This window comes from Lytechinus pictus, chromosome 1, assembly GCF_037042905.1.
Source record: "Lytechinus pictus isolate F3 Inbred chromosome 1, Lp3.0, whole genome shotgun sequence".
NCBI lineage: Eukaryota > Metazoa > Echinodermata > Echinoidea > Temnopleuroida > Toxopneustidae > Lytechinus > Lytechinus pictus.
In genome coordinates, this window is record NC_087245.1 from 9,621,700 (window position 1) to 9,693,788 (window position 72,089).

At 35.7% G+C, this 72,089-nt stretch overlaps 2 protein-coding genes across 5 annotated transcripts in view; both read left to right on the forward strand.

The window, feature by feature from the left end:
* The first annotated feature begins 19,025 nt into the window (after positions 1 to 19,025).
* On the forward strand, positions 19,026 to 40,414 carry LOC135153183 (mitogen-activated protein kinase kinase kinase 13-like). 4 transcript variants are annotated; one of them, XM_064095433.1, is made up of 12 exons: positions 19,026 to 19,061; positions 25,858 to 26,129; positions 26,719 to 26,975; positions 28,205 to 28,388; positions 29,794 to 29,985; positions 30,348 to 30,558; positions 30,996 to 31,211; positions 31,856 to 31,965; positions 32,549 to 32,797; positions 33,075 to 33,927; positions 34,911 to 35,264; positions 35,738 to 40,414. In XM_064095433.1, exons 2-12 carry the CDS (start codon positions 25,978 to 25,980, stop codon positions 35,789 to 35,791), a joined length of 2,832 nt encoding a protein of 943 aa, XP_063951503.1. In that variant the 5' UTR covers positions 19,026 to 19,061; positions 25,858 to 25,977; the 3' UTR covers positions 35,792 to 40,414. The 4 variants fall into 4 exon arrangements, 3 of the variants coding, with proteins under 3 accessions (XP_063951503.1, XP_063951496.1, XP_063951509.1); XM_064095426.1 differs by lacking the exon at positions 19,026 to 19,061 and adding an exon at positions 19,692 to 19,822; XR_010292698.1 differs by lacking the exon at positions 19,026 to 19,061 and adding an exon at positions 19,708 to 19,822 and having other exon boundaries at positions 33,075 to 34,130; positions 34,707 to 35,264; positions 35,738 to 35,885.
* An 11,151-nt stretch (positions 40,415 to 51,565) lies between these two features.
* Positions 51,566 to 72,089, forward strand: part of LOC129257035 (pleckstrin homology domain-containing family A member 8-like) — a 23,305-nt gene continuing 2,781 nt past the window's right edge. The window contains exons 1-12 of the mRNA XM_054895266.2: positions 51,566 to 54,014; positions 54,583 to 54,738; positions 55,975 to 56,099; positions 58,116 to 58,277; positions 59,252 to 59,292; positions 61,580 to 61,873; positions 62,338 to 62,423; positions 63,528 to 63,586; positions 64,454 to 64,584; positions 67,498 to 67,568; positions 69,490 to 69,551; positions 71,178 to 72,089. The exon at positions 71,178 to 72,089 is cut by the window's right edge and continues 2,781 nt beyond it. Coding sequence (XP_054751241.2) covers positions 53,963 to 54,014; positions 54,583 to 54,738; positions 55,975 to 56,099; positions 58,116 to 58,277; positions 59,252 to 59,292; positions 61,580 to 61,873; positions 62,338 to 62,423; positions 63,528 to 63,586; positions 64,454 to 64,584; positions 67,498 to 67,568; positions 69,490 to 69,551; positions 71,178 to 71,375 — 1,437 coding nt within the window. The 5' untranslated portion in view covers positions 51,566 to 53,962 and the 3' untranslated portion in view covers positions 71,376 to 72,089. The remainder of the gene's footprint in view (positions 54,015 to 54,582; positions 54,739 to 55,974; positions 56,100 to 58,115; positions 58,278 to 59,251; positions 59,293 to 61,579; positions 61,874 to 62,337; positions 62,424 to 63,527; positions 63,587 to 64,453; positions 64,585 to 67,497; positions 67,569 to 69,489; positions 69,552 to 71,177) is intronic.

Genomic DNA, 72,089 nt, shown 5'->3' on the forward strand with positions numbered 1-72,089 from the left:
AACATGTATTATTAATGAACGCATTCAGGAGACCGTGAGCGGTACGGCTTTCAGCTTGATATTTTTTTTTTTAAAGAAACCCCCTTTTTTTGGGGGGGGGGACTTTTCAAATTTATTACTAAGGCGCCAGCACCCGCAGTAAAAAAAACCTTCCATCTTAACATAAGTAATTTTTTAAGCCACACTATACAGCCATAACAATAATATTAATTACAAAACGATCAAATGAGCTTTCACAGAGTCAGTATATAGAGCTATACCAATTTCCTCGGCAAACACACATTGATGTGATTTTGATGTCAATTTTGCCAGCGATCAAAGCAAAACCTTTGCAATAGATGGCAGAGGTAATGATAACGTATAAAGAAAATGGCAAAGGAAACTACATACAGACCTGCCAATTTGTGCCTCTATACCATTTTTACATTAGCCACATAGGCCTGCTGGCATCAAGCGGAAGTGATAGCACGTACCTCCCAAAATTTCCTTGGGGGTGCTGCGTGTATTATTCTCCATAGACAGCACCCCCAGGTATTTTGGAACGTGTGAAAATTGAAAGATGTAACCAAAATAACCTTCATTTTGGGGTTAAAACCTTTTTTTTTCCTTCAAATTTTCAGGACAGCACGGGACAGCACCTAGCTCCAGTAAGAAAAAAATCGTTTCCAGGGGCCTGCTTTGTCGTTTTATCCACCTCTGCGAGTTTTTACACCATACCGGCCCCAGTCCCAGTCCAAGGATTTATTTGTCCCTCTGCATAATTATCAAATTATAAAGCGCATGAAAAAAGCGCATGAACTCGTAAATTTAGCATAGACGTCATTAAATATGATAAACACAATGCTACGTCACACGAAAATCTTCCATTGCATGCAATAAACATTTACCCGGCTTTTCACAAACAGCTTATGAACAAAATATACAATTTAAGGTTTTGTGGTCAAAATGTCCAAGAGAAATGTATTCTTTTTATTACAATAAAATGTAGAAAATATAAAGTTCAAAAGATATCGTGTACTTAACATATCCAAATGCGATTTTATTTTAATTTCAGGAAAATTACAGAGGGAGGTTTTTAATGTTGGAATATATCCATAGTACTTTCGGAGAAATCATAGTTCTAGGCATCTCCTCCAACATCAATTTCGTACGTGCAAATTCGTCTCAGTCACAGTATCACATGACTTGTGCCTATTGTATAAGACTCGTGAGAATCTCATGAAAGGCCTAATTTTGCGAAAAAGACCAGTGGCGACCGCACAGAAGTAACAGAACGCTAACATTAGGGCCAGTCACACCTTTCACGGGTGACCACCGCCTTGACCCCGCCTTGACGCATTGTTTTCACTAACAGAGCACTAACAGTAGGCTTACTGGTATCGATAAACCCACAGAAGCTTAGCCGAATTCCTAATAATCCATAAAAGGCTTAGTAGAATTAACTAACAGTGGCGCTAATGCGGGCGCTAATGTTAATACTAATCACTAACAGTGCCAACAGGACATCTACCCCCCGGACATCTACCCCCGGACATCTACCCCCCGGACATCTACCCCCCGGACAATTACCCCCCGGACATCTACCCCCTAGGACAAGTACCCCCCGGACATTTACCCCCCGGACATTTACCCCCCGGACATCTACCCCCCGGACATTTACCCCCCCCCCAGACAGGCTACCCCCGGGCATCTACTCACGGATATTTTGGATATGGGGGGGTAAATGTCCGGGGGGTAGATGTCCGGGGGGTAGATGTCCGGGGGTAGATGTCCGGAGGGTAGATGTCCGGGGGGTACTTGTCCTAGGGGGTAGATGTCCGGAGGGTAGATGTCCGGGGGGTAGATGTCCGGGGGGTAGATGTCCGGGGGGTAATTGTCCGGGGGGTAATTGTCCGGGGGGTGGATGTCCGGGGGGTGGATGTCCAGGGGGTGGATGTCCGGGGGGTGGATGTCCGGGGGGGGGTGGATGTCCGGGTGGTGGATGTCCGGGGGGTAAATGTCCGGGGGGTAGATGTCCTAGGGGGTACTTGTCCTAGGGGGTAGATGTCCTAAGGGGGTGGATGTCCGGGGGGTGGATGTCCGGGTGGTGGATGTCCGGGGGTGGATGTCCAGGGGGTAGCTAGATGTCCGGATACGCACCTGGCCATGCCACGTTTCAAACATGGGGAGGGGGTTGTGGTTAGACTAGTACCCCCTCTCCTTTTTTAGCCCAAGGGTTGGGTTTAAACCACCCTCAAACACGGGTCTCCATATATAATTATACATGGGGGGCGTTTCATGAAAGGACTTGTCGGACGATTTATCCGACAAGTCCAATTTTATCCGACAGTCGCCATAGGAACAGTGCCTCTCAGCCAATCAAAATCATGGAAAGATGTCAGATCTGACAACTTGTCGGATGAAAATATTGATGAAACGTTCCCCAAAGACACACGACAATATAAATTATGTCAAAGTTTATTTGTAGATCTATGCGAGTCTTTTGTTGGGCGAATGTCACAAGATACATAATACACGTACCGGTACGCCGGTACGGTACGCGGTACGCGGACGGACGCCACAGATGAATGGGATTGAACCGGCCGCGCCGCGGGCATAGAGTAGTAGGAAGTACAACTACAAGTGTATCGACGAAATGGAGAGGGAAAGAGAATCACCATAACGTTTATTTTGTTTGGTTTTGATAGTGTGTTTAGGTAGTCGACTCATTCCTCACAAAATTAAGGTAAGATTTCCAAGGAGAGATATATTATTAGTTATTACAGTCAGTGAGTATGATAATTTGTGCTGTGAATAGTGTGATAGTGAGTGTGAGTGAGCTGAGTGGTGCTTGATGACATCGCTGGATGCATGCCTAGCTAGCCCGATGGCCAGCGGTACGCAATGAGATGTGCTTGCACTGACTGTTTTGTTTATCGTGTTGTTGGTGCGTTTACTACATTACAATTTACATGAACCAAGTTAAAACTGGCACTGATGATTGATGGCATGCTAAAAAAATATAAAAAATAGGATTGATTAGAAATTAGACTTGACTTAATGTGTATGATTGTTGTATTTTTTTTGTATATTTGATAATGCTATTACAATGTAGGGACAGTGAATTTTTTATTTAAAAAATTTGCCTTTCCTGTTTCTGAAGACCTGTATGATGGGGTGTCCAAACTTCGCGCACTTTTCAAAAATATTCATCAGGCTTAATTTTTAATTTTGTTCACAAAATATTCATAATTTATACAAAACCAATTCAAGAAATAGTTACCACATTGACGGCAAGATCGTAAACTATAAAATCATGGACGAAAATGTAAAGTAGGTCAAGGGGTTTCGCCGGTATCGCGATCTCAAAATTCTATTCCGATCGGCGAATGCGGGCTGTGCTGGAAAACCGTTCAGAAAAGTGTGACCTAACTTCGCGCACCAAAGCTTTTGTGGAGATTTATACAAAAACTCAAGTTCAAAAAGTGAAAAATTAAATCAGATTGATGGCAAAATGCTATGGAATCGGTTAGTACCACATTTAACTCACATTTTTGATGATTTTTGCTTGCAAAATGGTGATATCGTGATGCTTGTGATTTCTTCAAAACGGGCGCTAGCGCCGGTGACAAATTTGCCGATCTTTTGCCAATATTTTCATGAATACTGAACTCATCCTAAAGAAATTTTCATTAAACGGTAATTTTAGGTCGCTTTTCACGTTGATGATGTCAGATTTTAAGGATATTGGCTAGTTTTTGAGATAAGGACCGTCCGCGAAGTATGGACACGCGCGAAGTTTGGACACACTGCCATACATGTAATTCCGTTAAACTTGATCTAAAAATAAAATGGAAATTCTGTTTTGTCATAGGAAATGTACGGAGAAAAAAAATCATACATGAAAAGTAAAGAACCAAAACAGATTTTCTGTTTTGATTCACCAGTAAACAAAAAATTACAGGTCGCAATATAAGGGAGATACATGTACATGTACCTGTAAACTGATGAAAACACATCTATTGTGGATATTTATTTTTTTATCAGTTTGGGATACTCTTTTGGGGCCATTCATATATTTTTGTGCTCTTGGACTTAATAACTTGAAAATTATGGTTTACTTGAAGGCATCTGTACAGTACATGTGCATGTCTTCAAGTAAACCATAAAAGCTGTTCTTTATTGATGAAAAGCTAATCTTTTTCTTTTTACCTTCATTTTTCTTTTACCTTTTAATACCTTAAAAACAATAAGAAATAAAGATATAAGAAATGAATGAGTTCTTGTTAATACAATGTACATTTTTACTCTGATAATCTGATAGTCTACTGTTATATCGTTGTGAAAACAGTTTGAATTTGATATAAAGTGAATTGATGAGTCTCTGATCATATCATTAAGATGGCGTAATGGATTGTCTATCTAGAACTCATGTGTTTATGTTTATGTAGGGTTCATAAGGTCTATGGCTCAGCTGTTTATGTCTATCATAGTATCAATAAAGCTGTGAATTCAGTGATCATGTTTACCCGATTGATATGACAGCGAAGGTGATTAGTCATTCTCAGAAAGGTTTATTCAACTCGTCTTTCACTTCCGTAGATCATCACCTCCACCGGATACATGTACCAGTTGTCTTGTCTTCTCATCTCTCTGAAATACTTGTTTGCTATTATAATTGAAGTGATTAAGATTACAGATTCCGAATTTCATTCATGAAAATGAATCATGTGACTCTTCCATGAGTTTCAGGAGCCTTGGTGTTGTGGATGAACTCATTGAATCAACATCAAGATATTGAAGAAATTGGAAAGAGAAGAACAGGTCTGCTGATATAATTTCAATAGTTTCTAAATTTCAATATGTTGTTTATCTAATGAAAAAAAATCCCAACAGAGAATTTGTTGAATTTGACTTATTTTGGATATACATGTGTAAGTGGAAGTGGAACTTTCTTGTTTTCATTTTTGTTGAAACTGGTTTGTGAAGGAGATATAATTGAGATAATAATTGAAAGAATGTACACGTATCTTGAAGGATATGGGGCCTTTATGAAAAAATGTTGTTGATTTCATGACCTGCTCTGGCAACAATTGCTCCAAAAGAAAATATTCAGCTAAACATGAAAGCAAACCCCTATCTTAAATCCTAATGTTCACATTAGCTCACCTCATCAGGATTCAGAACCTTAAAACCCTGATCCGACAAGTACAGTATGTCTTCAAAGAAATTAAAGACAGGAGCAACTGTGGATCACTGCATCAATCACCTGAACAGGTATTGTGTCCAATGGAATGATATCACCACATGAAACGGCCAAAGAGACAAGCGGAAGTCTACCCCCTTCCGGATGTTGGTCTTAATTACAGAGCATTTGAGAAGTGGGTCATGAAAAACAGATATGGTTACATAGCAGTGGGTTATTAGTTCCTACCAGTGAGCATGTTGGAAGCCTATTCACACTTTAACCTTCTCCAGGCTAAACTATAGCCTTCACCAAGGGCTGATTTAAGGTATACATTGTATGTACATAGCACGCCTCCATGTACATGGAGTGTTGTAGAGCTCTGAATCAACTTCTGATCGTTGACATTTCTAATGTAATTGTAAAAGTGCAACATGTTTTTTTTTTTTTTTTTTTTTTTTTTTTTTTTTTTTTTTTTTTACCACTTGGTATGGGTGGAAGTTGCATGTAGTGTTCATTATTTGTTCAATCCAGTATATACAGTAATATGAACCATAGAACCATACAGGTGTACCTTGCAAAATACATGTACATGTATGTATTTCACATGAAAGTGGAATATGGCTTTCAGCCTTGCACTTTATTCAAAAGAAAATTGCAATGTGTCAGACTGTGCAGTACATTGTTCAGTCTGACAAACATACATTATTAAGTAGATACATGTATAGTCAAATTCATTTTGAGCTGATTGTGTTTACAGGAAAACATTTATGCATCAAGAATGTGACTTGAACTCTTCTCTGAGGGACTTGGTATTGTGTCAGAAGACATTTCTTTCGTTTCAACTTCAGATCATAATGTAGTCTTGGGTTTTAGATGATTACTTCAACCAACTGATACAATATACCAAACTGAGGTTATTCTTTTTTCTCAGAGGTTTAAATCAAAGCATAATTTCCAGTTTCATGTGTACAGTATTTAACACAGTACTGATTCTGTTTTTGTTTTGACCTGAAGGATATAATTCACAGGTGCAAAAGAACATGACTGAATTTTGAAATGTGAATAGAGCTTCATGACAGGTTCTTGCAACAGCAAGCCATTCCAGTTTACAAGACTTGATGGATGAGGAACATTAGCCACTTGGTATCATTAGTCTTCAGGCTTTACACTTGGGTTTCTTGTTCCTTTATGTGTTAAAGCTTCCTTATTCATCATGTGTGCCTATCGGTCTCTTTAATAGCCGGTAGACCTCACTGATATCCTGCCAGACCAAGGAGGTATACATGTACCTCCTTGGCCAGAGTGGTCAAGCTTCATGTTCGTGGTACATGTGTATGTACAATAAAACATGCATATACATGTTTCATGTACATGTAGTATATATGTTTCTGTATTGGAATCATACATTTCCATTTTGCTTTATATTTTGATATAATCATTTCATTTGTTTGATGATTGATAATGATAAAATGAAAAGATCATGAATTCATGAGGGTAATGATGGTTCACTGCATTCTATGGTGCTGTACATACCCTGTTGATCTGTAATACACAACAATCAAATTTTATGACAGGAATGAGAGATATCAGTTAGGCTACAATGTATGTTGCATTCAAGTTTCATATGTAGTTAATTAAAATTAATGAGCACAGATGAAATGGACAATTTGACTCGGGTCTACCTTCTTCCACTTAAATAAATCTTTGTCTTTCATCTACCCCCCCCCCTCTCTCTCTTTCTCTCTCTGTGTACTGAAAAGGTATCTTCTTTCTTCCTTTCTTTTTCTTCGTATTTTTTATGTCATTTTTGTTTGAATTATCATTTAGTTTTTTTAAATGAAAGTTTGTTCTATTAAACAAAATTATCAACTCAATACTCAGTTAAATGCGTATTGCAATGTTGTAATAAATGCAACTGCTTTTGCAATGAATACAAATCAAAACAATAGACAAAAAGAGAAACCAAAACTTGTGTACCGGTAGTTGTAGACGACTACACAGCCATAGCATGGATAAATATTGTTCATGAAGTTGAATGTCTTCCCCTCAAAAAATTAAATCCTCAGATTCTTGTCTGAGAATAAAATCTCAAGAAATACATCATCTTGATACACTAATCCATTGTGGAATCGGCATGTGTGTCCCTAATCCCATCCAGGTCCATCTGTTCATCTTAGGTAGATGTGAACATTTTACGACCCATTTTTCTCTCTGACTCACCAAGTACTCTGTATATTAAGCCTTAATAGCTTAATTTGATTCTATCCATGTTCATTACAAAGAGGGGATAGAGAGTCGATGTGACATCCCGTAGACTTAATATGCGAATTTGCTCAGCATGTGCGTAGCTCATCACTCCTGTGACATTTCAGGAAAACAGCGGCCGAAGACAGAGACCAATGAATCATCCATTTTTAGCAATATATTTTCATATCTCCTTATCAAAGTTGAATCAAAACTAGAAGTGAATAGCAATAAGTATATCCTATGAATTCCAATGCAATTAGACTTTGATGGCCTCATTATATTCTGTGATTTAAATAGAATGTTTGTCTTTGTACTACGTTATGATTTATGGTACCCTGCAGATGTAAAGTTGGGTCAAATCTGAAGTGAGTCATGATGTAATTGACGACCATAGTTGCTTTGTTTGTTTACTTTTGTAGTATGGTAATTGATGAGACCCCCTCTTAGAGCAACGCAGATTTGTTGTGTTATCGTACACGTACATGTACATTGTAAGCTCAGTATTAAATACAATACCATTTATTTTCAGTAACTTCATGATGGGATGGCATGTACATGGACATTAGCTTTCAAGTTTTATAAAGCTCTTTTAATAGTTTCATTTTATTCTTTATTTTTTTACTAAGTCATATTCAATTCATGTACATGTACATACCTTTATAGGCCTGCTGGGTGTTTCATAAAGCTGTTCGTAAGTTAAGAGCGACTTTAAGAACAAATGGTGATCCTTTCTTATGGTAAATGGTATTTTCATTGGCAATGCTTTAGCGCGTAAGAAAGGATCACCAGTCGTTCTTAAAGTCACTCTTAACTTACGAACAGCTTTATGAAACGGCCCCCTGGTCTGATAAATATTGACTTTTTTAAGGTCAGTTAAAGTAGAAGTTTGTTGTAATTTTTTCTTGTAAAAGAATACTGCCAAGTACGTTGGGCCTTTTTACATCAAATGTGTACATGTATGTAGGTCAACATTATATGTTTTCCTTCTGAGATTTACAACATGTAAGTTAACGTTAATCATTTTTTTTGGCAGGAGGAAACCTTGTGTAACATTTATTAAAAATGATGGGAGGTTAGAAGTACATGTACATGTAGATAATGTATGTGTGCATGATAGAAAAGGAGGAACATTGCCAAAAGAAAGAGACAAAAACCTCTGCTGTGCGAGCGGAAGGTATGAGGTGGCATAATTAGTTTCATATCTGTGTGTATTGCCACTATGCAGGCTTTGTTAATCCAGTTTGTTATCCATTCACGAGGTGATTGAATTATAATGCTCGGTAGATAAGCACTCTAAATCTACTTTCCTGCACGCAAGGCCTCAAGGAGGAAAGCACCAGTCTTCCAGTCCACCCTCTCCAGTGAATTGGATTAATGATCGGAGCACATACTCAAGCACATGTATGCATTCATAAGCAGTGGTGGATTAGGTGTAGAGAGGGATGGGAGGAAGGAAAAGGGATGGAGGGCATGGGATTAGACTGTATTACAGGCATGCTCCGTGGCATGGATGGAAACGGGATATACAATTTACTTTTCTTTCCTCCATACTCGTGTCGTGCTCCTGGAAATGTACAGTTGTTTACTCCAGAATCCAGATGGAAGAAATGCATGCTTGATGTGAATGTATAGCTGCTGAAAACAGTGCCCCCGCCCCTCCCTTAAAGTAGAAAATAAAAATGAATAGTAATGAAATTGGAATTATTAATTTTTTGTTATGCATATTTATTGTCACTAATCGATGATAAAGAAATAATTTGAGTACATCTGCTTGCAATCAAAGTTATTACACATACATAGTGGTAAAAGGATATGAATTTAAATAGCTGATTAAAGTGTTTGAGTTCCATGGAAATATCCATTGGGGATATGATTTGTTATTTCGCTCAAATAGCTGAATTGACTTTTTGTAAGATAATTTAAATATATTCATTTATTTTACTTGCATAAAAGAACATGAACATGTATTCCCTATGTAAGGAAAGTGATTTTCTGTTTTACCGATATACATTTATCAAAAAGGAAAATCCATTTTGGTTCTTTGCATACTTATATGCTTTTCACACTGTACTTTTTTCCTTAACCCCGGGAAATTGGTGGGGCTAAGGGGGGGGGGCCTTAGCCCCACCAATTTCCTGGGGTTAAGCTTAGCCCACTTCGTTTTCACGCTACGTTTTAGCAAATGGGCTAGCACGGTAAATAGTACGGTACTATCTGGCCCTGCAAAAAAGCAGGGTTAGCCGGCTTATTGTGGTGCTAGAATTGCGGTGCTAAGAGATGCAGTGTGAAACGAAACCGGGCTAAGGAAAAGTGGGGCTAAGCAATAGCCAATCACAGAAGTCGAAATTGCACGTTAATCACGGTCTGTATGGTAAAGTCATCAATATTCATGAGCTGTGGGATAGTCCGGGGTTAAGGCGTTAACCCCGGCTAAGCAGATAGTATGGGGTTAAGAAAGACAGTGTGAATCCAAAAAAAGATAGTATGGGGTTAAGGATAGTCCGGGTTTAAGGATAGTATGGGGTTAAGATATTGCAATGTGAAAAGCATATGATGGTGGGCCCCAAGTCTGCGCACCTAACAATTTGAGTTAAGATTTAACATGAATTTCTTCTTATTTCACAAAATCTTTCAATTAATAATGTTCCTTACATTATTAAGAGTAAGTGTACCAAATTTCTCATTAAAAAATGAAAGAAAATATAGGATTTTCTTGAAAAAACCTCGGGCAGTCATTTTCAGATTGAAAAAAATGATACCCCATGTCTGGGCACGCATTTACTTTGCACACGATTCAGGGATTTTGATGAGAAAGGCTGCATTTTGAGGCCGTCACATGAAATGCACTAAATTCATTATTTTTCCACCATTTTGAGTCAGATTTTTTTATGAATACCTGTCTATAGATGTATTACATGTTTAAAGTTCGTGCTCGTTGCGTATCTTCTTTTATTAGAATCGCGCAGATACGCATGTGCGGCTGTGCGCTGCGCAGACAAGGGGGACTGCGCAGACTTGGGGGAACTTGCCATACTAGTCAACTTAGGGGCAGTTCACCCTACAAAAAGTTTATTGTAAAAATAGAAAAATAAAAATATTGGTGAACGAGTACTGAAGGTTTGAGGAAAATTGATCAAAGATTAAAAAGATTATGTTTTTCTGATTTGTGATGTCAAACATGTATGCGACCAGCTTCCCCATATATTGTGTAACAAAAAAAATAAATGAAATGTCTTTTTCTCAAAAATTAGAAATGGTTTTGCTTGTATCTTCAGTATTTATCAAATTTCACACCAGCCCCTGAAAGAATTTTCTTTAGTCATCATTAAATTTGTGGTATAGGCAACTATCATTTATATTCATGGTAGTGATGACATTTTATGTTCATTATTGATTTGTATCTTAGCACTGGAAAGAAAAGAGACAATGTTTGTCATTCATTACTCTTAACATGGCCTACAATGTAGTCACAAATCAGTATGAAGGTGGTCTCCATACAATCAATTATTTGTCTTCACACTGATTCTGTGTGCGGTCTTGACCTAACAGTGGCTATATGTATGTGTGGTCAGCGTCTCAGAGACTAGTTGCCATATATTTACCCCTTTTTGGAGGTTTGGAAGAAGCAGAAATCAATATCATATTGAGCTGTTTGAGGTTTGGCTTCTTGGGTGGCTAGCTAGATTGCCTGACCTCTGCAACACCCCCCCCCCCTTCCCCCTGCCCCCTTGAGGAGTGAATCAGTATCTAGGTTAATGCTAAAATACCCCTTTCTTTTTATAATCAGTATTGTAGATGTGAATAAGAAAAGATTAAAAGACATGCTCACATCTAGAGAGAGAGCAAGAGACAATTTTTTACCCATATTTTCCCGATTGGCTGCTCAAAGTTGATTTATGTTTCTTTCTTTGAACTGATAGCCCCAAGAGTCACTTCTTAGCTTTATTCCCCGGGGGGGGGGGGGGGCACTCAGTATATAATGCATAGTGGGTATGTGCCGCGGAGGGGACCCCCATTTTTACTCTCAAATTTCCGTTCCAAGGCATATCATTTTTTGTCTTATTGAGAAAAAGAACAAAGAAAGCCGCTCCAAAGCATAGCATTTTCTTCTTATCGAGAAAAAGAAGAAATAAATCCGCTCCAAGGCTTCGCATATTTTCCGTTACGCCGTTCTGGTCGCATTTTTCTGCTACAATGAGCCGCAATTTTGGTGAAAAGCGGCTGCAGAGCGCTGTCCGACCATCGCCACTGCGCTTGCGCACCCGGCGCCCGTGCTGCTGGGCTACTTTAGCTGCATGCACGTTCCATGGGGATGCATACGCACTCACACGCAGGGACCCGTTCCAAGGACCCCCGTTTTCACAAACATTTGTAGTTCCGAAGCCCGTTCCGAGGACCCTCCTTTTTACAATAAGCCCGCTCCGAGGCCCCCGTTTTTTGTCTTGCCCGCGGCACATACCCACTACTTTTTTGGTCGAGTGCCCCCCCCCCCCCGGGCTTTATTCTTACAAAACATAAATTATCTCATATAAGCCCTAATCGAATAGTGTGAGCGTGAAGCACAAGCTATTTTTTTTTCATGTATTATGTCCTGAAAATTGAACATTCTGAGCAATGTTTGATCATGAACAAGATGTGTATGTAATTAAATAATTGCTGCTGGAAAAAAAAGAGATTTGACCTAAAATGGGACACTCTATTCATCTTTTGTAAATCATGAAAAAGATGAGTAATTGGGTATCTTCCTACATAAATAAATTAACTCTTTTTTTTGGTTGCCCCAAAATAGAGGGGCCGGGACCGGCTCACCCCCCCCCCCCCCTCCTTGGATCTGCGCCTGAAGAGAGAAAAGGGGAAAGCAGGGAGGAGGACAGAAAGAAATATTAGGGGGTGAGATAATATGGGAAAACTAAGAATATGTACATGTACATGTAGAAGAAAGAACATGCCTTTATTAAGGGGTACGAGCTTCCCATGATCTAAGTCCGCCTTGGATGCAAGCCCTGAAAGAAGGAAGGACGGTTGAAAAGAGGAATAAAGAAATGGAGAAAGACCTGGGAAGGCTGAGACTGGGAGAGAGAGTGAAAGATGGAATCTGTTGAGAGGGGGATGATTTGTTCTGATGGATGACAATTTTCCTCAGTATATTAAATCTTAGGTAGATGTTAATGTATCATGAACTTGAAATATGGTTAAGAAAAGAAATCCTCAAAAAAGACTTGTTTAAACTGTTTGTCAATACATGGACTTTTTAAAGAGAAAGCAGTCTATGGAAGTGATAGAAATATTGTGTACTAAACAACTTTTAGACTTGTCTGATATTTAAATGCGTCATCTGCCATGTATATGTACCTACATGTACACAATCTTACACATTATCTCCATATTCTGTTGTATACATTTTTCAACACTCTATTGATATTGTGAAATGTTATTGTTTGGGTTTCAAGGTCACCAATATTGATGTGCATGTAGGGCCTATATTGCAATTATCCTCAATATATTGTGTGAAACTTGCAAGCCTGAGATCAATCGATTCTGTCCTGATTGTTTTCAAATTCAGGTGTTTGCCAACCTGTACCAGGTTGTACCAGCTTGCTTTCTTTCATGGAGTACGATAAAAATACTTCTAGGAATTGCAAATGATATTGCAACTGTGTTTACATGTTGGTCAATATTTCGGGGTGGGGGTTTACCTGTATGGTAAATGTAGGCCAATGCCAGAGTTTGTGCTGTAATATGGAAATATATAATTTAGAGAATTACTAAGAAATTGTTACGCTTTTTTATCCTTTAAATTTAGTGATTGTACATGTATCTCTTAATATCTAGTTTTTAATTCTTTGACTTCAGTGTTTAGAAACATACTCAGCAAGGAGCAAAATTGTAATCCTTATTTTGTGACAACACCACATAAATACATACTGCAAAGGCACTACACCAGCATAATACATGTAGTTTGATAATTTTGAAATCATATTTTGCTTTTATCTCCAAGGCAGCAATTGTACATGTAGCTTGTAAATGCAATATTTGAAAATCCCAACACAGAATCCTATGGGTAGAGGTTGTTACTCCACTAACTCCAAAATAGAATTAATGGATATTTTATCTGTTCATGTCGTTTTGAGCGGCAAACAAGCATTTACCGGATCTTCCATATGGCTGCGGTAATTGGAATTGAACTATGACATTTTAAGGGAGCGGGTTCCATTTGATTTGAATCCATGTAATATTGCTTGAGAAGGACCTTTTGATTCATGAGCATACCCACTTCTCTACATGTTTTTTCATCCCATCTTTGTTCACAAAGTGATTGGGTAATACGTCATTGCCATCTTTATGTTTTCTTCTGTTTAGATGTGAGCACAAAAGACAAAGCACACCAAATTTGCTATGCTCTCTCCCCAGGTCAAAATGTATATGTATGACACTCTTGATACTCTTGTGCATATTCAAAGATACTAAAAGTACTTGAAAAATCACCTTTGTTTCTATGGTAGCTTGTGAAGAGCAGTATGCTTTAAAAAAAAAAATATTGAGAACATACATGTAGGAGGGACATACTGAATTTTTTTTGTGTGTGTGATACACTTCTGTCATATCTTTCCAATGGTACTATCAAGAATGATATTAAATGATTTCCATTGAATGAAATGTGTAAATTAAAATCATAGATGAGGCAGTAAAAATGCTGAGAAGATTTATATATATTTTTTTTATTAAATAAAAAAAAATATTGGACACAGTCTCATACATATATACTGTATGCAAGAAAATAATTGAAGTCACATGCAGTTAAAGACACATTCATGTTATGTTTATGAACAAACAATATGAAAAGGGATTAACATGTACATGCACATGTATCATTAAAATGAATTACACAATACAGATACATTACATTTATGTAATGAGACAACATAGACAAAGGCTGACAGTTAATTAGCCAACCTAAATTGGTTGGTTATCAATGTACTGCCACAATGTTGGTAGAAAAATTGATTATCACGTCACTTGGGACACAAGTTGACAAGGTTAGATCTATACTGTAACATCAACCTGCTAGGCTTTAGTACAGCTGTTTTATTTGATTTTTCCAAAGAATAGAATAAAAAGTTTAAACAGTCAGCAGGGAGTTTAGACTTCATTACACAAAATGCATTTATTATCATTGTAGCTCCGGACTATACTGTACATGCATTTAACCAGAAGCAAAGCAATGATTGTACATGTACATGTAGTACTGATTGTCATTATTGGTCATATTGATGATAACATGATAATAGTTTGCCTCAAAGAAGAGGCAGATAAAGTAATAACAGAAATTAGGTTTTCATCCATTTCAGGTTTCAGCAATAAACATTTCCAATGATTTTTCTGTTACAATTCTAAAAATATCAAAATGTAATCTACAAAACAATACATGAGTGCAATAATGCCAATTTTGGAGGCTCATGGATTCAAGTGTTAATTAATTACCATGGTAGGCTGTTAAAATGCATTGAATTTCTATTGTCATATTTTGGAGCTTCATAAGCTTTCCATTTCATATTTTTTCAATTATTTTTTTTGCACCCATAAAAGGGCCTTTGAATATATTAGATGGGATATTTGATGTTCATGTACTATGTAGATTGACTAATGCCAGAGTATGTAAAAGCCCTAGTTGCATACTGATATGAAATCCCACATGGATGTATGAAGGCCTACTGTCTTGCAAATAGTGTTGGAAGTAAAGAAGTCTTTGTGATTAGAAATTCTGATTCTTGGAAAATAATTCAAATAGATACCGGTATACATTTTCATATTTTTGTAAAAAAAATGTATACATTTTCATATTATTTTAAAGGTAGTTTAGAAAATTTCTGAAAAGTAAAAAAATACAAAGTCCTGGAAATTGTTGAAAAGAAATATAATATATTTTCATATTTCTTTGATATCTGGAAAATTCTGTGGTTTGGGAATGATGTTTCCAAACACCTTCAAAAAAATGTTTTTAGAAAATGTTATGGTAATTTAATATTTTTCTGCCGTAGAACGTCAGGAGAAAATCAGGGTTATACCTAGATGTAAAATACCTTTGTTAAAATTTTCACCATTTGATACCCAGTTTAGCGTTATCATGATAGGGTCCATGGTGACGGTGTTATGTAGTCTAAATACAGCAATTACCCAGGAGGCATTATCATCCTTAACCTGAAATCTGGGTATTCATACTGGTCTCTTTACTTGGCAGTCTGCCAGTCATCAGAGTTGATGTTGAGAATAGTGGGTGTGATATTATAAGGGTTGAATTGCTAGAATTGAACAAAAAGATAAAATATTCAAAGTTGGAGACATCTTTTAACATGTTATGATGTGATGAGAGATGCTTCATGCATTGTTAAATTGTTCAATACATTTACATGTAGGAAAGTCATGAATAAAAAAAATCTGAACTCACTATTAAATAAATATACATGACACCTGATGAAGACGGATGTTCCTATCAAAACATCTTGGATAGTTATTAATAGTACATATAAGTTCAGATTTTTATTCATGAATTTCCATCTGTTGAACTCAGAAGAAATGACAATCTTCATTGCTTTACAATAATACTTTCACTCCTTTCATAGAATATACCAGACATCTGGACATGTATGTAAAATATTATTAAAGTTTTATCAGCAGTACCAGTCTGCTGTATGGGAGCTTTTTTTTATTAGAAAAAAAACTTGCCTTTTAATTTCAAGTGCTCTCAAGTAAAACTAATTGTATTGGTGGTACAGTACATGTACATGTATGTCAATTGGTGGTTAATGTTAGTTTTAATATGTGTATCAGGGTTTGTATCATTGATGCTAATATGCGGAGCTCAGTAAATATCTTCCAGTTTTGATGATTACCGTAGCTCACAAATCTATGGTTAAAGGAGAAATATATTGATTATGAATATGGTCTTATCAATGGAAAAGGTAATGATGTGGAGATTATCATTAGGTCATTCCACAAGGTGGAAATCGCCGATTAAAAAGCACTAAAGTGCCTCTCTGAAATATGCCTCGTATCGGTCTCTGAATTGACTCGAATTTGATGACACGTATGATAGTACCAGATACGTGCAGCTCTTCTTTAGAAGCTAGCTAGCTGGTTGATCTTTTAGTTTTACATTTCATTTTAATTTATCTCAAATATTTGATTCAACAAGGTGTAATAATCATGGAAAAAATAATTCTAATCATACATTTATTTTTATATGAAAAAAAATCCCTGAATTCACTTAGTCAGAATAATGATGTCGAAATTCAAACAAAACGACAGATCGAGTATCCATCCCACAAGTGAAGTTCATTTTCTTGTTGGTGCATATCGTCTGCTGCTACATGTAGTTATCATGAGTTGATTTGGATTTGGTTCGGACCCCTGTTTGGAAGTACATGGAATCACTATTTTCAATTATTTTTTTAAAATTGATATATTTCGAAATTGTTAAGTGAGTGAAGGGACTCTGTCGTGGACTTTTTTTCATTGTTAGGCCTTTGGGTGGTGCACCCAGATACGACAGGGGTTCGCGTTCATTCCACTCTCCATCACCGGCGCAATTCCCCTAATTTTCCTTCTTCCATGTTGCTTTGTTGTTCACTAGAGCTAGAATCTTCATCATCAGTATCTTCTTCTTCAACAACATTTGTTTCGAAATCCAAATCTAGATATAACTTCTGGGTTTTCTTCCATTTCATGATCGAACTACTCAGTGACAGTGTGGAGAAATCGCACGTTCACTAGCATTCGCAAGATAGGTTTTGCACTCAAGTGGAGCTTGATGTGGGAGAGCCAATCATGTCTCTGGTACCATCATAGATGTCATCAAATTCGAGTCAATTCAGAGACCGATGCGAGGCATGTTTCAGAGAGGCATCATAGCTTTTTTAATTGGCGATTTCCACCTTGTGTATTGTTTTCTTTATTTTCAAATGACCTAATGATAATCCCAACATCATTTCCTTACCATTGATATATAATAAGGCCATATGTTCAAAATCAATATATTTCTCCTTTAAAACTTTCAATTTTTCTTTAAAGTGATGAGTTCATTAAAACTTATTGTAGTGTTTCTCCAAAAGAAAAAAAAATAGGAGTATCTTCAAAATATGTGATATTGCTAGGTGTTTGTAGTTTCAGATATATAATTGTTTGTTTGAAATCATTGTAAAATATCCCTTTAGATTTTACTCTTCACACTGCACCCTTTAATAATCTTATTCTTCTGAACTATTCTTTTTCTATAACCTTCACTTACTTCAAATTTAACAACATTTACAAGTTAATTTCCTGAATTGTGCAATCATTTGTTTTTACTACAGGAAGCAGACTAGTAGTTGTTGACATGACCTTAATTCATGACAGATGCTATAACAAAAGGTTTGAAGTTTAAGTCCAAAACGCAACCACAGTTATTCTTCCACTCGAGGTCATGCCCGTATGATTTCTTTATTGTTGGCTATTCAAACAACTTCCCTCAATCAAAGTCCGATAGAATTCTGATCGAATGAGTCAGACTTGTAACCACATAGGGTGTTCCCCATTTTGAACTTAAGAGTCAATATAATTTTTGCCACCTGTTTTTATATTGGATATAGAATTTGTAGCATTTGTGGGCAGTGTTTACACATATTGTCTTTATTTTGTCATATTTTTTTACCTTACGTAAAATGATAGTACTGGTAGCCATTATTGGCCTACTTGTATCTCTGCACAGCGATATTCACACTGCACCTGTAGATAGATATTTGATGCACATTTGGAGCTCAATGTAAAGCCTACATGTATATAAAAAGGAGACTTGGTGGTGTAAAGTAGTGTGGTAGACTTCCCATTCAGAGACATGAAGGGTGCTGTTTCATTGAATTAAAAATCAATTTCACAATTTTTTTTAGTTGAAGAATCACCCTCCAAAAATGAACTACTATTAGTCATAATGGGGGTATATTGAAGTTCATTATATTTTATTTGTTATATGATATAAAGTATTATAAAAGCTTATTGAAGGATACTTGTTCAAAGTATGCTAAACTGGAGACCTTCACTTGTTATTTATGATGCCTGTTCAGACAAGTTTGTGGTTTTGTATTGTTCTATACAATATTTGTGAAAAGGTTCTGAAACTTTTGTTCACTCCTGTTTATCCATCTCCATGAAAGTAGTAGGCCTGAAAGCATTGTGAGCTACAATAGTGAAATTGAACAATGAAGCCCTGGCAGCTCATAAGTTTATGGGAATGATGTGGAAAAAAAAAACAAGGGAGAAACATGTAATGTACAAAAAAGATAGCAAACATGTAATACACATACATGTAGACTGAGATGGGGAGGAAGAAAGAGGAGGGGAGATATAAAGAGAGGGGGAGAGAGAGGGGGGGAGAGAAAATGAAACTGGCCTGTGTTTGGTTAAGGGGATTAGGAACTGACCTGGTGCATGGCCCTGAGCAATGATTAATCTCCACCCCTTTTCTCAATGGAGCAACTTGATTGGTCAATACTTTTAATGAGGTAAGGGGATGCCCCCTTTTTCTATTACATCATCGAGCAACAATTTACAAAGAAGGATCGGGTGATCTTGTTTGGGTCCACTGTGTTTGTCAAGTCTCTTTGCCAACAAGTGTGTGAGTAGAATACATGTACATACTCCTTTTTGTCTTGTTAATAATTTGATTAATAACATCTCAATAAAGCTGAAAGGCATGATTGTTTTTATCAACATACAGACAGTTTTTTTTTTTATGAAAGACTTTTTAGAAACACAACAGAATCTGTGAATTTCATTCTTTTGAAATTGCAGAAATTTAATAATGTTTTCTCTTTATAGAAGAAACAAATGATTGTCATAAAGTTATTATTTCATTTTATAAAGCTCCTAAGTTCTTGTGATTTCAGGTTTTCTAATTGTAAAATCATATTTATTATAATTTGATATTTTGAAGCAAGTTTATTTATGATTGAATAAAATATTTACTTGGGGAAAAAACCCACTATCTGTCAATAACAGTACACCAACTTAAGAATATAGTCATGCAAACAAAACACTTGAGAACTTTAGAGAGTCTATCTTTGTGGTATTGCAACAAAGAATAGACACAAATAAGTTAAGTCCTCGTGACATCTATAAATACTAGATCCTAGGGGTCATCAATATATCAGTTCCAGCAGTATTGATTCATGCAAATGAGTAGGTAAAGTTTTTTTCTGATTGGTCGATTGGTCTGATATTATTTTATTGCCTTGAATAGTTGGGTAGGCTCTATAGGCTTTACTGATCACATGCTATGTGGACTGTGATGGTGGAGGGGTGTTCTTTGCACCATGTGAATTCTTGAGTGTGTTGAGTGGTGCTCCAAGTCTGGATGTTCTTGCTCTTTAGGCATAGGTGAGTTTACAATAAGTAGTCAATATCATTATTATTGCTAGGAAAAGAAGTGTTTGCAAACTTCACGTGTCATAAGTTTATTTTAAGTAAAAACTTCTTTCTTTCTTTTTTTTGCTCCTTTTACAATGTAGTCCTATTGTCATCTACTTTGATGGAATTGAAAATGTGGGGAATTTATTATCCACAATTAATATGCTTTGATATTGATCTATAGATTTTTAAGGTTTTTAATTTCTCTATTTAAGTTTTGATAAGGTCTTCACCATTCACCCTTTTTCTTTTTGGTTCACATTTCTTTAATATGTTTTTAACTCTTTTTTTTTAAATTCTAGTCTGCTTTTAATTTAGTTCCTATTAGGTATAATTTTTCAATTAAACAGTCTCCATTACTGGCCCATCAATAATTTCTATGAAAAACTTTTGGATATGAATACAGATTGACTTTTAATTGCAGACGATTGTAAGGAAATTTATCATTATAAACCTAAACATAACACGTATGTGAAAGAACCTATCCATCTATAGACCATTATCATCAGTCCTTTCCTTTGACTTCTTTGTTAGGAATATTGTTTAAACATCAATGATTTAATCACACTTCATTTCACCAAGGCCTTACCAAAGTTACCAAACAATCCTCAGGGTCAAAGTTGAAAACAAGTCATCTCGGACTCGTGATTGCAAATAAATGCACCGCGTTGAGTGGCTGCTCTGGTCAGCTTCCCAGAAAATGATGACATCAAGTAGCATATCGTTACTGTTCCAGTGGGATACCTATCATCCTGTCATGGTATACTCATAAATGTCATAGCCAATCTTCACCAAGATTCACTGACTACACAAACTTCAGGGTGGGTCTGAAGGAGGGATAGCTTTTAACCCTTTGCCTGTGAGAGCTGTGTGGTCCCTGCATTATTTATAAACCTAAAAGCATTAAAGAAATTGTTAGTATAAAAATGGCTAAATAATATGCTGAATAAGATTGGTTTTGTATATGAATTTACCTGGAGGCAGATCCAGGCTTTCCTATTGGGGTTGGGTGCACAGTAAATTACCCACATTCAGGGGAAAAAATCCCACTACCAAAATAAGCTATACTGTACTTGCTACCTTAAAAAAATGACAAGAATAAAAAGTTATTTTCTCTGAGGTGACAGAAATTGTATTAATAAATTTGAGGAGGAAAAACTTTACGGCAACATGATATCTTATTTCTTGCTAGTGTTGACCAGCTGAATCTCTAAGGGTGTGTTTATGCTTCCATTGTGTAGACAGAATTAACGTTTTCAAACATTTCAGAACGCCGATCGTAAACGTGGTCCTGGGAGTGCTGTTTATGCTTAACTTTTCAGAGGCGAAATCACGATCTCTAGCTGGCTTTGCATCGCAATTTTCGTTGAGCAGGAAAGCGAGGTCAAATTGGGCGCGCCCTTTTTCGAAAGTTTATCTTATCTGAGTGTTGTTATGGTCGACTCCCGGGGGTCGACTTTTATTTAAACATTGAACAATTTCCAAATAATCGCATGGAGCTAATTGACATAGCCATAGAATTTCCACCAATCCTGGAATAGTCCTCCATCGACATTCATGTAGGAAGTAGGAAATACATGTAAGTACCATACAAGTTTGGGGAAAGATAAAAAAGTTTGCAGGTGGGAGATATAAAGCAAATAATACTGAAGAGAGAGAATTGGAAGGGCAAAATATTATGATGCTATTCAATGTCTGTCTCGGAAATCTTCCTACTCATTGTGCAATTAACAAAGACTAACGCTTGCTCACTAATGCCATGTGTCTCTTCGATGAGATTTCCCTGAACGGAATAAGCTGATAGCAGATTGATAGTCCATGATGATGGAATATGGCAATTAGACAAAGGGTATAGGGTCAGAAGTGCAATATGAAATCTGTTTGTTTGAATTTCATAGTATAATGATATTTGATACTGGTAAACATCTCAGATGATGCTCATTCCCATGTAGTGTTTTTAGAAAAGTCATCCTTATGTATATGAATCTTATTTATTCAGTAAGTCTATGCTCTTCTGGTTTGTGGCCTGTCAGTATAACATGTTCCACATGCATGCTATCCATCCATGCAACAGGAAACGTAATTTACAATCGATGTGGCTCTCCATCCTCTCTGATTCCATCTTCACAAGCTCTTTGGAGCAGCGCCCGGCCGGCAGTAGACAAAACCCTCCAGCTTCCACTCTTATCTTCCGCAAAGGTCGTATTCTCCAGGCCTTGGTGCCGCTATGTCGCGCAAGCCCTCTAATGTTCAATTCATGAATCTTTGGTTGCGCTTTGCCTCTGCTTACATGATCCTTTTGCTTCACTATGGCAGGATGGGAAAGAGGGAAATTATCCCAATGCCGTCCAGAGATGGGAGACTTGTATCTGCGCCCTCAATCCATTTTGGGATGGGATTTTAGCAGCTGGAGCCAAATATACTCCTCTTCCTTGATTTAATCAACACTAAATTTAGGATTTTGCTGGAGAGTTGAGAGAGTGCGATAGTATCTGATACACTAAATTCAATGTTGAATTTTTATTTAGATTCATGAGTTGTCAGCAGTACTTCATACTTCATTTTGTGAATTTCAACTGGGGGAAAAAAGGATCATTGATATCTAATTTTAATCATTCATGAATCTATTCAATGTTAAACAATGTACATCAGAACCATATTGAAGTACATGTAGATAAAGCCTACATCATGTAGGCTTTATACATGTACTATACACTTGGTTGTATTCATCTCTCTTTCTCTCTCTCTCTCTCTTTTGTTTTGTCACTTAAAATGGACTATTCCAAAGGTCTTACAATGTAGTTCACAATACAACACATGGCTTTAACATGAAAATATCCATGAACATGTTAATCTGTATGCATGGTTGTTTGAATGAGAATTAATAATTCATATTTTCTGGAAGGATATCAGTTTCCATAAAAATTCCATGGTATACATGTATGTATACATGTTGAGAGAAAAGGGAAAACACACAGAAATTTCCTCATGGGATATTTGGCATTTTTCTACAAAAAAAGTATTTTGTAAAACTGTAATTGTGTTCTATGTTTATAGAAAGTCTTGTGATTTTTTCTGCCTATTTGGTAATTTATACAATTAAAAATTATTGTCAAGATCATGGTGATAGTGATAATCATTGTCAACATTATGATGATGATTCAATTCAATTCACAATTATTTCATTTTTGGTTAAAAATGTACATAATTCAAAATAAACAAAATTATTAACAAGCTAAAAAGTAGAAAGTGAAAATGAAATGGGGAACTGCAAAGAGAGCCAAGAGGCCTTGTACATGCACAGTTCCCAGTACATTAAAAGAAATAACAAGATAAAATACATGATATGAACAAAGTAAACATGAACAAAAGGACAAGAAATTACAATTTTTACAATACAGAAATGACTACACATACTTCAGATAAAGAAACTGCTTCAATTTTTTTAAGGGAATTAACTGATTTAACACATTGTATCATATCTTTATGGATCAAGTTCCAAATTACAGGGAAATTGTGTCGTACGGATTTCATTACATTATTAGTTTTAACAGGCCATAAAGTGAAACAAATGTTTAAAACCGGTATTGTGATGGTGGATTTGGTGATTAAGAGCAAACATTTCATGGACATTTTTTAAGAGGTAATTTATTCTGAAAATAAAGAAAACAATGTAGAGCAATAGAGAAATAGTATAAATCAAAAATAAATTTATTATAAGAGACCTAAGTTTTCTAAACGGTGGGGCAGAGTGAGCATAATAATGACATCCCATGCAACTACAAAGGGCTTTATTCTGCAATTTAAATATTTTTTATAATTTTTTTCGATTTCAATTTCCCCAAACGGCAACACAATATTGAAGATATGAGAGCATGAAAGAATTGTACTGTTGCAGAAGATGGAAGGGAATCATGATAATGATTATGATGATTATGACGATGAAAGTGATGGTGATTAATTTTGATGGTGATCATCATGATCATGGATGTGATGATGATGATTGTGATGATTATGACGATGAAAGTGATGGTGATTAATTTTGATGGTGATCATCATGATCATGGATGTGATGATGATGATTGTGATGATTATGACGATGAAAGTGATGGTGATTAATTTTGATGGTGATCATCATGATCATGGATGTGATGATGATGATTGTGATGATTATGACGATGAAAGTGATGGTGATTAATTTTGATGGTGATCATCATGATCATGGATGTGATGATGATGATTGTGATGATTATGACGATGAAAGTGATGGTGATTAATTTTGATGGTGATCATCATGATCATGGATGTGATGATGATGGCAATGGTGACGACAGTGGTGGGGATGGGGATGATGATGATGATGGTTATGAAGAAAGGAATAATATTACTAAGGTAGATAATGGTGAATAACCAACATATTCTTTGGGTGCAATCTCCCACCAGTTCTTGTAAAAATGGAGAAAAAAAATTAAGCTTGATAGAAATAGTATAAACTGATCAGCGTTTCATTTTCTTAAAAACCCTAACACATTACGATGAGAGCTTCATCTATGTAATTTTGATAAGGGCAATCAATGGAGCAGTACGACAGTGCATCGTACTTGCATTTATCCACTCAGCATTAATCTGATTCTTGTATCCAATTTCTCTTCCATTCCCTCTCATAAAAAGAGAGCAGGCATCGTAATTAAGCTCTGATGTTACACCAGTCCCCATACCCCTTTATCAATTTTCATAAAGCACAACATGGTAGATAATAATTTGTGTGTATGGGTTGCAAATGCATTTGCCCCACACAATCCAAGTCTCTGGAAGAACACACACACACAGTTCTGCATCTAGTAGCTATCGTAATGCCTGCATACAGATCTATGCATCTATTTCAACGCCATTACGTCATATGCCTACTATACACTCGGAGCAGAGCTGAAACGGTGGACCATACTATTGGTAATCAACATCACAGCGGCATTCTGCGCTACGATTCTTAGCTGTTCGGTTGCGTTATGAGTGTGTTCGCACCCGCTCTGTGAGCATGGAACACTGTATAGTAGTAAGCATCTCTCTCTGCAACTATCTGTGTGTATGAGGAGTAGGGCTAATTTATGCAATGACCACTAGGGTGTATGAATGGATGCGTAGAGGCTGCTTCTATAGATGCGTGTGTAAGGGTGTGTGTATACATACTATTATTCATGGATGGGGAAGCTCTGAAGGCAATAAAATATTGGACCTGCATACTAATGAACCTATTCCACTATTTTCTCTTTGAAGGTTGCTGCTTGCGTATAGTAAATTAATTCAATCAAGTAATTATCTACTTGCTCTTTATGTTTTCTATTATTAGGCCTTTATACACTGCCTCTGGAGTACTGTGTATTTTCTTTTTATTTTGTTTATTTTCTCTCATTTCTGTGACTTCAGAATTTTTATGTGATTCATTGCTGGATGCGATCCCCACAGTATTTTTTTTCAACTGACAAGTATTTTTGTAAAGGAAAATTTTGATTTATGAATGTTTTGATTATTCTGTGTGGCTCTTGTCTTGAGTCATCGGCCCTCGCTTTGCATAAATCTCTGCGATCGTGTGATACACGCACCACTTTGTGGACCCTTTCGCAGAATTTTCCTGTGTTCATGCTTGAATCAGAATCATCATGTGTTATGATTTCTTCTTTAAGGTGACGCTCTAAATCTGTTTGGACATGAGTATAAATGGAATAAAACTTTGCAGCTGTTCATTTGTTTTTCTGTTCAGCAACTTTATTGTCTCATAAATTTTTCATGGATTGATATTTCATATTGGAATACTGCTTTTTGAAAGAGTTAGTGATCTTTGGTGTTCTTGAAGATGGTGTCCTGATAACAATGGCCTCATTTACATGGGAGGATACCCAAGGATATCATTGTGAAATAACTTATCTGTGACTACATGTAATATTTTGCCTTTGTATTATTCACAGGGTGATAACATGTACTTTGCTACTTTTTATTGTATCTTGCAGAATTAAAAATAAACAACCTCCTCGTGCCTGTTACAAATTGAAACTCGCTTATCTTGGCCCTAATCAGCATCAACGACCTGCTATACCGGTGTAACGTGAGGGCGTCCTACCGTTGCCTTCATGCCGAGTCCGCAAAGTATGGCCACTCTTTCGGTGACTGATTGTGGAAGTCACCAGTTATATGCTACCAAGGACGAACCAATCACAAGTCAGCATGCTCCGGCTCGGGTAACTGTGACAACCAACCCAGAGCATGAGAAGTTCTCAAACTGGTGAGTTTGAATCTTCTTGAGGTTTTTATCTTGATACTGATGTACAGTTCATGTAGGCCTACATCTCAATATATTTGTAATAGGCCTTTATTAGGTTTTTAAAACTTTTATGACTAAGTACTACTTTGAATGAAAGGAAGTCTACTTAATTTACAGCTATAGTTCAACGCTTTCAAATAGTTTGAAGTAACCAATTCGTGATTCTGTTGGTCCCCATGGACCCCCTAAGACCTTAATTAAACAAGGAAAATTTACTGCTTTGCAGACTTATTTTATAACACATTTTTCTATTCACATTGTTTATTGTGTATTCTACAGGTCTTTAAAATACATGTATGTGCATTTGAAATAACTTCTCTAGTAAAGAAGTATGAACATGGTAGTGGAGTTTTCCATGTTCCTTTTATCCAGCTTACTTTAGCTCTTTCGGTAATATTGATAAGTCAAGAATACGTGGTGTTTGTAATACCTTGTACATTTTACCTCATAGATTCATTACGTTCAAGGTTTCTTGATAACTCAGTCATGACTTCCAGATGTTATTAACATCAGGACTGTCTGTTTATTTCACCTCCGTCTCTCTCTAAAGCCTTTTGCAATTGGAGAGTTGCGATGAAGAGATCGACCTCTCGACCCCAAAGCAGAGCATCCCCCGAAAGAGTGACACCATCAACAATAACAATAACGGCAGCGGGGCGTGTGAGACTCTTACTAGGAATGAGGGGGCGGTGAACTATAGAGGGATGCAAAGGCGAAGCTTGTTGGAGGGTATATGGGGGTGTCTCAAACCGGTCTGGAACATGATCGGAAAGGGAAACCAAGAGAAACAAAATGAAGGATTTTTAAGTAAGTAACAAAGGCAGTGGTACTTGTTTTAATCTAGAAATGATAGAGATTTTTCTTATTTGTACTCTTTCTCATGGATATGTTCATTCAAATGACAATTTTTCATTGAATTTGATGGCCTTTTGAGGGATTTTCTGTACCTTCTAATGGCTACCTTCAGATATAGGAAGCAAATAGATTTAGCCCGTAAATATATTGGATCACTAGAGAGAGTAATTTAATTGGTATTGGACACGGAATTGTTAATCCAGACATAACTTTTCAATCTCTTTATTTATTTTTTTTTTTTTTGGGGGGGGAGGTTGCATACACTTTGTGATGGATCAAGGAATATCAGTGTATAAAGTATACACCAAAGTGGAAAAGTATGACATGATAAACAATTCTCTCTAACTGATCCAGTAAGCAGCCAGGGTAGGAGATAAATAGGCCTACAGGTATTTATTGACCTTCATGCATCTATGCAAATGAGACGCCATCCTAGGCTCCTATAAGTGTTTTGAAGCAGATCCTTGCCCAAAGGCCTCAGACAAATCAATGTTGATGGTGACATGAAAAGTGGAGAGGGGTAATTTTCATATTATATATTGTCAGATGCTATTACATGGAGGCCAATATTGTTTGTTGCACTTGGACAATCAGTGAATTCTGCTTTTTTTTTTGTCACTTGACTACTTTTTCCCTTTTCTTCTTTTCTTATATAAAGCTCACTCGTTTGTGATATCATTTATGCTTTTTTCGATTGTTATTTTCTTGTATGGTGCTTTTGAAGTTTGTCTACATTTTGCCCAATCCACATACATTTCAAACCGTAAGAATTTCTATAAGTGTGAATTAATGCTATTTTTCATTTTATAAAAAGACATGACTCTATTCTGTGCATATATTATTTAAAAAACCTATAGATGATTAAAACATCCCATGATTTAATCTTACTTTGTGGAATCAGGCCATTGTAGATTTTTGTTAGAATTACAATCTATTTAAAAAAAAAATCAACAATTCAATGAATTGTTTTGTATATCTGTTTGTATTGCAATCCATTAAAATTTGCCTTTATATTCTATGGTTGTACCTTTATTCAGTGCAGTTTATTTATTTTATTTTTTTGCTCATTTCATGTATTATCATCCTCTCGATGGCTCTGCTGAGTTAAGTTTCCGTTTGTCACATGCATCTGAGATTCATGTCCTAAATTTCTTGTTTCCCCCTTTTTCTTCTTCTTTCAGATGATTGGGAGGTTCCATTTGAGAATATCCGCAACCTACAATGGTTAGGAAGTGGAGCCCAAGGCGCTGTCTTCCTAGGCTGGTACAGGACGGAACCAGTCGCCGTCAAGAAGGTCAGGGATGAAAAGGAAACGGACATCAAGCATTTACGCAAACTCAACCATCAGAATATTGTGACAATAAAGTAAGTGCATACAGGAGTAGGGCGTATCTAAATTGTAGAATTTATTACAGAACTCATAATTTTCAGACAAGCCAAAAATAAGGATTGTTTGATACTGGAGCCAACTGCTCCTTGAATTTTCTGATAAGTATTGTGAAAAGAAGGAAGGGGTGTGTGGGGGTTGCAGCTCTGTAACAATCGCAAAATTTGGAATTAGGGGGCATAGGGACAGAACTGGAAATGCTCCCATCTAAGTTGGCCACTGAAAAAATAACTCCATGCCAGGGCTGGAATACATGAAATATTAAAATTTGCCTTTCAATCTTCAATGTATAGTGATGTCAACATAAAAAGTATGATTGATGAAGTCTGTTTGTTTATATAGACAGATTGCCTTCAGTGTATAACCCCAATGAGAAATGATTTATATTATGGAAATAAATGTGGCTTTTATAAACAGGTGGTATCTAACAACCATGATCGACCAAATTATTTTCAAGATTTTTAGGATCAATCTTGAGGGCTTTCATATAATCATATTGAGTGTGCTCTTGTGTAGTTCATGGAAAAATGGTTCATTAGAGTCTCAATGGGGTTTTAGTCAGTATAATTGCATAAATGCCATTTACTTGGAAAGTTACACCCATCCCTTGATTGGGATGGGAATGAGGTTAGGTACGCACTCTGTTACGCCTGTATGATTTGGGTTAAGATAAAGGAAATGAAGCATTACATTCTTTCCCTCAAGAGAGCAATGCATGATTTATGACAAGCATCCAAGATGGATGACGATGTCAAGAAGCACCGGTCCATAGCTCCCGGTCATAGATAGGTGAACATGATGATCAAAATGTCAAGAGTAGACTGTATTGGTAGCAAAGTGCCGCCATTAATATTAAGTAGATGGGATGAGTATTTGATGAGGAGGACAGTTCCATTGTTCCCAAGGGATAAGATGAGGAACAGTGAGTCAGGGATGAGGGCAAGGGGATTAGCTAAGCTTGAACCAACTTCTTTTTCTCTTATCTTTCATGCTGATTTTAGTCGAGAGTTGGATTTGCTTTTATTTTTTATGATTTTATTAAACGAAACATAATTTTCAACTCTATGATTTCATTTACTTTTGGGACATATCATGAGAATGACTATATTTTTAGAGCATATTCTACAAAGTGATATTATTGAAAAAATGCTTTCTTTGAATCGCTCTGACCATATTCTAATTTCAATATTGTGTTCAGATATAACTTAGTACCTTTCATTAAAATGGTTAAGTTTGTGTCTCTTTGTTGTTAGTTAGAGATGATAAAATTCTAAGACATGTAATATGTGTTTTAAGATCTATTATATTGATGATATCATCCACTGAAACATCTTCAGAGTTCAATGTACTAAAATTATCAATGGACTACTCTTTTCTTCCCAGGGGTGTGTGCACGCTAGCACCTTGCTATTGTATCCTGATGGAGTACTGCCCATTTGGACAGCTATATGAAGTGCTAAGGGACGGACGTGAGATTCCCCCTCAGTTGATGATTGACTGGTCCAAACAGATTGCTCAGGGCATGCACTACCTCCATGCACATAAGATAATACATAGGGATCTCAAGTCACCAAAGTAAGAGAACCATTCCACTTAATTTCTCCTATGCCATTTTCTATTTACTCAATGTCATCAATATTATCTTTCTATTTTATTTGTTTTGACTTCGAGTTCTTCCAGGAGAAAAAAACTCTTTATTGATAAAAACTCAATAGCAATTCTTAATCAGGAGGCTGATCATCACATAGTATAACTCTTCAAAGTGAAATATAATACTAGATGATGTTCATTCTAGATAACATTATAGAAATGAAGAAAAGGAAGAGGTAACTATCCTCCCTGTTAATATGAGGCAAACTGTTGCCATTTTCCAGCAAAGCTTTAAAGAGAGGGGATGAAATTTACCAAGAAATATTTAAACCACTTTGTAATTGCAGTGTGCTAGTGGCAAATAATGACATCCTGAAGATCTCAGATTTTGGCACCAGTAGAGAGTGGAATGAGAAGAGCACCAAGATGTCATTCGCTGGCACCGTGGCTTGGATGGCACCAGAGGTGATACGTAATGAACCCTGCTCAGAGAAAGTTGATGTTTGGTCATTCGGTGTGGTCCTCTGGGAGCTACTGACTGGAGAGATGCCTTACAAGGTAAAGACAGAATGGCCCTGTGATGATGGTCTTTCACCCATAATCTTTGTTTGATGTTCTCTTATGAGTTTGTAAAGAAATGGTAACATCCATTTGAATATAGTCATTGTTGTTGAAGAATTGTTGCCAGAAGTTAAAGAATATATTGGAAGGAGCCAGCAAATCATAGATTAATACCATTTATGTATGGAGTTGAAAGTAGATTTAAAGAGTAATCAGATATAAGTTACACTTGATTCATGCCCTCGCAGCATCTGATACATACTCCTTTAGAACAAAATTTTATTTTAGTGTAATTTTCAGTAGGTATTATCCTTAGTTATCTCTTTCAAAGAGCTCAATGTCTTAATTGGAATATTCATGCATCAGAGCATTGATTAAACATAGAGCCGAACTGCTTTCTGTAACTAAAGCTAATGAACCATTTGTCTTTGAAGGATGTGGATTCCTCTGCCATCATCTGGGGTGTAGGAAGCAACAGCCTTCAGCTACCCATCCCATCCACCTGTCCTGATGGCTTCAAGCTTCTTATGATGCAGTGCTGGAGCGCCAAGACCAGGAATAGACCATCCTTTCGGCAGATCCTCATGCATATTGACATCGCTGCTGTAGACTTCTTGTCAACGCCACAGGAGGCTTATTTTGACAAGCAGGTAATATACAGTCATGCATACTTTTTGTATAAGCTTAAAATGCACTTGCTGATTTAGATGAGGGCCATTTTTGGCCCTTTCACCCCCACCCCCCCCCAAAAAAAAAAGTGAATCGCTTTTACTCCTTGCCAAACAGTTCAGTGAAATTATCCCTTTTTTTTTTTAATGGATTTTATGTCTTGGAATAGGTTACCTCTCTCTTTCATACTGCGAAATGGTCTCATTGCCTGTTGAACTGAGCCATTGTCATAATTGTAAATATTGCATAACACTAAAATCTATATCACTTCAAAAAAATCTATAACTATGCATTCCTGAAATTCCACTGTCAGAGGTATTTTGTTTTAATATATTGTAATGCCTTTAGTTGCCATGTTGAAGGTAAAAATCAATATTGCCAGGTATGCCAGAGTCAAAACGAGACCAGATGGCTTGCATTTGTGTGATCAATAATGGGCGTTAATGAAATTCCTGGCATTCCAGGGGTGGAGGATGAATGTGCATGCATATCCTGATTGCATTGAGTGTGTTTACATTCTATATTGATTACTACCTTTCCTATATGATAATGACATAATCTATAGCATGGAAGTAACTTTTAGAGATTATGTTATTTTCGATGTTTATTCTTTTTAAATATGAAGGTTGACTGGAGAGAAGAGATAAAGCTCCAATTTGAGAAAATGAAATCTGAGGGATCATCCATGTGCCACATTGATGAAGACCTCATCAAAAGAAGACAGGATGAACTCAGGTAATAATGCTAACAGATATTATCTGTACATACGATTGTCATCGGCGATATCTTTTAAACTTACTGCCTATTGTATTCTTTTCATACCTATATACTTATCTGAAGTAAGGTTTGTGTTGGAAATATTTTAATGTGAAGGAAGTCATGAATGTAAATGGACTGCAGGTTGAACTTCTCTTTCATAAATCTGACCAAAAGTTGAGTAACTGGTAGCTATAAATACCGACATGTCGTATACTGATTATTTATGTAGAAATATAATAAAAACAGGATTGATGCATGTAATTAACATGTGTAATTGATTAGTATTACTGCTCATCACAGTGATACATATATGTAGTTAGTACTTTGAGTAGCACAGCCCTTGACTGGAATTCTTCCCCATTGAGTGGAGAATGTACACTGCATGCAGACAAGCCAGAATCAAATGATGGGGATTGTGATACATCTGTAAAACATAGTGAGATATCACTTTGAATCTAGATGAACAAACTGTTTATACTGTTAGTAGGATTGTGATTGTAATTAGCCAAAAAAATGTTTAGACACTGAAGATAGAGATATTTTCTGCCCTACCATGCAGGCATGCACAGGACATCAGGGAACACTATGAGCGCAAGCTGCAACGAGCCAATGACCTCTACATGGAGCTGCACTCCTGTCTTCTCCAGCTGGAGCAGAGGGAGAGGGAGCTGATGCGCAGGGAGAAACAGATCAGCGAGATTGAGGTCAAGAAGAAGAGGGCACTCAAACCCATCCTCAAGGCTCGTACTGTCCAAAAACTCATTGAAAAATCGCTGCAATCTCATGGAGGTTCGGCTACACTTGGAAGGTAATTATTAGTTTTGACCATTGGCTAGATAGGATGTAGATGGGTCTAAGTCAGTCTTGCTTAAATGTAACTCTAAGATACAAGTGGCAGTTTGGATGCACTGAGTTCAAATGATATTTTCTCAATGATTATGATAGTTGTACTCTCTTGTAGTCATGAAAGTCAGGAATACAATATGCACTTCAAGATATTTGGATTGAAAATTCTTTTGCATGGACTGCCTCAGTTTAGAGTTAACTGTGGGTAAAGATATACTGTACGTTTTATCTTTTTCCAGATCACCAAGTCCTGGAAGTTCCTCAGTAAGTCCAGAGCCAGAAAATAGATCTCCAGCAACCCTTCCAAGAGCCAACCTCAATACCAAGACCTCACCCATCCGAGCAAAGACCTTGCCTCAGCGCAAGTCACGCCATCGCAGGAACAATAGCCATGGTAGAGGAAGTTTTTCTGGGAAAGCCTCATCACCGTCTAAGGAAAGCTTAGAATCCAGTAAACCCCCAAGTAGTAGCCCAAGGAAAGCAGATGAAGATGTTTCCTCAAGTACCCAGGACATTCGTAAGCCTGATGCAGAAACCTCAAGGTTTATCAAGCGCTCCCAGAGTGAAAGACTTGTTACAGAAGGCACAATGTCCAGGAAACATGGTTGTCGTTTCAATATCCACTCTCCTGCGGAGATCGCAGGTGGCATATGTAGGTGCAATGGACGTAACTCAAAGAGCCGTCCTGGACATGTTCAAATTGTGAACGAAGGCCAAAGCCAAGCGGCTCAACGGAAGTATAAGCACAGACAAAGGACAATTGGTAACTTCACCAGCGAGATTGACGTTTTGAATAGCAATAGTCCCGTTCAAGGGGCCACCAGTGGACCAAGTGGTCAGGAAGGTCCCTCCAATTCCACGGCCATCACTGTTAATGCAGAAATGAACTGTTCTTCAGATCATTCCATGGGTGGTGTTAGGTTAGGAGGAATGGAGGTTATGGGACTCAAGTCCTCCTATATAGGACACAGACTTGCTTCAGCAGATAGTCCTATCAGGAGGAATGTAGGTTCCTTGCGGAAAGGTCCAGGAATTTCAAAGAGAAGCCCCTCTCCAACAAAGAAGACAAAGTCATCTCTAGACAAAACGAAGGTAAGTCCCTTTACATTTGTTTTTATCTCTTTTGATCATTGTGTAGAAATGTTCCAGATATGCTACTACAAAAACATAGAATGATCAATATTGAAATTAGGATAATGCCAATTAAATTTATAATCTGTTACGATAATCAATGGGAATATGAATTTGCAAAATCATTTTTATTTGTGTAAACAGACCTCTGCTTGAAGTTACATGCACTTAAAGGGGAATCCAGCCTTGGCCTTAAAATGTTGTATTGGGAAGGAGAAAAATAAATTAAACAGAATGGTGAAAATTTGAAAGAAATCTGACAAGAAATAAGAAAGTTATAGCTGCTTTAAAATTGGGATCACTAATAGTATGTAGATTTCAAATTGGCAACTGGGTAAGTAAATTATGACAAGGGGCAAGGACAACTTTCCCATAGGCCATGTACTTTATTATCAGGGATTTGTGGTTTTCTCCTAAGTACCAATTCCCCTGGGGCAGTAATCTAAATATAACCCAGGTAGTATATTGTTTAATGTCCTCATGAAAGAAAAATATAATTTGAAATAAAACTTTGAGGAAAAATGACATTCTAGCCGTAATATGTAGTGGAGTACATGGAAGAGTAGTCCTTGCCTTACATCACTATGACATCCCATATGCGGCCAATTTGAAGTCTCCATGAGTATAGTGATTACCAATATTTACAACTTTGAAAAATTCATAATTTTCTTGTTTGTCCAATATTGTTCAAACTTTCAACTATCAACTTGTCTGATTTTTCTTTTTCTTATAAAAACAAGTTTTTAATTGGGTTGGATTCCCCTTTAATGTGTTGTCTATTGAGATGAGTTAGGCAGACTATTGTGCCATAAGAACTTCATCATATGAATATATTATTTCTTTCCAATCATGTAACTGAAAAAACTCATTTTGAAAAGGGTCATCTGTATATAATGTGCATAATTCATGGTTTCCATGATTTATCTATATTCCCATCTATGTAGGGAGGTGAGAGTTCCAGTGATAATGAGGAAGCTGCGCCAGACCATTCCAGTGATGAAGACACATTGACGATACAAAACGACAGGTTGCGTCCAAAAAGCCGTCAGTCCTTCTCCACCGATCACTCCGATGGCATCTTCTCCGAAGAAGACAACACCAGCGATCGGTCCCATGGCCCCACCCCAGAGCCAGGCCAACGAGCCCGTACCACCACACCTAGCAGTCTGTCCTCTGTTGCTATCAGCATGAACCCTGATCACCATGACCTAGGAGCCATGACATCTGATGGTCTCTCAGACAAGGAACGTGTTGTTAGACAGGTCATGAAACAGATCTCTGGGGATAAGAGCTATGAGGTAAGTCAAGGCACAAACTTTTATTCTCTTTCTCTCCTTTTTTTTATTTTTCTGTAATTCTCTTTCTCCTCTCTCACTTTCTGTCTCTCACATACATGCAAACTCCCATATACATTGTTGCGCATCTCTTGCTTCATATATGTTGGGCATCTCTTGCTTCATATATGTAATATGTATATTGTAGTTATATTTTTATAATTTTCATGTTCATTTATAAAGTAATTTTATTTATTTATCAATCATGTTCTATATTATATATTTTGTCTTTGTATCTTGAAATGCTTTTTCAGTATCTCCTAATTTTTTGTCATTCTTGTTAATTATATCTGGTACTATTATATTAGTTTTAGATGTCTGATAGGTTTATAGTGACATCTTCTTAATATAAATTCTATTATATTATCAATTTTTCACATGGGTAATTTCAGAACTGAATAATACTCATCAAAACTGTTTCTATTATATTTCCACAGAGCAAAATACACTACACAGAGACAGATTCCAGTAGTGACGAAGGCGGAGACTAGGTGTTTGCAGACGAGATTCATTTATTACTTCAGACCTCAACAGATGTGGCAATCTATACTATATTGTGCAGCTTTGTTAAAGTTTATCCTGCAGAAAAGAAGAAAAAAAAGTATTATTTTATTGTTACTGCAGCTTTTCATGTATATTCAAAACAGACTATTCATATCATTTGCTTCATGTGAATTAATTTAGTACTTGATTTGTTAAGCTCATGTATTCTAATACATTTCCTCTTTCATTGTTATGATACATTCGGGCATTAGAGTTACTATTGCTTATATGCATGACATAACATTTATGTGCTCTTTTCATGAAATTCAAAATCATGTACAAAGTGATTGTGAATGATGTATCTGATAATACTTTGATGATGATGTCACTTGTACTTATAAATTTGAAAGGTTTTAAAAAGTATTATCTGAGAGAGAGAAATGTATTCATTTGAAGAAAAAGTAAACTAATTATTCATTTATCCAGCTTATGGTTTCATATTGATGAGTTCTTTGAGAAAATATTTGGAGAAATTTTGTTTTAAAGTAACACACTAAAGCATCTGTACAAAGTGAATGGTGCCATATAAAAATCTATAAACACAATCAATTTTTTTTTCAGTTGAGTTAAGAACATTAATTCGGTTGATGCTACTGACTCCATTGAAGTACAAAAAAGGAAAATATCTATACATTTGGTTGATTATGATATTTTTACTGACATAGAACAATACCATTTCAAACTTGTCGTGATTTGTTACAAAACCTTTTATATTCAAAGTGTAGCAGGACATCAGAAGTTCCGAGTCCGGAAAAGTGCAATGATGAAAATATATAATTCATTTGTAAAATGTCATGTATTCTTATTGGTTTTTCATATATATTACAAACTGTTTATCAGTGAATTAATATATCTATTGAGGAGTAAAGCTCTTTCTTTACAAAAGACATTGAAGCTGCTGTATTTTTTAGTATATAAAAAGATTGTGCAATTATAAAAAAATTTATGAAGAATGAATCCTATATTCATATGCTTTTTTGTGGAACATTAAAAGAGAGAAAAAGAAAATGTGAATAACACTCCAAACCTTTTCTTAATTTGAGAATGGGGACGTCATTCAAGTTCGAATTCATATTTGCCTGTTTGAGAATCGCAGTTGAGTTTTGTTTTAAAGTTTGATTCTTTCATGCATTTGCAATTCATTTTGAGGAATTTCTGATCTAATAAAGTCGTAGAAGACATTTAGCAACGCTCTCGATTCAAATGCAACTGCATATGTGACTGTTCTCAGGTATTGCCTCGTGCATCTATAACAAAAGGAAATGTTTGCTCAGTCTTCGTTTCCCATCAAGAAGTCTTGAAAAAATCATGTCCATTTGATATATACAGATAGGATCATCATTTTTTTATACTGATGATGTGGCTGTATCAAGACTAACTTCTAGCTAGACCTATTGATTTGTTGTTGTTTTTGGAAATCATATTGTTGTAGATCACATGATCAGATTTCTGGTGGTTTGCAACAGTACTGCAATAAATGTGTATTTTCCAGAAATGTTTCTTGATTTAGGAATAATTCAATAATTTATTGATGGGACAGGAGTACTGAATTTACTTTGACAAAATAAATACCTGATGTACATATTTGTGTTAAATCATAATAACTTCCATACAGTGACAAAGTACTGAAAATATATATTGTTTTCAGTCATGTACGAATTACTGAAAGATGTTTTTGGAGATAGTAACGGCAGATGAAAAGAAAGCTCCTCATAAAGATATTATGAATAGTGGACAGTGAGGTTTAATGTTTCTCCTCAATGGAAATGACTGAGTGTATATTAAATCTTTTTTAAAGTGTAAATTATTGTAAAAAAATGTAAATTAGGTGTTGATTTCTTGGATTTAAAATTGAAGAAGTCTCCCATAGTCATTCACTGCCATGATCACCCTGTAAATACTTAGTTTATCAATGATAAATGGCTAATTCATCCTTCCATTTTTATCATGCAACATAATTCAAAGATCTCTATTAGATAATGTAACGACAGACACGTTAAATAGAATTAAAGCTGAAAAAAAATCACTAGTTATTAAAGTAATTTGTATGAAACTTCAGTTCTCAGTGATAGTAATATATGAACACCTTGTATTTTTATTTAGCTTACTGACTTCAGTACTGAACAATTTTACCCCATGGCAGCATGGTCATTATTAATTTTATCAGTGACTTTACCCCCCCCCCCCCCCGATATGATAACTTTCATTTATGTTTAAAGGCTATTTATCAGTCTCTTTTGTTCTTGCCAGCCAATAAAGCTTAATGAGTGGTTTTATGATTATGAGTGTTTCTTTGCTAGTCCTTTTCAGGAAAGGACCATTTTTATGTTTGTTTACAGAAGGTAAACCTGAAACCATTTTCGCTTTGTATTCTTTTATTATTAATAGCATATACATGTTGTATCTTTCAATACTGTATCACTGCGAACATGAAATATGTTATGTACATGTATATTGTGTAATAAACATTTTATGAGAGATGTACATTAAAATGCCTACTGGTATTTGTTATTAAAATATTGATAACAATTTATCATATTTGATTTAGTAGCCTATTTGCATTTTAGCTCTGCCCATTTGAGGCCAAAGCACAAAGTTTTTATGATCGTGCTATTATTTGCAATGTTCAATCTTTCTCAAGACTTTGTTTAACAAGAAAATGTGCTTTTCTTTGGAAGGTGACCCTATGAAACAGAGTCATTCCTTTGCAAATCATTGTAAAAAAAGAGAGCATTTGTTTATTGATTTTGTTATGCTATTTTTCACATCTGCATTGTTTTAAAGATGTATATTTTATGGAATTGTGGTTCTAGTTGATCCTTGGTAAATGACCCAACTATTCATATAAAGGAATAGATTAGAGGATAACTAAAAAAAACAACCTAACATTGGTGTGCTGGTTTATAAATATAGAAGAAAAAGATGCACAAGAATTCTCAAATGTGTGCAATTTCATGAAAACAATTATTATTTATTACTTAACTTTGTAATATTCACAGGGGTTCCCTAGGATAGCTCCTGAAAGGACACCCCCCCCCCCCCCCACTGGAGTAGCCTGGGGTATTAAATGCATGTAATATTCTACATTGGAGTTTGGAATTCCTACATTAGCTGTCAATTTTGTAGGATATAATATCAGATTCTTTCAGGATTAGTGTCCTATTAAAACATCTAATGCTCTTTTCTAATCTCAAAAGTGAAAAACATAACTGAATGGTGATGTCTTAGCCCCATCAAATTAAGATTGAATAGTCCTTTTACTGAAATGATGAAAATATAATGGCTGATTTTTAACAGCAATCATGTATTCAGATACAGATTGGTATGATTTTAGGCACTGCTTTTACATCATAGATATCCTTTGATGTCTATGCATCATGTTTTCAACAGGTCATGTTTTTGTGATTGCTTGTCCACATAATTGCACACAAACTTTTTATGCATGTAACTTATGAAAGTTTTAAAGGAATGGATTCTTACAGATGTCCTCTCATATATTTCTGCATTGTTTTTAATGCACTATTGCTTTAAGAAGCGAACATCCTATTTTGAAAAGTTGTATTCAGTGTCCTGTCTTACAAAGAGTTACAGTTAATCCAATCAACCTCAATCCTATGGGAATCCATCATTGTAATAATATTTTCTACAAGAACTTTGAACAATTTTCCTTGTAACCAAAGAAGCACGCAGAATTTTCAAGAATACAAGGAATGTATAAAGATACATCATAGTTATAAAATATTTTGAACAATCATGCATAATGTTGACATTGCTGGCATTCCATAGTTGTGGTTGATTGGATCAATCACAACTCTTTATAAGACATGGCCAGTAATCCATGAACCTCAAACCCTACATTTCCATTGAGAATATAACTTTGATGTTGGCTTGACTTGGATATTCATTAAAAAGGAATTTGCTTTAATTCAGGTACTTAATTAGTGATCAGATTCTAGTTGTGTTACCACATGATCACTGGAGTTTTTAAGATGATGGTTTATTTTATAGAGATCAAATTGTATTCTTATATAAATGCCCTTGGAATTAATATGTTCTTGATTTTCTAGCAATGCTTATCAGTGAAATAGAAATAAACATATCTAAGGAGAGATGATCAAGAAGTGATGAATCCAATACCTTGCCTAACCTATAATGTCAGAGGATTGCAACAAACCCAGGGTATTTTACCCAACTTATTGGGTACTACTACTGATTGATAATACTGTGTCAGGATGACACATGTATGTTACAGTGTGTTTGACTGCAGTAGCTCAGTGAATTGATGCTACTTCAAATATGAATTGTTTAAATGTCAATTTGACAGGAAGTCTTTTGATGACCTGCCTGCATGCAGGTTTATCATATTTTCTGGCTTCAGAGAATGTGTGGAATGATGAATGTAAAACAACTATCTGAATGTTCAGATTTCTTGAAAGACTGATGATGTGGATCAGAAAGAAATGTAATGAGGTTTTTTTTGTGTTGTGAAAGTACAAAGTAAGTTTTAAAGTGTAATTGAGATATATCATGTCAAAACAGGTATGTACAATAAATGAACATATGAAAATATACTTAATGAAATGATTGTAACCATTTGCTGATGTAGTGTTAAGGGTAGAGATGAGTAGAGTGAAACGGAAGCAAAAAGCAAGAAAGGGATAAATGAGGAAATAGGTGGTAAATTGAGAATTGGGGAAAGGTAGAATTTGCCATACCTAGCAACAGCATGAAATATTTTACAATTCTGATGAGCGAAATCACACAAAATGAATTTTTGTTGGTGTTGAAAGAATGACCTGAAAAGGCTGCTTTTAGTAATTTACTGGAGCAAAATATATACAAACAACTTTTAGCATCTGAAAATGAATTAAGAAAAAACAGTGTATGGATAATCTTATGAGAAAAGGGGTTCAGGGCATGAGCTGGTAAGAGAGTAATTACACTTCAATGGAATGATTAAGGGGAAAAGTGAATTGAATGGGAGATAGGGTGGGGAAGAAGAGGATATGGAAGGTTTATTGGAGAGGGGGTGATATTGATGGGACAAGAAGATCATCTTCGGATGTTATAGAGGGTGTAGAACAAAGGAGGAGATAGAGAATATGAGAATAAGAAAGATTTTTTATGAGAAAGTCCTGTCCTCCACAAAAGGGTTAGGACATTTTATTTTTTGCTCGTCACAGAATTTTGAAAGAAATAGTGCCCCTCCCCCTCTATTCGATCCGGTCACTGCCAGATCCGCCGCTCAACTCGACTATGCAATTTTTATCTTATTCTGCCCTTTCATTTTTTTTCTGAGGTCTTATTGTTCAAAAAAATATTTGCTCTTAACAAAATCAGTCTACTTTGGAGATAGAGGTCATAGGATGAAGTTGGATAAGAATTTTTCTCGACTTGATATTAGCTAGAAGTACTTTTTTAGTAATAGAGTTGTAGATATGTGGAATAATCTTCCTGATAATGTTGTTTCAGCTTCTTCGGTCAACTCCTTCAAAATCGCCTGGATACACTGGTCTAAGAATTAAGACTTGCTTCATGAGCCAGTATAGGCAGTATTGTCTTTGTTTTATTCGGTTTTAGCATATGTACACATTTTCTGACAGTTCTTTCTTGTGTATAAGTCTATTTATTTGCTCAATATCATGAATACTGTACTACTACCAGAGGAGATACTACGATCGATGAACAGGCACTCAACAAAAAGAGTGGGTCTTCATAAACCCGTCATTAAAGGGATGGTTCAGGCTGCAGATATTTATATTTCAATAAAATTTACAAAGCAAAATGCTGAAAATTTGACAAAACAAATATCGGAGTTATTGAATTTTACAGATTTGCATTATTCTGGTGAAACAGTTCTAGGCATGTCTTTATGAATATTCATTAGATGGGCTGATGATGTCATATTCCCACTTGTTCTTTTGTTTTTTATTATATGATATTAGGTTTATTCAAATTTTTTTATATATACCAAGAACTAAAACAATTGCATTGACAACTGATAAAGTGCATTAGTTATTTATTGCCGCAACTCATTTCATCATAATGGAGACACATCATTTACACATGTATGAAAAAATGAAACATTTATGATTTCATGTAATAACATAAGAAAAGGAAAAGTGGGGATGTGACATCATCAGCCCACCTAATGAATGTTCATTATACCGTGACGATCTGCATATAACCGTTTTCACAAAATATTGACAGAATTTAAAATTCAATAACTTTGTTATTTGTTATCCAATTCTGATGAAATTTCCAGCATTTTGCTCTGTGAATTTTACTCCATTTATTTAGATATTTTAAGCCCGGACCATATTCCTTTAACGTTATACCGGGACGTTATATACCCACAAATCTAACAAGGAAAGAAAGGAATAATTACTGCATGCAGTAACCAGAAGAATTTCTCATTTTTGCAAAACTACCACCCCCCCCCCCCCCCCCCCTCCGGCTGCGCTTGTATGGCCCCGTTATTGCCCTGTTTTTACTTTCGGCCCAGCAGGCAGCTGGTCCACTGACAGAATTCAGTGTGCCCCACCCCCTTTTTCTCTGCTGAGCTGAGCTAGTTGACGAAATGTCAACAATCAACTTCCGGGTAGTGTGTTGTGTGTGGATCAAAAACTGCTTGACGTCACCAGGCCAGTGGATCGTGGGGGATTAGAAGGTAGCAAGGGCAATTTTACGGCAATCATATAACTCTTGTGGTCTGTTTCTTTCACATTTTGTGTCTCGTCAATTACAGTGATATTCAAGATGGAAGGGATGTTGTACAAGTGGACAAATTACTTAGCAGGTGAGCATCTGTTACTCCATTATAGAGTGGGAATGGGATGACGGACGGGAATCGTCATCGCTTGCCTTCACTGAAGGCTTCAGCGTTGGCGGTCTGTCTCGCGGCGCCCGCTCATCGGCCTCATTACGATGGGCGCCGCAAGTCAGCTAGCTATATGATTATGAGATATGCTCGTTGCTCTTATCTTACTACTTGTCTTTGGTCATGTTGGTGCTGCAGAGAGCTTAGGCCTTAGCTGAACTAAACTGAGACCTAGCTAAGTTAGTGAGTCTGAGCTGAGCCTGGCCTAGACAGCTGGCAGCCGTCTGTTTCGAGGAGTTTTTTAACATTTTTTTATTTTTTAAATTTCTCCTCATACACAGACGGCTCGCTATCGTGCAGCCACCATTAGGGGACTTACAATGCAAAATCCCCCCGTCGGGGCTCTTCAATTTTTGTCTTTAATGAATCAAACTTTTGAAAATTAACGCGACCGAAATGCAAATTAATATTTCCTCTTGGCATCAATTGCCCAAAAACGGGGAAAATCAAGTTAAAAGGAACAAAAACAGTGACTTACCTCGGCTGTCCCGCAACTTCACTGCCCTGTTTTATCCGAACCTAATACACATAAACATATGGCCATTGAGTCCCCTGTACAGATCGCGCTAGAACTTCGGTCTCTGTATTTGGTGAGTGAAGCCAACGGAGTTCAGCTGAACAACCAACATAACAGAGACCGAAGCTTTTGGTCTAAGCCTGGCCTAGACAGTCGACTGGCAGCCGTCTGTTTCGAGGAGTTTTTTAACATTTTTTTGTTTTTTTAATTTCTCCTCATATAGTACCCGGTACCGGTACACAGTCACAGACGGCTCGCTATCGTGCAGCCACCATTAGGGGACTTACAATGCAAAATCCCCCCGTCGGGGCTCTTCAATTTTTGTCTTTAATGAATCAAACTTTTGAAATTAACGCAACCGAAATGCAGTGACTTACCTCGGCTGTCGCGCAACTTCACTGCCCTGTTTTATCCGAACTTAATACACATAAACATATGGCCATTGAGTCCCCTGTACAGATCGCGCTAGAACTTCGGTCTCTGTATTTGGTGAGTGAAGCCAACGGAGTTCAGCTGAACAACCAACATAACAGAGACCGAAGCTTTTGGTCTAAGCCTGGCCTAGACAGCTGGCAGCCGTCTGTTTCGAGGAGTTTTTTTCCCGGGGGGGCCACTTCCATTGACGAGTGGATACCATGCGCGACCATGGGGTCTCGAAAAGCACCCTAAACACTAGACAGGAATAACCGTCGTTTCTGGGGATTTATTCAACAATTTCTGACATTTTACTTTAATCCCCATTAACCCTCATTCCCACCCTTTTGTCAATTCACAGTCCAAAGTTTGATGTAATTTTACACATCGAATTTACAATCTAAGGATGTATAACCAACAAACTTTTAAAACTGGATATTTTGTTAACAAAATACTTTAAACGATATAGATGAAAAGGCATGAAAAATGATACTTTACCGATGTTTAATTGGGTTGAACACGATAAAAATGGTCAATATGGCAGCCAAACTATGATATATTTACAAACGAACGGAGAGGGCGTCAACAATCACGAATGTGATATCGATATTGCTTTCGATATTATACGATCTGCTCCTTATTTGAATTCATGAAAAGGATACGTACACTCTACCTCGGTAATCATATAGCGCTTGCTGGTTTTTAAAGATAAAATTATCATCACTATTATTTACTATTATTATATAATTATCATTATCGCTAAAATCATTGTGGTTTTTAAATATTATCGTTGTAAGTATTAATATTTGTAGTAGTAATATTTCATTATCATCGTTATTTTGATTACTATTATTTCATTATTATCATCATCATCATCATTGTCATTATTTTCATTATATATATTATCACTATGGTTAAGAGATAAAAGAATAATATTTTTCAGATAAATGTTATAGTAAACTGGTCGGGTTGATAAAATTTCTTGTTTGAAATTGAATTCCCAATTGGTCATGACCAGTTCCAGTCATTCTCTGATGATGTTGAGTACCAGTGGCGTACCGTGGGTCACGGCATTGGGGGGGGGGGGGGGCACCAGCAAAAATTTTGAGTCATTTACTGGGCTGGCGAAGCGCGCTCAATTGCCAGGTACTGACGTAATAGAAGCATTTTAAGGACTGTTTCATTAAACAGATATGTATCTCACTGATTAAATAATGCGAGCGCGAAGCGCGAGCTGAAATTTTTGAAATTCAGACCTGAAGAGGGGCATTCTTAGGCTTGTTTGTAAAAATTCACTAAGGCCATACGTATTTCACTTACTAAATTATGCGAGCACGAAGCGCGAGCTGAAAATTTCTGATAGAGTTTTCAGACCAGTAAAGGGAAAATTTTAAGGACTGTTTTCAGGAATTCATGAAGAGCAGACATATCTCACCAGTCCATTGATGCGAACGTAAGCACTAACTGGGAATATTTTATATTCAGACTTTAAAAAAGGGGCAGTTTCTTTTAAGTAGTCATGAGTGAGAAGCATGTCACTACATAAAACAATAACTCGAAGTGCAAGGAAATACATGTATATGGTGTATATTGACTTGAAAACGGAATTTTTTAGTACAACATATATTTCATCAAACAGAAATTACGAGCACCAGGAATGATGAACACAATGTCATAGGCCCTTAGCAAAATATGTTTCATAATTAGAGTTATGAAAAAAATATTTATGTAATATAATATATTATAATATAATATATATATATATATATATATATAACTTAATATAATAGAATATGCACTAGTTTCTTCTTCCTCTACTACGCCTCTCCTTTTTTTCTCCTTCTTTTTCTACTTTTCCCCCTTCTTTTTTTTTTTGGCCAGCCGATGGGGGGGGGGGGCACGTGCCCCCCATGCCCCCCCGTAGTTACGCCACTGTTGAGCACGTGTTTTACCTCACTTTACACTTTCTTTCCCTTCGTTTTTTTCAATCCGCGGCAGCTTTGTCGTGTTATTGACTTTTTTCTTGTTCCTTTTCTTCATATTCTGATTTTCAAATTCAACCTTTGTCTCTATATACCTTCATTTCGTATCTCTTTTTGTCGATTTCTCTCATTGTCCACCATTCTTGTCCATGCCACTGAGTCTCCTGCTAAAGACATGTTAAGGCCTCTACTTTCTCGCATGTTCTAATTCTTTCTTTCTTTATTGTTGTCATTTTCCTTTGCTTTTTCACCTTTCCCATTCCTCCCACCCCGGCCTCTTTCCTCGTTTTCTTTTCTTCATTTTACCTTTTTCTCTTTTCGCCCTTTTCTCGGTGAAATCCGCCAGGGCCGGGGCAGCTCCCCCCCCCCCCCCCCCCCCCGGCGCCTGTTACGCCAGGAAGACCAAATGAACAGCCGATAAGACCAATAGGGACTACCAGTAAGACCAATTGAGTTCACTCAGTTGGATACCAACCACTAAGCCAAAACATCAGTAACAGACTCCAGTATAATTAAGACCAGTTTAAAATCCCAGTTACTATAGGCCTATTCAATACCAATGACTGGAGCAGTATTATTTGTAACTAGAACAGTATTACCAGACCGATAAACCAATACTCCAATTTCCAGAGTTACTGGTCCAACTGGTCAAGTTGATTTTTTTTTCTTGTGGTTAATTTGATTTTCTATTTTTATCATTTGACAGATTATTGTCTTATCTCTTCATTTTGGGCTCGGTAAAATGTAGTTTAATGTGTCTATGGACAATCAAGTCTCGAAATGTGTGATTTAAAGAGAAACTTACCCGCCGTTTTTCTGGCTGTGTTTGTGTCGTCACATCTTTTTTTTGAAGGGGTGTCTGTGCTTGTGGGCTTGTCAGTCGTCTTCGTTTCTTTCGAAGAAATGGCGAAGCATAGCTGGTCACCTTCACCTTCCTCCCCAAGTAAACATTGATTCTACTAATTTTCTTTAATTTGGATTTATTTTCAATTACATTTGAATTACTTTCAGATAATTTCAAAATTATTTTGCAACATCTGTCGCAAATGATTTTTTTTTATTTTTGATCGGGTGTCACTTTAATTCCTAATGATTCGACAGCGTCAGCAGTGGTGTAATCACGGTGATCCATTTTTGCATTCAAAGGTCTTCTTTTATTAGGATGATTAGTCAAATTACGGTCACAATTACAACACCAGTAGTCAGACATAATTACTAAAATGAATTAATGAATCAAATAAAATTACCACCAGCAATCAGCACACCTACATGGCAATATACTTTTTTTTTTAAAGATGTTTTATTGTTTTTCTCTCAAATCAAATTTCATACAATGCAGTTAACAAAGTAACAATTGTAAATAATAATTCAAATAAATTTCTTAAACTAGTATACATTATGCACATCATGAAATAATATTCTAAGACTGCATCGTACCACTACCAGATGAGTTTAACAAACAAATATCAGAGAAAAAACTTATAAAAGTATATGCGTTGCACCTGCCCCCTCCTTGCCCCCCCCCCCTTCCCTCCACAAACCCCCACACTTCACACCCTCAAACATTTTTCGTACACCCTTGCATATGATGCCGCGTTCCGTCTGAAATAAGAAAACACCATAATGAACAAACATAATCTCGTGAGCTCTGTCGCCTCTATACTCTTGTAAGGAAATGTTCCCATTTCCTTATATGGTTTGATAATTTACCCCTTGTTACTGCTAAAATTTTCTCTTCACGTTCATTTTCTAATATCTTCTCTCTAATTTCGTTGGGACTTGGTGGTCTTTTTAGTCCTGCTGTAAACAAAGATCAGATATTTTATTAAAAGAATAATGTGATTAATTATTTGTTCCTTCCCTATATTAGCATGCTTAACACCAATGTGTATATCCACCCACCTGGCATTTTTTATTTCATACATATTGAATAAGTTACCGCAATCTATCCATAAGTCTCTCGTCTTTTCACATGAGAAAAACAGATGCTCGTAAGTTTCTTCAGTATTCCCACAAAATGAACATTCACTATCTGAGAAAATTTTGAATAAATGTAAATATTTCTTCGTGTATATTAACTCATAAAGCATTTTAAATTGAAACTCTCTAAGCCTACTGCTTAGAGTACATTTTCTGGGTCTTGAAAATATAGCACATATATCTTTTTCGAAGAAATTATATGTCTTATATTATCAAACGCATACGATTTTTCCAATTTAATACTTAAAAGTGCCTTGTATATTTTATTAGATGTCACGTTTGGTAAACTGTTAATCTTACCATTAAATATAAATTCTAGATTTAGACCAGTGTCTTCACAATTGTCTTTTTTCTTCAATAGGTGTTTCCATGTTGCTGGAATATTTTCAAAAACTTTATAAACTTTATCTATTTCATTTCCATCTAAACCCATTTTCAGAAAGTCTCTTTGCTTCCACCATATAAATAATTTTTTTTATTTTACTTAGAATCTATTTGTAATTAACATTTTCCTGAATTTCTACATCTAATGATAAAGTTATTCCTAATATTTTGATAGTTTCAACTAATTTACCAAATGGAACTTTAATATCTTTTGTAGAAAGAGGACCCAACGCTAATATAAATGTTTTTTCTTTATTCATTTTTAAGCCTGAAATCTTAGCAAAATCTCCAAATATTTTTCCGATTCTATCAATAGATTGGGAGTCCCTCACAAAAAGTGTCATATCATCCGCATAGAGCGCTTGTTTGACTTCTACATTACCAAAGCTGATTCCGTGGATGGATTTATCTTTACGAATGGTATTAGAAAGGACCTCGATACAAAGTATAAACAAATAAGGAGAGAGGGGATCCCCATGTCTCACACCTCTTTCAACACTAAAGTATCCTGTCGATATACCCCCATTAAATACGCAACTCAGGGCATTTTTGTATAATGTTTTGATCCAGCTGCAAAATGAGGACCCGAAGCCAAAAGAACGTAAAACGTTTTGCAAAAAGATGTGCGAGACCGAATCAAACGCTTTTTCAAAATCTATTGCCATTAAGAAACCAGGTGCATTATTTTGTTGTGTGTAGTAAATCATATCGTCAATCAATCTTTTTTTTTTTTTTTTTTTTTTTTTATACAAGTGCACACCTCGTTACCAATAATGCATATAGCATTTACATTTATTTGAAAGCAGGATAAAAGAGCATTGAAGATTAAATGCTTTGCTGACGGGCATAGGTGCCGCGGCCGGGGATCGTACCCCGGACTTTTTCATGTATAGCCTGGCGCCTTAGACCACTCGGCCACGGCACATCCTAAATCTAATTGATCTAATACGATACGATACACTACACGAAGATAAACGATACTAGTTATAATCGCGATAAATCGAGACATGAAAAAGTTAATAACGATAATGACGTCATTCAAGATGGCAACTTCCTAGAAAAACCGTCAGGTCAGGTGAAAATGTCTTAGATGACAGATTTCTCAATCATCCAGAGGATTTTTTTCAATAACTCCGGCCCAAGGTATGCAATTACTTAAGTTATTTATATTACCCTGATAATGGAAACCATGAAAATGTCAATTTTGCCTAAAAAACAGTTTTAAATCGCGATCTATAAAACGCTAGTTCACTATACGTTGGCTGTAGGTAGGGGCCCCCCTCCTCTTCAGTCTATGTATGGTGAGTGGAGCCAACGCAGTTCAGCGGAACAACCAAAATACAGAGACTGAAGCTTTTGGTCTACCTAAACACTAGACCAAAAGCTTCGGTCTCTGTTATGTTGGTTGTTCAGCTGAACTCCGTTGGCTTCACTCACCAAATACAGAGACCGAAGTTCTAGCGCGATCTGTACAGGGGACTCAATGGCCATATGTTTATGTACTTAAGATCGGATAAAACGGGGAAGTGAATTTGCGCGACAGCCGAGGTAAGTCACTGTTTTTTTTCCTTTTAACTTGATTTTTCTCCGTTTTTTGGCAATTAATGCCAAGAGGGAATATTAATTTGCATTTTGGTCGCGTTAATTTTCAAAATTTTTATTCATTAAAGACAAAAATTGAAGAGCCCCGACAGGGGGATTTTGCATTGCAAGTCCCCTAATGGTGGCTGCACGCTAGCGAGCCGTCTGTGTACGAGGAGAAATTAAAAAAAAAAAAAAGTAAAAAAAACTCCTCGAAACAGACGGCTGCCAGCTGTCTACCTAAACACGTATTTTCCATATTCTGAAAATGCACCCCTTAACAAGTATTGGCGTGTGAAACCCAACCCTTAACAAGTATTGGAAACAAAACGATACTCTTGGCAAGTATTCCCTGAAATGAACCCCTAAACAAGTACAGCGATATTTTATTATGTCACGGGTCCGTCGGTCGTCGGTTTTACCTTTACACACCATTTGGTTTAGTACGGCCCCACCTTCCACACCTCGCGCAAATCGGACTCTAAACACGTAGTGTTGGGGCAAAAAGGACATCCTTTATAAAACATTTTAATTTTGCTTCATCATCCGCGCAAATTTGACCCTAAACACATAGCTTTCCTAGCGAAATAGATACCCTTTTTTCATTATTTTTGTGTTTTTGACACCCTTATCACGTTACGTACGTAACGTGCCCTATCTTGAAAAAGACATCCTTTTTACGTGTTTTTTTGGTCGCGCATGGTATCCACTTGTCAATGTAAGTGGCCCCCCCAGGTTTTTTTTAAACATTTTTTTTTCTCCTCGTTACCGTACACAGACGGCTCGCGATCGACATCGTGCTGCCGCCATAAAAAATTAATAGGGGGTTAACAATACAAATTCCTCCCGACGGGGCTCATCAATTTTTGTCTTTATCTCATACAAATATATACAAAGAACTGGACCAAAATAAAGACTATTATGTTTTGGCCTGAAATGCACCAAAACAGGAAAAAAATAACCTTAAAAATAAAAGGGGAAAAAAGTGACTTACTTCGCCTTTGGCTGTCGGCAACTCCCACGACGTCCGTGGTTTATCCGAACTTCATACATAATCATAGAAGTTGAAATTACATCGCAAAACAAGTGGGATAGATCATTCAATGATAATTGTAATACAAAGAAACTATAAAAAACTTTTGGTAAAACGCCACAAAACCATTCATTTTGAAATAGTAAATTAAGTGAATCAATAAAGATTTTACCACATCAGGCCATCTAACACTGGAGTCGTATTTGTTATTTCAGACTCCTATTAACATTCAGATAAATTCTATCTCTACTTTATGCATAGAATTTATCAAATCATATTTTTAGGTATCTAAAGATTCAAACAATTTATGTTAAACTATATTTTGATGTTTGGAATCATAAAAAAAACCTATAATTATCATTTTACAAAAAACCCATTATGGTTTACTTTTGTCAACTATTACAATTTGATATCCCGAGGGTACCCATCTCAACCTTCATTATTTTGTGACTAAGGCTACGTCTCGTCTGCTCTTTTTACTGATAGTATCGATATCGAGTGATTCTAGTTAGGAAGCTTGTTTGATTATCTATTACAGCAGGCAATAATGATAAAAACAACCATCTATGCGGTAGTATGCATTGTAAATCTGGTTACTCAATACATTTTTTTTTTTTCAGATCAATCATGAAAGTTTGAAGCACAATTTTTCAGGTTTCCATATATAGACAATATCAAAGACTCCATGCAATAAGCATGTAGCACCATATCATTTTCCACTACATTTTACAATATATTATCTCCTCTTCTACTATTTTATTTTGCCTTCAGTCATGAACTGGAAACAAACTGTATATTTCTAAATCATTATAAAATGTAAATGGATGACAGATATTTCTTCATGTCCAGATGTGACACAGAAATGCAGCATACATGTAGCATTGCACTACAATTGTGTATGAAAATCGATCAAAGCTGCATGATTATGTGTGATTGTGATAGAAAATAAATGAATGAATAAATATTGCATCTGCAGGATCAAAACAACAATGAAGTTGACAGTATTCGATTGCACCATATAGAATGGAAGTAAAAGAATTTTTGCTCTCTCCATCTTTGGCTCAGGTAAATTTTACCACTCCTCTCATTTCTCTGATATAAATCAACATCACTGTTAATTTTCAATGACATGCAGTTCTGTATTACAGTGCATCTATGGGTAAAGAAACATTCGCAGTAACATGATGACACTTTCTGAATCCATACACGCTTTCTGGAATCTAGCGGTTCTTGTCAAATTCCTCAGCTATCATATGTGGGTCCACTTCTGACACCCACTCCTTGTGGATATGATAAATCATTGGATGACTTATTCTTTTCTGTGTCATAATGCTGCTGAGCCATATTTTAATATGCCTGAGGGCACTGAAGGATCACTCTGCCTCTGAAGATCTTGCAGGGGATACAAGTAACAGTCTATTAAAGTAAGGTTTCCACTTATGAAAACATTCTACAGACTTCAGGGAACAAAGTGCTGAACAGCAGCTCCCTGTATCTTTTAATAGAAGAGCAGATGAGCTGTTTCCTGAAGACCTGCAATTCTGATTGAATAAGTCTGTCATGTAATTCTGGGAACGCTATGAGATCTTGGTGGAAGGCACCCTCTAGCAACATGGAAGCCATTTGGGCTTGTCTTTGGAAGTCAGGTGATGTGAAATATGAATTCGAATAGCAAAGAGCACTGTCTATAACTTTGAAATATTCTCCTCGATATGATTTCTGATGCATATGAAATTTGCTGATTGCCTTTTTCCAGTTTTTTAATCCAACTGAAATTAATGCTTCATTCTTGCATTTTGACATTTATATCCATCAAATATTGTTTTGCTGCTTTTGTGCAAGTGTGGCATGTCTGTATTTGGCGGCACATGCAGCCAAGCATATTCTTCAAACCATTTCGACTGAAATTTAAGTATTTTGCATTTCAATTTATGTTCGGGTAAATGAGAGATACCAGAATGGTTTTGCTCCTTGGGAAATGAACTTGAAGGTGCTCCTAGCTTTGAGGCCGAACTACCCAAATGGGCAGGTGTAGAAGCAATGGCATGGGATTGGGTAGCTGAAGGGTCATCTGAACTACAATTTGGGATTGTTGATGAGAAATCTGGACCTTGCTCTGCTGTAACACATGGGTCAAATTGAATATCATCACAAGAATCTTGGGTATGTACTGGACTATCATAACTTGCAGCTTAAGTAGAGGCTGGATTACGTGGTGGGTGTGGTTGAAGTCGGAATTTGAACATGGTCATGTTTAGAAACCAGAGAGATTGACGGAAGAGATTGGTTGATCAGATGTGGCTGCCAAAGTAATGGCTGGTCCATTTAGTGTGGCATGCGAAGGGTTGACTGGATGACCATATGTGACAGTGGAAGGGGAAACCTGATGATCAGATGTGGCTGCTGAAGAGGACATTTGGCATCCACAAGTTGCAGCAAAAAAGTGTTGTAGCCGAAGGGGAGACTGGACAAGCAGGGCTATAGAAATTGAAACAAAATTTAAATTATTAATCATTTATGCTTATTTGATTTAGTATTTACATGTTTCAAAATGATATGATAGTTTGGGTAAAATAAGTGATACTACAATCAGTATGTACTGATGAAGCAGGAAAAATCGATGACATAACTTACGTTGACCCGGAAAAATACTACAATGCCTCTGATAGACTCATTGTGTGGTAAAGGCCTGGGGCTGTATTCTGAAAACGTTCTATTCTTATATCTTATCTATGTCACAATCTCAAATTAGTTTTCTGAAAACATTGTTATCTTTTTGATGGACAACACAAAAACTAAATGCCTAAACCAGACCACTTTGTTGTTAAGGCGCAAAAAAGATGACTTGTACTTTTTGAAACTAGCACTTGAAATAAAGGAATCCAGTGTCCTTTGCCCTTTTCTGGTTACAGGTGCAGTTGAAGGCTGACTTGATATTCACATCTGTAAAAATGAAATACACTTATTAGGCAGTTGACAAAGTAGATGAGTGAAGGCTGGCTTGAGTCGGTGAATGAAGTAGTATCTGTAGCAGGAGAGTAGACTTGATGTTTCGGGCAGTGGTCTATTGTAGGTTTAAACATGCAAAACAAACAGAAAGACTCTCTCTTACCCTCGATATTTGACTGCACAAGCTTCCTGTATGCTAAGCCTGGAGGATTCAGACTAAAATTAATTTCACAAATGCAAAGCTTTAATCATGATGAAGCCTCACATCTTATTTAATTGTATTCAAGCCTAAATTTTGCATATATTTCAAAACTATTTTTTTTCTTTTTTTCAGGTTGGCAGCCACGTTGGTTTGTTTTAGACAAGGGTATCTTGACGTATTACAAATCACAAGATGAGATGCAGCAGGGTTGTAAAGGATCTGTCAAGATGGCTTGCTGTGAAATTCAAGGTTAGGAGCACTTGCACTTATTGTGAGGCTAGTGCACTTAACACTGCACAATAAATGTTCTATACCCAGCAATTGAGCTCATTCAATTTAGTACACATGCCAAATTTCACCTTAAGCGATACAAATCCCATTTCTTTGGTATGAATTTAAAACTAAACAAATGATAGATTATGTTAGGCCGTGATAAATGAAACAAATAATTCATAACAAAATTGATTATGCAATCAATAAAAACAGTTGAAATACATGTATCTTTAATAGAAAATCACTGAAAGCATAATTACTTATGCTTTATTTCCTTACACGAAAATAAACATGAATCAATGAATTTATTAAAGATCTGAATGAATTGGACTTTGTGTTCTACACTGAGGCACTTAAGTCCATAATATTACGTTATTACACCAGGTTAATTTGCCGATTTCAACTACAGTTAATTGGTTTGATATAGGTTTTTTTCTACATAAAAAAAACTTGTACAGATAATGCCTTCATTTGCCAAGTATTTAGCTTTAAATTCTTATGTAATGCTACTTGTCTTTCTTATCCCCATGATCTCTTCATGCAGTGCATGGTACAGATGAGTTGAGACTAGACTTAATCATTCCAGGAGAACAGCACTTCTACGTCCGAGGGACAACCCCTGCCGATCGTCAGAGATGGCTAGTAGCCCTAGGATCAGCTAAAGCCTGTCTTGCAGACTCTAAGATCCATCAAAAGAAAGGTCAGTTAATAATGACAGCAGGAAAAATAATGGCCATGAATGTTTATTTGTGCTCGTAGTAGATGTTGAGATATTCAAGTTTTGTTCCCAACACACTGGGAAATTTACCTCAAAATTTTTGCATATCCACTGCAGGCTTTATTACTGATGTTACCCAATCCAGCTTTGCAAATACAATGATGAATGGTCATATCATAAACACCTTGATCTTTGATGAGAGAAGGTTTGAGTGCTAGAAGAAAGAAGCATGATATTAGTGGATGGAAAGAATAATAATAAGAATATTATTTTGCTTCTGTATAGTGTTTGATACATTGGATCAAGGTTTTGTGCTGTAAATACAGATGTAGCCCAGGTCTTGGATTCTGGCTTGTGCTTTCCTGCACCAATTGTATACACTTTCTCCACTCTTTTAGTAGCATTCCTGCAAGAGCTTCCTAGCTCAAATGGTCTGCATTCTAGATTAGCCTTCTCATCCCACGAGGTACACATTTAACACCTGGGTGAATAGGTCAGAGCTGCCAAGTAGTACGATTTTTCCGTATTTAGTACGTTTTTGCAACCAAAATATGGCAGTACGTTTTTTCTTTAAAAAATATGTTTTTTGTATTAAAAAAAAAAAAAAAAAATCGAAATCGAAATCTATCTATCTATCTACAAAATCGAAATTTATTGAGAAAAATCATCTCTATACGTCTCTATTTCATAAAACGTACACAAATATGGTTATTAGATCAATGTAATTTCAGGTACAGGTGTAACTTGTTTTTTTTTTCAATCATTTTGTAAAAACCAGGGTGAGATACACACAAGTTTCAATGTTTTTTTTTTTTTCATCTGCAAGATCAGTGCACATTTTAGCTTGCATGCAGCTTGAGCGCCGTGATGGGCGAGTGCGCCAAGCATTTTATCATGAAATACACTTTTTTGGGGAAAAATGCAAAATATTTATCTCACACGGTAAAAATACTGATTTTTTGGTCAAAATACTGATTTGGGGGGATAAGAGTACTGAAAATGCAAAATACAACTTGGCAGCTCTGATAGGTTATAGTTTCTGTTGTATGATTTTTTTTAAAAAATCTATTCATTTTACCAGGTACAGATTCTAACAATATGGTTGAGGTGCTGCAGTCAGAATGTTCAAAATATTGTGTATGTCATTCCAGAAGCTTCTTTTTAATCCCATCTTTCTTTATTTTTTATTTCAATTTTCATTCCTTTCTTATCTTGTAGAGGAATCAGAAGACACATTACGTACTAAGATGTCAGAGCTAAGACTCTATTGTGACCTTTTGACCCAGCAAGTTGCCAACGTTAAGGCGGCCGGATCTTCAGGACCAGGGACCCCTGATATTGAGGTGTGGTATTTTGTATGGTGCATTGTTTCAGAGGAGATTTGTATGGAGATAACACTTACTGTACCCTCATGGGCATCAATCTTCATGGGTGTGGGGTAAAGTCCATGTATTCTGATAAATCTTTCCCTACCAAACCTTAGTTTATCAAACTTAGCTTATCACATGTTTGAATATAGATCAACCTTTTAGCCTGTACTTTATTGTGATTTGAGGAATCTGGAGTGACTGACATTACATTGTAAATGTTAATTCCTGGGATAAATATAATAAGCTTCTCAGACTCAATGATAATGATAAAGATAATTATACTGTTTTCAATGAATTGTTAATTACATTATAATTTATTAATGAACTCCTGCTACTGACTTCATCTCTTCGCTATAGGTACTGCTATCTTTTGAATTTTTAATTTATTCTATATATTCCCAATCTTGAATACAATCAAAAGGAATATAATATTATAAATGTGATAGCCTGAATTTAAGAGAACCTCTTCTGTTTTAAGCACACTATAATGAATGCATTTTGCCCGTATGCGCTATTACAGAAAATATATAATTGAATGATATACAAGGGAAGCGCTTCATGTAGTTTTGTCATTTATTTTCACTGAATAATTTCTTCTCAATCAGGAGCAAGAATTTCCAGGAGCTTACAGACAAATGTCTGTTATAATCACTGACTATTTGCTTGATGAAACTTTCACTTAACAGCCTGGGTTTAAATATCCTTTATGTAGTTGGGCAATTAAAAATTGCACACTCACTTACATGTATATTAGAAGTTCTAGATTAAAGGTAAATGCCAGTTGTGGTAACGATCTCAAAATTACTTTTTACAGAATCCAATATAATGACCACCCAAGTGTCTGTTGATATGAATAAAAAATATGTGCCGAAGGATTCTGGAAGAAATTGTGTAATTGCTGAGAAATAAGCGCGAATTTGGGCACTTCCGTCGGGTCTTTATTCCAGCAATATAATATACACTGTCCCACTTGTGCCTATCTGTGTTGGCGATCTTCAGTGTGATTGTTTTTCAGCTTAGATTTTATGATTTCACAAAGTTTATGTAACTGTACCAGATCTAGATCGACGATGATATAGTAATACTTAACCTTGGTTTTACAGACTTTCTTTCGAAATCAGTGTTTTACTGCAACTACTGTAATTTAGCTTTAAAGAATAATCAAAAGCATGGTATTTATGGTAAGTTGAAAAGAAGGTGGTGCCATAAAAAAGGGATACAATATGATATGAGGCATGTAAAGTCGTAAAACATGATCTGAAAGATTTCTTCCAATAATTATTGTATATTTATGTCTCTCGGTTTCAGTTTGTATCAGGTATGAAACTTGTGAAATTGAAATAAGTTTCCCTGCTATGTGGTTGCTCTGGCCACTACTAGCAGTGATTGAGAGTCTTGAGTTAAATGTTAGGTGTAAAATGCCATTTCAAGGGGTCTTGAGCAGTAATATCAATGGTACCAATTATGAGTGAAATTATTATCATTAATAGTTTTAGCTGCAATTTATCTCTTCAGTAGAATTAGAATTACTATTATCATCATCATGACCACCATCACCTCATCCACAATAAAATTTGCATAAACACTGTCACCACCACCACCACCATCATTTCCATCATCATTTTCAACATCATCAGTGATAAAAATCACCAATTATGATTATTATCACTGTCAACAGCATTATCATCACTGCCATCACTATTACTGTATCATCATTACCAGTGTAATCACTATAGTTATTATTACTACCATCACTATTATCTTCATCATTAGCAGCATAATTGTAATCACCAATACCATCATCATCCACATCACCATCATCACCACCACCACTATCATCATTATTATCATTACCACCATCATCATCAACACCCTCTCCATCCTAATTATCCTCATCAGCTTCAAGACAGTACAGATCATTCCAACATGTTCAGTATTAATTACTCAAATTACTAACTATTGTGTAAATTTTTGTTTCTTTTTCTTAAGAAACTGAACGAGTCGTCATCGTTACTTTCTGCTACTTGCGACACTTTCATCATGACATTACAAGACTGCATGAAGCTTGCCAAGGAATCTTTCATTCCAAATATCCACAATATGGATATCAGTAACACTGTACTGCCACCCTCAACTCCTTTCTCTGATAAGGTTTGTTAACCCATTAATTACAGATTTATTTGAAGTCTTCATCATTAATAATTAGATTGATTTCAATGATGATATTGCTTTCTTTTTTTATATTTCTGCATTTTTCTTTTTCTAAATTTGTGTATCTGAAGTAAATATGAATAGACAAGTGGTACATTTATGATGTAGAAAATTGCTTATTTGCATGGGGAATGGTGATTTTGTACTTTCCATTGAATTGCCAATTCAAGGATTTTAGTGATTATTTGTGTCTTTATAATACCTAAATGGCCGTAAAAAATTCTACCACAACATCCCATTGTGCACTAAGATGTAGTGTTGAAAAATAATGAATTTGCTGTCAATGCACACATTACAAATCAGTAACCCTTCCATTGATTGATTTATAATCAGATTTGTGTTAAGATTATTTCATTTCTATATCCAAAAAGGAAAGTTTACAAAACAAATCAGCAACTTGTATAGTTGACAGGGGACATTTCATGAAAGTTGTCAGTGCTGACAATTTCAGTAAAATCCTTGGTTTTGATTGGCTGAGAGACAATGGCCTTTGACTGTTACTATATATTAACTTGTCAGTGCTCAGAACTTTCTTGAAACAGTCTCCAGTAGTGGGGTATTTCAAACTGTAAAGATATACATAAAAATATGAATGTGATATATATTAATATGACCCCCATTTTTATTTTCTTTACTCTAATCAAATATTTTTATTTTTATAGATTTCAATGCATTGCACTAAAAATGTGTGTAGAGTGTAGACTCTAAAAATTAAATCAAATTATATCAGTACAAAGTCAACTTTACCCATGGAATACAACGGATTGAGAATTTTTAGTTATTTTTCAAAATCTGTCGAAGAAATTGAGTATAATTTTAAAATACCCGGTAGCTTCATGAAATAACTTCTTTTGTATGGTTTTCAATTCAATAACATTGCCTTTTCTTTCTTTATTTCTGTTTCTCATCTTTAGAAGAAGTCAGGAATGCAGAGATCTATATCAGCAGAAGACAGGTAAGTTCTTGTTTAAAATGCAAGTTTTGATAAAGACATCATTTTGAGCTAGGTACTTAGGGATGAAATCAAAGGATGTTTCAGCAACCTTTGTACCAATATATCATGATTTACTATTACATGCATTTTTTTTGTTAGTTTTCCAAAACTTCTATGTGAATGACGCTTAGTTGTGTATTTTGGAGCTGAAACGACAGTTATTTCTGACTTCACAAAGATGATTAAATCTGTTTAATCAAAACCATGGGTATTATGGTCATTTTCTTGTTATATCATATGGATTTAAAAAAAGCCAAATAATGAATGGACATTTTTGTTAAAGGGTATCAAATGCACTCGTTCCAATATAGATTGGATCTACACTGTATCAAAATCAGTAAATAGCCACCTTTCCTTTTGACAAGAGTGGATTCACTGCTGGACCTTCATGAATTGAGGACCTCAGTATATCGTCTTCATAAAATGTATTGAAAATAGCACCTTGAAATGTGAAGAAAATTTACCAGTCAAAATGACCTGATAGCTGTAATTTCGGCCTATTGCTGTTCTTCCTCTTTCTTCAAAAATTTTCGAAAAGTGTTTATATAAGCGATTACATTTTATCTTAACTTCGTGCAATATTTTGTCTAAATGTCAACATGGTTTTCGAATGGGACACTCCACATCGACTGCTCTTCTTAATTTTATTCATTTAGTTTCTCAGGCAATTGATGCTAAGCAATTTACTATTGGTTTATTTCTTGATTTAAGTAAAGCATTTAATACACTAGATCACACAATTTTGTTACATAAGCTAGAGGCTTATGGTATTCGTGGAATTTTGTTACAATTATTTAAAGATTATTTATCAAATCGTAAGCAATTTGTTTATATTCAAAATCAACAATCTTCATATTTACCCATTCGATGTGGGGTACCCCAGGGTTCAATTCTTGGCCCTTTACTTTTTCTAATTTATATTAATGACATTATAAGTTCATCTGACTTGCTCCAATTTATATTGTTTGCTGATGACACCAGCCTGTTTATGTCTCATTATAATCTCTGTACATTGATTGACTTATTCAATTCTGAATTAAATAAATTGAGTGATTGGTTAATTAAGGATAAGTTAATTTTGAACATTACTAAAACCCAATATATTTTATTCACTAAACGTCACTTTGAAGACAACATTGTAATTCATTTTAATGGTCACCAAATAAAACGCACTTCATGTGTAAAATTTCTAGGTGTTCATATCGATGAATCCTTAACGTGGCATGAACATGCTGGTGTCATATGTAATCGTGTTGCCAAGGCTGTGGGTGTTATTTATCGTTTGAGACACTTTCCAAGATATATTTTGATTATGTTGTATTATGCTTTGATTTACTCCCATATAAATTAATGTAATATTGCTTGGTCAAATAATCATGATTATTTTATTACTAAATTATTTGTTTTGCAAAAAAAAGCTGTACAAATTTTATCTAATTCACCATATAATGCCCACTCCTTGCCAATATTTTCTAAGCTGAATCTGTTAAACCTATATGACATTAATAAATTGAATGTTGCCATGTTTATGTTGTCTAAAGGCTTTTTACCTACTCTGATAGCATCTAAATTTGTCCTTAATTGTAATGTACATAATTATAATACACGCAATGCTGTAGAATACCATCTTCCTAAAGTCAGAACAAATTTTTCAAAGAATACTGTATTTTATAGAGGTCCTCATCTTTGGAGTACTATTCCAAATCATCTTAAGAATCAACTTTCTGTTAATAGCTTTAAAAGTTCCTTTCGATTATTTTTATTAAACTTGTACTCAGTAACTTAATATTATACATGTATGTTTACCACGACATTTTCTTTTTTGTCCTCCCCCCCCTTCTTACTATGATGTATTTATTTTGGGGTCAACGCTCAACAAGGCAAATTGCTCTTTTTTGTTGACCCCTCATTCGTCATTAATTGTTTTCTTTGTTCTCTTATGTTATTTTTTCTATAACCATGTATTTATATGTTCATCATTGTTTTTTACTTATATGTATTGACTTTTATACAGTGTATGTGTTTTTATGAAGAATGAAAATCAAATCAAATCAAATCAATTTTTTTCTGTGAATAATTTGTGTCAACACTAGGGTTAGCATTCTGAAGGTATTTTGAGATCATGTTCAACAATCAGCACTAACTCACTGAAAAGATTGTGTTGGATTTAATTATGGGATGTTGAGGACCTTAATATTGTTTGTGGAACCACACCCAGTCAATACATTTCTTCCTCTCACAAACCCAGATATACTCCACATTCAGCCAACAAGCTCGGGGTCACAACTCGTTACCGTAACCTTGAAGACATGGCAGCTCGTTCAACTCCCCGCTCTCGCCCTACCAGTCGAACTCCGAGCATCAGCAGTCAGGAAGGGGTGCAGGCCGCCATAGCAACCACCCCAAACAATGAGAGCAAGAGATCACTATCTCAGCCAACCACACCCGTAGTTGAAGAGATGCCTGTGGTAGTGAATGGAGCGAGTCCAGCAACCAGCTTGGAAGCAACAGTACCAACATTCTTCTCAGAACTCTCAACCAAGTAAGTGACATTATTTTTACTAGGTACTTCTTGGTTCGCGATAGTTGTATGTATCTAGATGGCCACTTATTTTCTGACTCAATAGTAATGCTTCAATTTTCAAAATGGGAATTGAATTAATGTGTCAAAGCAGGAAGATGCAAAGATATCGTTATAAGTCACATTCCAGTTTCTGCTTATTTGTATGTTTTGTCTATTGCTTTTAATGAATTGTGGTTTCAATGGATTGGACTAGAATTAATTGATTGGGCTAAATAATTTAAAGTCTAAATTCATTTTAATAACAACCATGTTCTTTTTAAAAAGTCTGCAAAGTTATAGATCATGAGCCCATTATGTTGGTCAACTAAATTTCATTCACTTTACTTGCAACTTTATTTCAGATTTCCCGATACTCCTTGTTAAAGTGTACCTACTATTAAATGAATCACATCTTGATTTTGTTCTTTGATATTTCATTTCAGATTTGTTGATATTCAAGTAGAACCTGATAATAGTATACCTACCCAGCCATTCCTTGATGCTTGTACTTGTATAGTTGGAGTATTTGGTAAGTTATAGGCTCAAATTAATGTGCTATAAATTATCTTAAGTGGGCAGAATTTAATAAAGTTATGCATACAATTAGAAAATTTTCTCGGGTACTAAAATCAGTTTCTTGGTCATTTCAATTCAAACAAGCTTTTAAATAAGTTGAAATATGGCCTTTTCTGATTGAAATTCATGTTATTAACAAGGACTTGAATGATTAAAATATTTGTCAAATTTGATTACGATTTTGGTCCCAATATGTTAAACACCAAGGCAATTTTGGGCACCTCATTTATGTCAAGAAAGTGTTGAAATCATTTGTAAAGTAACGCTTAACTTTATGGACAGCTTATCGAACAATATCCTGCAGGGCAAATAATTTTTTGATAACATACAAAAATGAAAATTTGAATATATGACATTTTGATGATAAAAATCTATAGTTTTATCGAGATAAACAATTTATCACTTTACATTTCATATCCATTTGTATGGTAATAAATACCGAGATTGAGATAAGAATTATAGGTGCATCCATTTAACATGATTATTTGACCCTCAGCTCCGGACCTTTTGCTCTTGGATTGATGCTAATGATATAATTTGTTATGTGTTCACATCATTGCTTCCAACATCCATGGCCAGATCATGACTTTGTATTTAATTCACACCAATGGGTAGATGTCTCTTTCCTGTTGCAATTATCCCTTTTCTTCCTTTTTAACCATGTATTAAAACTGATTGTGATTAGTCACAGAATAAGATGTTTTCTTGAGCATATAATTGTTGGGCTATACAAACCTTGTATCTTAAAATGATGTGGCGCATATTTTTCTTTTTGAATGAGAGCACCATTAAATAATTTTTTTTTTAATGAAAAAGAAATCAGAGACGGCTCAGAAGAAGCTCTCATTTATGGCTTTTATTTCAGAACCTAATTTTGTCTGATATCAGTCTCCTATTCCTGTAGAGAACTCTTTTCTAGGTAAAAGAATGTTGCTTCTTATATCACAACTCTAAAGTAGGGCTTTTTTTAGATTCTGGGGTTTAACAGCCCACTTACAATTTAAAAAGCTCTTTAAATATTGACTCCTCTCTCTCTCTCTCTTTCTTGTGTCTATAGATGCCTTGAGTCCTACTGCATTTGCACCTGTTAAAATGGATGTCAATGGCAACATACGGGTAAGAAGAAATGTTTTCAACAAAGTTTTTCCTTAGATACTCATTAACTAGTCTTTGCCTTTAGCATGTGCGGTCATTATTTCTTGTTGAACAACCTTATTTTGTTGCAGTGCTGTTTACAATCAAAATTATTGAAATACTGTACTAAAATGAACCTCTTTATCCATGAATCATGATCATGTATATTTAGCCCCAATTTATTTGTGAGAATTCCAATGAAAAATGTTGAAAAGACAAAGTGCATGCAAAGGCAAAACATCATTTGCGGGAAGAAAGCAATTTAAAGAATGCAGGCGTGTAAAACCATAAATAATATAACTCTCTCTATCCGATGAGATAGATAATTGGAGGGGTAGGCCATTGCCATACAAAAGCATGTTTCTCTATTTTTTGTCTACTTAAAATGTTCTGGCATCAATTTTTCTGTTTTCTTTACAGAAAAGATTAATTACCTTTATATTAAAGGTGGACACTGCTCATACACAAAGCACATAAAAATGTTGCTTGTCATGACCAAGTGATGAATACATGAACACCAAAAGGGTTCAAACTTGCCAAAATCAGGGCAAAAGTGTATAATTTTCAACCTTATCATGAAAAAGATGATATTCAAGGCAATTATGTAGGTTATGAAAACATGGCAAACTATTTGTTTAGGGTACTCTGAGATCGAGAGGTGATAACTTGTTTGGGTCCATTATGGAAGTCCATATACATGTATGAGCAGGATGTCCAATTTGTAATTAGAGTGGCCTCCCCGGGGACAAGAGAGAGTTTGTAATTACTTTACCTGACAATTATGTAGGTCGATGATTATATAAATAAAGAAATTGAATTTCATGGGTTTATCTTTTTTTTACTTGATAGAAACTTCGTCAGAAGCAGAGTAGCAATCCTGAGATGTTTATGAATCTTCAAGGTATGGTCCAACAAGAAGTCAGAAGTAAGACCACACAAGTCAAGAACTCAGCGACAGACGCCCTCATGTGGCTAAGGAGGTACAGACCAGGGGCCACTCTTATAAATACTTCAATAGGCACTTTACCTTTAGTCAGAGATGCATCATTTAATGGGAAAACTTCAGAGAGGAGCTAACCAAGTTTCTCAGCATCTTTCAGGATTAGTGTATGAAAGATGCAGCTCTGGCTAATACCATGATTGATATAGCTTAAAGGGGTACTCCAGGCTGAAAATACATGTAATATGATTTAAACAGATGAAGAAAAATCAGACAAACAAAACAATTAAAATTTGATCAAAATTGGACAATAACAAAGTTGTGACATTTTAAAACTTTGCATTAGTATGGTAATAATGGTTCTGTGCATGTCCTCATGAATATGCAATGAGCAAGCTGATGAAAACATTTATTCAAAGTTTTTTCTACCAAGAATGAAAAAAATTGGATTGACAACTCATTCAATACATAAGATATCAATTGCTACAACTTATTTTGTTACAAGGAAGACATACCATATGTATGAAAATATCAAATAATTATGATTTCATGTAATAACATATATAGAAGCAAAGTGGGGACATGACATCATCAGCCCACCTTATCAATATTCATGATAGCATGCATATAACTGTTTTCACAAAATACATGTATTGCTAAATTTGAAAATTCAATAACTTTGTTATTTGTTATATTTTGATATTTTTAGCATTTTGCTCTGTAAATATTACTCTTTTTATGTAGGTATGATCAGCCCAGAGTAGTGAAACAGAATAGTCAAATGATATTATAAAAATATACAATGGACTGAGAGACTCTAGTTGAAATTATGGATACCTAGGTAGTAGGAATATTACTATCCTGAAGAAAATGGTACTACTTCTGCCTCCGAGGAATCCATAATTTAATTAGTGTCTCAAAATAGTACATGGTATATTTGTATTTTATCCTTCCAACAAATCTTGAAAAAGTAATTAAAAGAATTCCACTTATAACAAAGGTTGATCTATTCCATTCTATCCAATCTGGTCTCCTATTACAAATTAAACTCACTTCTCTGACTATGTTGAGGACTTCTACATGTATGTTCAAGTAAACAATGCAGTCTATAGATGCATCAAACAATGAAAATGTTCTTTGTGGTAGTTCTGAAACTTCAATTCGAACACATGAACATCCTAATGTGAAAAGTGTAATCCAAACTTTTGGAATTCAATGTAAAGTTTTGTAACATTGGTTGAAATGTAACACAAACTCTGAACAGTAAACATATCGCCAAAGTTCTATTTAGTTGTAAATATGCACCACATATCCATTATGGAAATGATATTGTGGGTGACTCTGAAAATTGACCAGATTCATGCTAAGTCCAAGGAGCTTGACGATGGAAAGAATCATGATCCTGAGGTGGAATTTTAGTGATATTTTCAAGCAGATACGTGTCATCAATGATACTGTCGAATACACATTCTATTGGACTATCTGTCAAAACTAGTCCAAGTTCTCCATCAATAACATTATCATCATCTGATTTGCCTGACGATGTTGAAGGCCGTTCTCTATTCTCAAAAAGAACTGTCAGCAGTAGCATGCAGTTTCTCAGACAAGGTTTTGGACATATCAATCTTCTGTTGCTCACTGGTATGAGAATAATTTTTTATAGATGTCATGGATCAATGTCCAGAGACGGTCATTACATCACGCAATGCATATCAGCACGGTCTAGAAAGGTAATGATTGTTGCTCCGAGGCTGTGATTTGTGTATTTGTTAACACAGCTAGCATCCTCACACATCTTCTTTGTCATGGATTCCAGTGTATTTTTTCCTACAGGAGCACTGTCCAACCACACATCATCATCATCTTTGACTTTATCTTTTGGCCTCTTCCACATGAATTCACAAGATGGATTCAGCTTTGCAAGATACTTCTTGGCAAAGTAAACCATGCAATCTACAAACACCCTTCGCTGCAAGTCTTGTGGTTTTGATAGTTCAAACCTGTTCTGAAGATGTTTCATGTCAGTTATGGGTGGATGATGTTTTGCACATGCCTTCCCGCTTGCCTTCACCTTCACAATTGCAGCCTTGAATACATGATTCGAAACAGGAAAGTCCTTTCCTTTGATGTTTACACCTTTGATCGACAGAAAGTGTCGCTATAAAGCAAACTTTATATACTGCGTAGTCTTCACAGAGTACACATCCCATTTATAGAACGGGCACCAGCGTAGAACCGCGACAAAAGCTTGTCTAAATCCGCTATGCCCTGATTCGCTAAGTCTTCAAAATCAACATCAGTGTGACTGCAGTACTCTTTGAACATGGACAATCCGTATTTAATCTGTATCTGTATCGTTGAGTCAGCAAAATACTAGGATTGGCACATGACACTAACTTGATAATCTGCTTCTTTTTGTTCACGCTATTTGTAGATCAGATTGATTCTTCCAAATCCCTTGTCGTTAATCATAAATCTAGGCAAAACTTACTGTGTGGCCTTGGAGGTTGCCATTTTTGTTGTTAATGTGCAGATGATCAACGTAATTTACACACAAGTCTATGAGGCCGATATCAATAGCACTTTTCACTAAAAACTGATCAATAACAAACCTGTGACGTCAATTATGGAATTGTGCATTATTCCATTATTGATGTCACGGAATAGTAAATTTTCATCGGTGGGCATTTCATTTTCAACATCATCACAATATAGTGAGAATATGTTTGGTCACATTATGCTATTTGAACCAATAACTTTACAGAATTTAATTTATGTAAGATTAAATAATCACTATATTTGGAATCTGTTGCATGTAAACGTAATATCAATTACTACTTAAATCTGTAGATTTTAAAGTTGATTGCTTTTTATGATTAGAGGTTTTTGATTGGCAATTGGTTAAAAATTCCTACACCTTAATTTCCTAATTTCTTGATATATGTATATTCAGAACACTGGAATTCATACGAGAGTTCTTAAATGAGATCTTGACTGGAGAGCGAGACATGAATCTTGCAGCAAGTAAGTTATTTTCTTCTCATTCGGGCTACCTGTTTAATAATCATAGATAGATATTGATACCTTCCATATTATCACTAAATTTTATGCGTAATGTTGAAACCCTGACTGTGTATTTTCATTTGGGCTGTAAGTGGCAAACTACATTGACCATGTTAATTAAGGGATTCATTTAGCTGGTTCTCATCTACTTCCCTGCATTTAATTTTTGCAAAAGCATTATTTGTATTGCTGCAATTTTTTTTTCTTATGCCAGTATGGTTTGTTATTTGTACAAATTTATGAATTTGAGAATTTGATTAGTATGAATTCTTGTACTCACAGTTCGCAGTGAAAAGGCAATGCGTAATACTCACGGGGAAACAGCAGCATCAATTATTTGAGATGAATGCAGGGTAATCTAGTCTGATGGCAGTATAGTTGATTGCATGTACAAGCTATGGTAGGTAAATTGGAGCCTTGTTGGGACTGGTGTATGTGCAACCAACAGCACGCAAACTTTTGCAAGTTAACATTTTCTCCTGCATAGCAGAGCAAGACTATTAGGCGCCGCTTTTCCAAAGGTGGCGATGGCGTCAACACCAAATCTTAACGGAAGGTTAAGTTTTTTAAATGACAGCATAACTTAGAAAGTATATGGACCTAGTTCATGAAACTTGGCCATAAGGTTAATCAAGTATTAACATCCTGCCTGAGTTTCAGGTCACATGACCAAGGTCATTTAGGGTCAATGAACTTAGACCATGTTGGGGGAATCAACATAAAAATCTTAACCTAAGGTTAAGTTTTTGAAATGTCATCATAACTTTGAAAATATTATACAAAATAATGAATGTTTATGAGTACAATGGACAGAATACTTCATGAGGTGAAAGATGAAATGATCCATTCAGCGAGGCGTAGCCGAGTTGAATGGATCATTATTTCATCTTTCACCAAATGAAGTATTCTGTCCATTGCACGAATGAAAAAAATTCATTATTTGGTTTATATGACACCTAAAAATTGATTTGATTTTTTTTTGTTCATATGAAATTTATGAATTTTGAAAACATGCTCATGCAGTGCGAGTTCGGTCTGTTGATTGTTACGTCATTATAACATGCGCACTGCTGGTGCCTGCAGCTGCAGTCTCGGTGCGCGTGTGCAATGGACAAAATCGTATGGCACTATGAATTTGCACGATGAATGGATCCAAAATTGCACGGTTGATGAGGTCATTGCAAAATTGGCTAAATGAACGATATCAAACAACCAATCAAATCACAAGGATCTATCTAGGTGTCATATAAATGGACCTAGTTCATAAAACTTGGACATAAGTTTAATCAAGTATTACTGAACATCCAGCCTGAGTTTTGAGTCACATGACCAAGGTCAAAGGTCATTTAAGGTCAATGAACTTTGGCCAAATTGAGGGTATCTGTTGAATTACCATCATAACTTTGAAAGGTTATGGATCTGATTCATGAAACTTGGACATAAGAGTAATCAAGTATCATTTAACATCCTGTGCGAGTTTCAGGTCACATGATCAAGGTCAAAGGTCATTGAACTTTGGCCATTTTGGAGGTAATTATTAGTTTGCTGTCATAACTTTCAAAGTTTATAGATATAGTTTATAAAATGTATATAGGGGTAATCAAGTATCACTGACAAGTCTTAGGTCGCATGATCAAGGTCCAATGTCATTTATTGTCAATGAACGTAGTATTGTATCATTATATGAATGGTGTTTTTTGTGAATAATTATTTTATAATAGTTTTCAAAGTCAGCACTGCTGCTATATTGAATCGTGTGATGCAGGTGAGACTGCCAGAGGCGCTCCACTTGTTTTTTCATTCATATGATTTTGTAAAATGTTTTAAAGCAAAATGATAGAGAATTTGTTCAAGTTTATCTGTTCATCTCATTTCTAATTAGCAAATGCCTATGGAAGAACTCTGAAGAGGTACCATGGATGGGTAGTACGAGGTGTATTTGCAGTAAGTATTCATATATTTGTATTCTATGTAAATTGTATCTCCAGTTTTTATGCCTCCACCCATTGTAGGTAGCTGGTGGAGGCAGACAAGCATTACTGTTTATTTGAATATAGGATAAAAGAGCACTGTTGATTAAATGTCTTGCTCACGGGCATAGGTGTCATGGCTTGGGAATTGAACACACTTTTTGTGTGTCTGGCCAGGCGCCTTAGACCACACAGCCACGGCGTCCTGTGTTTGTTCTTGCAATAATGAAAGAACCGTCTGACAACTCAACTTCAAATTTAGTTCAAGCATAAATAAAGAAAGGAGGTCAGAGATCACAGAGGTCATTATTTCAAAATGTTAGAATTAGGTGTTTAATATTTTGTTATCTGGCATTTGGAGAGGCATTAATTCAGACTGTGTGCAGTCAACACGCATCCTAGTGATCTTGTTTAATGATGTTATTGAATTATATTATTAACGTTATTGCAAGAATTTTATTTTTTGTATTTTTTTTTGTTAAATCCAAATGTTAAGAGATGGGGCTTCAGCCTTAGAATTATCTGATCATGAATTTCCAAAATGTTGTATCTGCATTTAAAAGAAAATTACTTTCTGAAGTGATTTATAACTGGGGAGTGGTAAACTCCTGTTTCAAAATAATCTAAGTTCCATTATATTGAATGTCACAATGTCACATTGTTATCATTATATAGAAAGCCTGTATTCAGATAGGAAATCACTTGATAGATATATTTGTAATGAAAACAACAGAAAGTTGCATTTCCCCAAAAAATGAAGGTACAAGGTCTTGATACACAGCCAGGTTATGTTCCACTAAAGTTCAGATGAACAAAAAAAATTGTAATTTTTTGTACTAATGAGATTGAAGCTAGAATAAAGCTTGGTTAAGATTCAATATTGTGAATGATATCTGACTATCTATATTCTAAAACTATTGAATGCACATTGACCATTACACCATTGTTCATTTAAAAATTCTTTGTGAAAATTTGCATTTGTCAATTAAAACAGATTGAGCATCATTTTCATTGTCTTTATTATGTCTTGTATTGAGCTAAAGTACTATTTATTTAAAAAAAATGAATTCTGCTATTTAAAAAGATTGGTCACCTATTTTCAGTGTCTTCTTTCAAAACACTTATTACGCAGTTTGTATCAATGTAACATATGTCAAATGTTATATACAAAGCTTATACATGTATATCCTGAGATTTTCTTCCCATCCCATGATTGAGAGCCTGGAGGTCCTTTGCATTGAAAAAAAGAAATTAACAAATTATTTAGGACCCATTTTTTTTTTACCCAATGCTACGGTCACAGATACCTTTACGGACGATTCCATACCATTTTTTGCCATGTATAAAGATGTTTGTACGCTGTAGGTAAAGTTATTTGTTACCATAGCATGACCATAGCAGTAGACAATTGTAGCTTTTACCCTTTACATTTATTTCAATTACTAGATTGATTATTTTGCATGTCTCTTTAGACATATTATTCTTCAGCTTAATATCATACATTGAAATTAAGTGTTAGATATATATGTTTTATATTTTCAAAATGAATATTCTTCAGATAAACTCAATTTTCCCACTTTGATGAACATTCTTTTGACAGCTTGCAGCCAAGGCTGTCCCTACCATAGAGTACTTCCTTCAGTTCTTAGCAGTGAACAAAGAAGATGCAGAGAGAGATGACTTTGAGAACATCATCTTTGCAGACCTGAAGGAGTGTGTAACAGCACTCACCAAACTCACAACCATTCTCAAAGATCATTATGAAGCAGGTAGTCTGGAGTCAGATGAGATCGTATGATGTGGGTTTTTTTGTGTATGTTTAATGAATTGTTGATTTTGTGTGTACTTGTTGTGTTTACACTTGTGTAAATACAGCCGACATATAAATTGAAGGCTTCTAGAAATATTTAAATCATCCAGAGTTAAGATTATATTTCTTTTAATCATGCATTTGGAATATCATGTTGACTATTTCAATTAAATTTATTTATATTTAACCTGTCCTTTTGATTTTAGTATTATATATGAATTTATTAGATGAAATATTTCTAATTTTTACACATCTGTCCACTGTATTGAGGCATGCTTCCTGGGAGGGGGTTATATTTCATACAGTTGTTTGTAATTTATGAACAACTTTAGGAAAGACTGGTACCCATTCTTGTTCTTAATTAAGGTTTGATTGCCATTAGTTTAATCTGCTATTTGTATATTGAAATTCCTTTCAAAAGCATCTGATTGCAAAGTTTTCTAATTGTCACAATCCTATTAGAGTGGAAATTCAGTCCCACTTTGTTGAAAAACCGATATTAGTTTCAGCTATCTCTTACGCACAAGAACTGGTCTGTCGTCATCTGTAAAGTCATGTATAAAGTCAAGTTAAACTTACAGAAGCTCTATGAAACATTGCTATGGTCATCGGTCCATACCTACCATTATCATAACTGAGAAATCTCATGGCAGTTCAACTTCAAACTAGTCTCATATGCTATGCATATAGGAATGATAGTGA

Bases quoted from the DNA above. Each gene is read 5' to 3' on its own strand.
- LOC135153183 (XM_064095433.1), top strand. From the start codon at position 25,978: ATGCCGAGTCCGCAAAGTATGGCCACTCTTTCGGTGACTGATTGTGGA. The intron at 31,966-32,548 runs GTAATAATGCTA...CCTACCATGCAG, and splicing joins AGAAGACAGGATGAACTCAG to GCATGCACAGGACATCAGGG. The intron at 32,798-33,074 runs GTAATTATTAGT...ATCTTTTTCCAG, and splicing joins GGTTCGGCTACACTTGGAAG to ATCACCAAGTCCTGGAAGTT.